General features: G+C 41.5%; 2 protein-coding genes, 1 non-coding gene and 1 pseudogene across 3 annotated transcripts; 1 reads left to right on the plus strand and 3 right to left on the minus strand.

The window, feature by feature from the left end:
- Positions 1 to 13,814: 13,814 nt before the first annotated feature.
- On the minus strand, positions 13,815 to 17,713 carry LOC127103900 (uncharacterized). The gene is made up of 2 exons (XM_051041138.1): positions 17,345 to 17,713; positions 13,815 to 14,937 (listed from the first exon to the last, which is right to left on the minus strand). The coding sequence occupies exon 2, from the start codon at positions 14,889 to 14,891 to the stop codon at positions 13,815 to 13,817; it is 1,077 nt and encodes a 358-aa protein (XP_050897095.1). The 5' UTR covers positions 14,892 to 14,937; positions 17,345 to 17,713.
- Positions 17,714 to 33,302: 15,589 nt separating this feature from the next.
- LOC127109161 (uncharacterized) lies at positions 33,303 to 33,402 on the minus strand (annotated as a pseudogene).
- Positions 33,403 to 48,450: 15,048 nt separating this feature from the next.
- LOC127109459 (small nucleolar RNA R71) lies at positions 48,451 to 48,557 on the minus strand. The gene has a single exon (XR_007796741.1). It is a non-coding gene; the product is annotated as a small nucleolar RNA R71 (small nucleolar RNA).
- A 552-nt stretch (positions 48,558 to 49,109) lies between these two features.
- On the plus strand, positions 49,110 to 49,703 carry LOC127103901 (uncharacterized). The gene has a single exon (XM_051041139.1). It carries the CDS (start codon positions 49,110 to 49,112, stop codon positions 49,701 to 49,703), a length of 594 nt encoding a protein of 197 aa, XP_050897096.1.
- The last annotated feature ends 22,386 nt before the right edge of the window (positions 49,704 to 72,089 follow it).

Below are 72,089 nucleotides of genomic sequence, written 5' to 3' on the forward strand. Positions count from 1 at the left end.
ACAAATCCCAAACCTATGTCAAAAAAATCCAGAAGGATGTCAAGAATCCATGTCTCAAATTTCATTTATTTTGGATATAGTATGTGGAGTATAGAATTAAAATGGTAACAAGTATGAAAATATGTACATTAAAAACATCTCTGGGTCCAATTGGATTTTCTACCAAGCATTATTTTGTTTTTCATTTTTATAAAATAATAGGGAAAAAATTATGATTAACAAAAAAATTATGGTATTTTTTGGATTATTATTGAATATCATATGAATTTTCTAAGTTTTAAAATGTTTATTTAATAATTATTTAGAATTATATTAGGTTTATTAAATTTATTTTGGTGCCAATGGCACAATCGTAATACTTAAGCCAATGCCTAAAACGGCACCGTTTCAGTTATGTAGAATGGGCGGTCAGGATTGAATCTGCGAAGGAAAACACGGAAACGCAAGCAGATGCGGACGGAAGCGGATTGAACGCATCATTTTTCCAGAAATTGCATGAGCTTCATCGTCTTCATCACTTGTTCATCGCTGGGAATTTCCAGTTTTGAGCGAACGTTCATGGAAATCTACAAGCTACACACCGGTCGAACCGGTTTTCCCCCAGGAGTATGAATATGTAATTAATTTCATCTATAACCTAACATACAGAGCGAATCGATGGAAAAAGGCTATGCAGTTCATCGCCTTGCTCAATGCGTTCTTCAGCTGGAAACTGGGTTTTGAGCAAATCGCGACGGAAATTCACGATCTACACACCGGTCGAACCGGCTCGTCCTCAAGAGTATGAAAACGGCATCAATTTCATCTACAGATTCATACACACTACAAATCGAACAAATGAAAGGAATTGCTACAAAACCTAAATCGCGGAGTACACACGCAAATCGCAATGAAAATTCAATCTACAACTTGATATGTACTCTACAACAAGCGTTCTACAACAGCCATAACTCAATTGAAGCTACTGCGAATTTCGATTTCCAACCTTTTCTTGATGACGGCAATGGAGTCGGCGAATTTCGGAGCTTGAGGGTGCGAAACAGGTGTTGCAAATCACTTCAGGAGGTGCGCGGAGTGTTCGATTCAGCTCGGTAATCCTTCGATCTTCAAGAATTACTGACTGTTATGGAGGAAGAAGATTCTTGCCACAGCTCGATTCGATCACCACTTCGCGTGGTTCTTCGTCAACAGAACTTGTTCAATACCTGCAAATTCAGAATCCACAAGAAAATTTGCTTCCAATTGATGAATTCTTGATGAATTCTTCAAAAAATTCTCAGAAGCTTTGAGCAAAAAAACGAGAGAAATGAGAGAATGTGATCTTTTGTGAAGAATTTTCTGTTATGATGAAAGTGATTAATGCAATTGTGGTTAGAGAATTGTGATTAGAGTACTCATTCTGTTAGAGATTAGCTTATGTATCAACTACTTAATCCAATGATAAGCATAATTAAGCAAAATGAGTTAGTTGAAAAAATGGTTTATGTGCATTTTTGGATTTTTAACTCTTTTGATTTTAGAAGCATGACAGCAGAAAATTAACACTTTGAGCAAGTCAAAAATATCATTTGGGAGCTGTTGGTATTGGCCTTGTTTTCAAATTCCCAATATTTTCAAATGTGGACCATTTTGCCCCTCTCCTTAAATTGATTCACTTCAAAAATGGCATTTTGCATGGAGCCTTTTCCAAAAAATCCAATTATGCACCCTTGAAGTACACATTAAATGGAGTTTGTGCATATAAAGAACTTGCAATTTGGACAAAGTATGTGGTAGTTATGGCCTCCTGATTACGGGTCTTTTCTGAAATTCACTGAGCCATATCTTGCAAACCGTACATTGGATTTTCAAGTTCTTGGACTTTTTGGAAAGGTGAGAACAAGATCTACATCTGTCATGTTGAACAATTTTTCATTTGAAGCTTCCTTGGACTTCTGTTTTTGAGGTCAAAAACTTTCCACTTTTGGAAACTTCTATTACAAGTCAGTTGCTATTTTTGGCAGTTTTTGTCCTGACTTGATTTTCTTCATTTTTAAGCTTTGAGATGTCATTCAACACTTGTTCCAACATGAATGAAGTGTCTTCAACTCATTTCCACCTCCAAATCCATCAGATCATGTACAGTTGACCACAGTCGACTTTTCATCTGATAGATGAATCTGGCAATGCATAGATCAAACTGAGCCCCAATCTTCAACTGAAATGGCTCAAGGGTGAAACCCTAGCCTCAATAATCACCATATAATCACAAAATGAACCTCATAACCATCAGAAACCTCATCTCCTGATCCAGCCCTGATTGGCCCAATACAACTGATTAGGGTTGACCAGTGGTCAAAACCCTAATCTCCAGGAATCTTCTTCAATCTCCTGATGACATCCAACCATGATGATGATGATGTATCATTGCAATCAAGATGAAGTCCAACATCCTTGGAGAATCACGAAACCCTAATTCACAGCCCAATCCTCAGATGGCCCATGATCAGTCAATAAAACCCTGGCTTACACTTGACTTCCTCATCTTCTGATCAAGACTTGGGAGGATAGCTTGCATAATGTAACCACATGATATGCAACATGAAATGCCTAAAGTCCTAAAATGATATGCAAATATGTTAATGCTAATCCCAAGAGAGGAGGGCAAATTTTGAGGTGTTACAGCTGCCCCTATTCAATCCACTGTGAACCTGTCGATACGAAATAGCCTCGGCTTTCGGATGATCAGGATGAAGAGTGATTGAATACCAAGAACAGACGAACAATTTGCACTCTGATGGGATAATAATTAACAACGCCTGTCAGCATCGGCGAGGAAACAAACTTTGAACAAAAATCCGTCTGGTACGGAGAAAATCGGTCTGAACACCGCACATCCCCTCGGGAGTATTATTCTTTCTTCTTATTCTTTTCTTGAACCCCGAAATATTCTTTATCTTTTTTCATTTTCTTGAACCCCGAAACTTTTGATAATTCTTGGTCTGAAAACCCCTTCGGTCTGAACACCAGGACATCGGCCTGATCGCCACTTCGGTCTGGATACCGCCTCGGTCTGAACTCCGGGAAATTGGCCTGATCGCCACTTCGGTCTGGATACCGCCTCGGTCTGAACTCCGGAAAACTGGCCTGAATACCACAAGTACATCAACCTGATCGTCGGAAGCTTCTTCGATCTGAGAATCGGAAACTGGGCCTGAACGCCACTTCGGTCTGGATACCGCCTCGGTCTGAACTCCGGAAAACTGGCCTGAATACCACAAGTACATCAACCTGATCGTCGGAAGCTTCTTCGATCTGAGAATCGGAAACTGGGCCTGAACGCCACTTCGGTCTGGATACCGCCTCGGTCTGAACTCCGGAAAACTGGCCTGAATACCACAAGTACATCAACCTGACCGTCGGAAACTTCTTCGATCTGAGAATCGGAAACTGGGCCTGAACGCCACTTCGGTCTGGATACCGCCTCGGTCTGAACTCCGGAAAACTGGCCTGAATACCACAAGTACATCAACCTGATCGTCGGAAACTTCTTCGATCTGAGAATCGGAAACTGGGCCTGAACGCCACTTCGGTCTGGATACCGCCTCGGTCTGAACTCCGGAAAACTGCTAATCACGTAACGTCCTCTGATTTTATTTCCCTCTCCGCCCGACGGAAACATTTCCTCCAATATCGCACTACTGGAGAACATTGCTGATCTAACGTTCTGATGCTAGACTCCTCAGAATAACACCTTTATCTTTCAGCAAAACCACCCCTCAAACGGTAACCACGGTTTGGGACTAGCTTATGCTTGCAATGATGCATGATTGATTTTTCTGCGTAATGCTCCATAAACATGGAAATGCTACGCGATTATTCATTTTTTATGCAATATGCCATGCTATTTTTTCAGGATGAATGCATAAAAAGAAATATCCCCCTCTGGGGAATCCTCTGGGGGACACGAGACTCTCTGCTGAGGCTCTCGTCACTGCTCCGATTTCCACCCTGCCGGGGAATAGTACTGCTGCTGGGAGAATGCCACCCTTGCTGGGGAATACCTCCTTTGCACCCAACCCTCTCGAGGACCTGCTGGGGCAGAAGAACCATCATCGCGCTCTGTGGGGATACCACAATCTCTTTGTCTTGCTGGGGATACACGCCCCAACTCTGCTTTGGGAACCCTCACCGATACTCCCGCTGAGGAAATGGGCAATCTTCAACCTACCGGGGATGACCATCCAGACCATGCTAGGAGAAACGACTGCTACTCCGCTGGGGATTACCCATGCAATCCATAGGTAGAATCGGCTCAGCTGGGGATGCAGAAACCCGTCCGCCACGGGAATTTGTTCAATCCTCCGGTAAGATGAACACTGCTGGAGATATATTTCTTTGGAAAAGACCCGCTCCACTCGGGGGTAGCAACCTTCAGACCTGACTGCTGAGGAAACACCATTATAAACCTGCCAGGTATAACCACACTGACTCGGCTGGGGAGCTAGTCCTACGATTCTGCTTGGGGACTTAGCTGGGAAATAAGAATTCCCGGACTCATCCGGACCTTATCTGCTCCATCATCTTGTATTTCAAGCCGCTTCGTGCTCGACGAGAACGTACTCCTGGGAATTATACAGAAATTTCAATTTTCCGACTTTGAAGAGTCTTCTTGATTAATTTCAATGGTCGTCGGACGTCTCTCGTCGTCTCTCCACCGTTCCTCCTTCTTCCCTGATCGAACTCTGCGGGGAACTGCATACTTTCAAGTCTTCCGATTTTGAAGAGTCTTCTTGATTACCATCAAGGATCGTCGTACGCCTCAACGCCTTCGTCATTTTTCATACACTCGTCCCTGACCGGACTCTCTGGGGATTTCTCTTGTCAAAGCTTCCACATCACACCCTGCAAGTGAGTGAAAAGTATCTACAGTTCCTGCAAAACAGATCGTTAGATAAAACCGTGCCCCAGGCGCGTCAAGATTTCAACCTTTGGGTCACTCAACCTTCCAAATAAGATTTCAAGCTTCAATCTTATAAACATGCATTGGAAGGAAACCTGTATGTTTTAAAAATGCAAGACTCTTTATCAAAAATATCTGGACGTTTTCGCAATCAAAGCGGTAATGAAAAACAAAAACAAAATTATTTGACTGAATATGCATTTTATTAATTGAAAAAAAGTGTGGCTCAAATGAGCAATACAAAAGGAAGCAATTCCTGAAAAGAGGTAATTGCGCTCAAAAGGAAAAATCTATCCTAATGGCAATGTGAAACCCGTGATCTCATCGAGTTCCAACTCGGTTACACCCCATACGTCCTCAGACTCTCCTTGCTTTCTGCCTTCTGAATAAGACAATTCTGATTGAACCCCACCGGGTATTATCCATGATGCTTCAACCAAAGCGCAAACGATCATGCTGGACGCAGTGGTTCGTTTCAATCCCTCTTTTGCCTGGACCGCCCTTTCGGGTTTTCAGTCCACCGGGATACCCTTTTTTGCCCAAGTCGCCTTCTCAGGTTTTCGACTTGCCGGGTGTACATTTTTTCCATTTTTTATCCCTAATTTTTGCCCGAACCTTTCTTTCTGTTTTTGGTTCGCCGGGATGCCCATTTTTGCCTGGACTATTTTATTCTTTTCGTCCAGCGGGTCAATTATACGAAGTATTTTTTAACTGCATCCGCATTCACAGGGGACGGAAAATCCTCACCATCCATGGTCGTTAACAACAAGGCTCCACCAGAGAAAACCTTCTTGACCACGAACGGACCTTCATAATTCGGTGTCCATTTGCCCCTTCGATCGTTTTGAGGAGGAAGGATCCTTTTCAGCACCATATCACCCACGTGATACACCCGAGGTCGCACCCTTTTGTCAAAAGCACGCTTCATCCGTTGCTGATACAACTGCCCATGACAGATGGCTGCTAACCGCTTTTCCTCTATCAGGCTCAACTCTTCGTACCGGGTCCTTACCCATTCAGCCTCTTGCAATTTCACGTCCATCAGGACTCTCAAAGAGGGAATCTGAACCTCAACAGGTAACACAGCCTCCATCCCATATACCAACGAGAAAGGAGTTGCCCCAGTAGATGTGCGTACCGACGTTCGATACCCATGCAATGCGAACGGCAACATCTCATGCCAATCCTTGTAGGTCACCACCATTTTCTGCACAATCTTCTTTATATTCTTGTTGGCTGCCTCAACTGCCCCATTCATCTTCGGACGATAGGGAGAAGAATTGTGATGCTCAATCTTGAATTCCCGGCACAGCTCTGCCATCATCTTATTGTTCAAATTAGAACCATTATCAGTAATGATCCTCTCGGGAACCCCATATCGGCAAATGATGTCTCTCTTGAGAAATCTGGCCACGACCTGCTTCGTCACATTCGTATAAGAAGCTGCTTCAACCCACTTGGTGAAGTAATCAATAGCCACTAATATGAATCTGTGCCCATTCGAAGCCGTAGGTTCTATCTTTCCAATCATATCAATGCCCCACATAGCAAACGGCCATGGAGACGACATTAAACTCAACGGATTTGGAGGCACGTGCACCTTGTCAGCATAAATCTGGCATTTATGGCACTTCCGCACGAAATTAAAACACTGGGCCTCCATTGTCATCCAATAATAACCTGCTCTCAGCAGCTTCTTTACCATTGCATTCCCACTGGCATGGGTACCGAACGACCCCTCATGAACCTCTTTCATCAGTTGGCTTGCTTCCGCATCATCAACACATCTGAGCAAGACCCAATCAAAATTCCGCTTATACAAAACCCCATCCTTATTCAGGTAGAATACCATGGCTAACCTTCGCAGAGTCTTTCTATCTTTCTTCGATGCCCCCTCAGGATACTCTTGCGTCTCAAGATAGCGTTTGATATCATAATACCACGGCTTCTCATCATCCGGCGCTGTATCAACAGCAAACACATAAGCCGGCCTATCCAGACGTCCCACTTCCACACTGGGGAATTGATTCCACCTCTGCACCTTAATCAAGGCAGCTAGAGTAGCCAAAGCATCTGCCAAAGGATTCTCCTCTCTGGGCACATGATGCATCTTCACCTTGGTGAAAAACGTCAACAATCTCCTCGTATAATCTCGATACGGAACCAAATGAGATTGATGCGTATACCATTTTCCGTTAACCTGATTTATCACCAGAGCTGAATCTCCATATATCACAAGGTTCTTGATTCTCAAATCAATCGCCTCTTCAATACCCAGTATACAAGCTTCATATTCAGCCACGTTGTTGGTACATTCAAATGTTAGCCGGGCAGCAAAAGGAATGTGGGATCCTTTCGGCGTAACCAAAACAGCACCAACACCGCTTCCATTCACGTTAACGGCCCCATCAAACATCAGAATCCATTCGGATTCAGGGTCAGGCCCCTCCTCTGGGATTGGTTCCTCGCAATCTTTCGATTTGAGGAACATGATGTCCTCATCAGGGAATTCAAACTTCATCGGTTGATAATCATCAATGGGTTGCTGGGCGAGGTAATCAGACAATACACTACCCTTAATCGCTTTCTGAGAGGTATACTGTATATCATATTCTGTCAAAATCATTTGCCACCTCGCAACCCGTCCGGTTAATGCTGGCTTCTCAAAAATGTACTTGATTGGATCCATCTTGGAAATCAATAAAGTGGTATGAACCAGCATATACTGTCTCAGTCGGCGAGCAGCCCAGACCAAAGCACAGCAAGTTTTCTCGAGCAGTGAATATCTTGTTTCACAGTCGGTAAACTTTTTGCTAAGGTAGTATATGGCATGCTCTTTTCGACCAGACTCGTCATGCTGCCCCAATACACACCCCATAGACCCCTCGAGGACTGTCAGGTACAGAATTAATGGTCTTCCCTCCACAGGAGGCATCAAAATCGGAGGCTCCTGCAAATATTCTTTTATCTTTTCAAATGCCACTTGGCAATCATCATTCCACCTGACCGTTTGATCTTTTCTTAACAATTTGAATATTGGTTCGCACGTGGCTGTTAGATGAGATATGAACCGTGAAATGTAGTTCAATCTACCTAAGAAACCACGAACCTCTTTCTCTGTTCTCGGTTCAGGCATTTCTTTTATTGCTTTTACTTTTGCAGGATCAACCTCGATTCCTTTCTCACTTACAATGAACCCCAGCAATTTACCGGACCGCACTCCGAACGTGCACTTATTCGGATTCAACCTCAGTCTGAATTGTCTCAGCCGGTCAAACAACTTGGCCAAATCTACCAAATGCCCCTCTTCTGTTTGGGACTTTGCTATCATGTCATCAACATAGCATTCAATTTCATGATGAATCATATCATGAAACAAAGTCACCATAGCTCTCTGATAAGTAGCACCGGCGTTCTTGAGACCGAATGGCATCACCTTGTAACAAAAGGTACCCCACGGTGTAATGAACGTTGTTTTCTCCATATCATCTGGCGACATTTTGATTTGATTATAGCCAGAAAAGCCATCCATGAAGGAAAACACCGAGAATTGAGCTGTATTATCTACCAACACGTCAATGTGAGGTAGCGGAAAATCATCCTTCGGACTAGCTCTGTTCAGATCTCGGTAGTCCACACACATTCTTACTTTCCCATCTTTCTTCGGGACTGGCACGATGTTCGCAACCCATGGCGGATAATTAGTGACAGCAAGGAAACCAGCATCCCACTGCTTCTGCACTTCTTCCTTAATCTTCATTGCCATATCAGGTCGAGTTCTGCGCAACTTCTGCTTTACTGGAGGACAATCTGTTCTCAACGGTAGCTTGTGCACAACGATATCGGTATCCAACCCTGGCATATCTTGATAAGACCAGGCAAAGATATCGACATACTCTTTCAATAGCACCACCAACCTGCCCTTAACACTTTCCTCCAAAGCAGCCCCGATTTTCACCTCTTTTCTAACCTCGTCGGTACCCAGATTCACAACCTCAATCTGTTCCTCATGCGGCTGAATCACCTTCTCCTCTTGTTTTAACAACCTGGCTAATTCCCCTGGCAGTTCACAATCTTCTTCGTCTTCTTCTTCGGCAAGATAGATCGGATTGTCGAAGTCATACGAGGGTGTAACAGGAGTGTTATCAATGAGATCCGGAGAGGAATCGCATCTGCATGAATGTTGATTCATGCACTGCTTTAGAACCGGTGTGAAAAATTGAAAAAGGAAAATGAAAACATTGCCATTTTTATTTGTTTTTAATTTTTAAACTGCAAAAATAAATGAAAAACAGGGAACACCGCTTTTGACTAAAAAACATCCTTTTATTAATGATGCAAAATTCTGCAAATTTAAACATGAGGTGGCCCTTACAATGGACCATTACGTGTCGGGCAATCACGTATGGTTTGCATGCAAATAAGAAAGAAAACAAGAAAAATATTACTCTTCGAGGAGAGTGACCCGGATGATTTCTTCGGCTTTCCAGTTGTGGATTTCCATCCCTGGTGCGCACGGTGTTATCCATCGGTCCATATCACAGTCGCTGTCAGCATCTTCACCCATCATGCAGATGTGGTCTGGATCTAGCATTCCAGCACTGGTGAAAGTTACAGACGTACGACCCCCTCTTCCTCGTCCCAAGCCTCGGCCCGGTTGATATCCAACCCCAAAACGGTCTTTCTTCTCAGGGACCTCCATTATCCTGCCCCAGCCTGGAGCTTCTCCGCTTTTGACCACCTCAGCAGCTTGCTTGTATGAAGCGATGGATGGTTTCTCTTCCTCTTGCTTGGCGAACAAAGCATTCTCCACCCTGACGGTTTCAAATGCCTGACTCGGCGTTTCCCATATCTCGCCGTCCATCTCAACATACTTGAACGAAGACAGGTGGCTGACAAAGATGTCTTCCTCTCCGCAAACAGTAACGACTTGGCCTCCCCAGACATACTTCAGCTTCTGGTGCAAAGTCGACGTAACTGCCCCCGCAGCATGAATCCATGGGCGACCCAACAAGCAACTGTAAGCTGGTTGGATGTCCATAACATAGAAGGTTGACTTAAACACCTCCGGGCCAATCTTCACTGGCAATTCCACCTCCCCAAATACGGCCCGTTTTGACCCATCAAACGCCCGCACAATCAAATCAGTCGGGGTCAAAATCAGCCCATCACAGTTTAACTTTGCCAAGGCCTTCTTAGGCAACACATTCAACGAGGAACCGGTATCAACCAGCACATGCGAAAGCACGGCTCCTTTGCATTCCATTGCAATGTGCAAAGCCCGGTTATGATTTCTCCCATCCACGGTCAAATCCATATCAGTAAAGCCCAACCCATGGCTGGCATGCACGTTGGATACGACCGTCTCCAATTGGTTAATTGTAATCTCTTGAGGCACATAAGCTTTCTTCAATATTTTCAACAAGGCTTCCCTATGCCCCTCTGAGCTCAGTAACAGTGAAAGAATGGAGATTTTGGACGGAGTTTGCTGCAAATGATCCACCAGCTTGTACTCTGACTTCTTGATGATCCTCAGAAACTCTTCAGCTTCATCATCAAATTTATTATCCGACCCCGCAGGCGCCGGTGTCATCACAGGAGTACTACCATTATCCACCACAGCCTTTCCCTTTGCCCTGGCTAAAGCCTCGGCCTTTTCTTTTTTCTCTTTTTCTTCCTCCCCCCTCCTCAATGCGTCGGGAGCAAACAACCTACCGCTGCGAGTGAAACCGCTGGGACCGGCCTTATCCACCTTTAGCACGGTGGTTTCACTAGCAGATTGTTCTTCCAACCTCTCACCATTACAATATACCTCTCCCCCATAATGCCATGGCACGGCATCCTCTTTGTCGTATGGAATCGGCCCAGGTACCGTGATGGTAACTGGAGCCTCCTCCACCAGGTTAGACAAATCAACCGGGTCATAGAAAATGGTTATGGTGGAGACCTCTTCCTTCTTTCCTTCAGTCCTCTCGACCACAATCTCACCACCGTCCATCAGACCCTGGACATGCTTCCTCAGAAGCTCACAACCATTCGTAGAAATAGTGCACTCAGCACACTCAAACCCACAGCCCGGGTAAACCCCATTCATCAGCAGTTGTCTTTTCAACTCAACCAAAGGCGTCTTCAACTGATCGACCTCAGACAGCCCCACTCTATCTTCCACAGAAATAGCGTTTACTCCCCTCTGACCATGCGCAGGCATGGGATTTGCATTTACGTTGGGAGAAGGCGCAAAGTTGATTGCTTTGGAATCCACTAGGTCCTGGACTACGTGCTTAAAAGCTTTGCAGTCCTCAACATTATGCCCGGGCGCACCCGAGTGGAATTCGCACTTAGCATTTTCATTGTAACTGGGCGGCCTCTGATCAGGTCTCAAAGGCGCCAGCGTCCTCAGTTGCACCAGCCCGAGATCCAGAAGCTTCTTCAACAGAAACGAATAAGTCACCGGAGGCCTGTCGAATTGTCTATCATTTGCTCTGCCCCTGACCTGGTATCCAGCCCTCTGGGGCCTCTGTTGGAACGGTTGTCTTTGTTGCTGCTGTTGTTGTTGCGGTTGTGCTGACTGAGACTCAGCAGGAATTGTTACTGCAGCATTGTGCTGGAAGTAACGGTCCCTACTGGGTCCGCGCTGTGTATAAACTGCACTGGTGTCTCCTTCCTTCTTTCTCTGACCGTTATTACCGAACGGTTTCTTCGTTCCTGAAGAAGACGCAGATGCACCACCCTGGATTTTACCCAGCTTCAACCAACTTTCGATTCTTTCTCCTGCCACCACAATGTCAGAGAAATTGGTGACAGGGCAACCCACCATTCTTTCTGCAAACGGCCCCTGCAGGGTCCCCATGAACAAATCGGACATCTCTCTGTCCACCAGAGGAGGTTGCACCCTTGCAGCCAGTTCTCTCCACCTCTGCGCATACTCCTTGAATCCTTCGTTATGCTTTTGAGACATACCCTGCAGCTGGGTACGACTCGGAGCCATATCAGCATTAAATTGGTATTGCTTAAAGAAAGCATCTCCCAAATCTTGCCAGCTTTTGATATCGGATGATCTCAACTTGGTGTACCATTCCAAGGAGCCTCCAGACAGGCTGTCCTGGAAAAAGTACATCCACAGTTTTTGATCCGCGGTGTATGCCGAGATTTTGCGGACAAATGCCTGGAGATGAGTTTCCGGGCAAGAACTGCCATTGTATTTGTCGAACGCAGGCGCCTTGAACTTCTGAGGAATGACAATCCCCTCCACCAATCCCATGTTGGACATGTTAACCACCCCTGGCGTGGCATAACTTTCAAGCACTTTGATTTTCTCAGCCAGCAGCTGGATTTCCTTATTCTGAGGAGGAATGTCGTAAGGCACAAAAGGCTCATTTCGCATAGAGAACTGGTCAGCCTCTCTATCTTCCTCCTGATCTTCGTCAAACCCATAAAACGGAGGCACAAAGTTGTCTTTCATATTCTGACTAGGCCCAGGTTGACCAGCAGCACCAGCATTATTCACCAGACCAACTGTTGTCCTCTTTCCCCCATCACGAGATCCCTGCCCCTGGTTGGAGACTCCATCCAGGTTGACCCCACTGTTCTGAGCAGAAACCCGCTCGAGTTTCTCAACTTTATCTGCGAGAGCCTTCTGACCAATGGCAAAACCTTGCATTATATTGATCAGTTCGGTCATTTTCTCCTTCAATTCCAGCATATCAGCACTGGGAAGCTCCATGAGTCTGGGAGTGTTTCTTCTTGTGTAATATCTGTGAGGGCGAGTTGAGTGCAGGGGTACAGCTCTACGAGCGCGAGCAATGGTTCCTGTTTACAAACAAGCACGTTAGTAATAGTCACCTGCAAAATAAAACACAAGTTATCATGATTAATGCATGTATGCAGTGTCTATCCATATGAAGGACACTTTGTCTCTCGACCCTGGCATCATCGAGACAAATAATAAGCCGGCATTAACATTCTGATTAGCAGTGTTTGATTTTGTTGTGCAGATCGGAGATATGTGATTTAGCAAGAATACCCCCAACCATGTGTGTGCTTGTGTAAGTGCATACGGTAAAGCAAATAAAGCTTGAAAACCAATCACTGAATGAAAAATCACCATCACATAGCAAAAGTGCACAATCAGTGCAATAGTCATACATCAACCAGATAAGGTCAGATACAATCCTCAAGAATAGGAAAGAAATACAGACAAGTGAATTCCGTCAACAAGCCTGACGGTAATTCACAACGAAAGAAAGATCTAACTGGATGAGGGTCCCGCAGATGGCCCTATCTCGCCCTCCATCCTCGCGAACTCTGCGGCGAACCTGAGCTCTATGTTCTCCTGCTGTAGTCTTCCAACTTCCTTCTGATGAATCTTCATCTGTCTGAAGTAGTGGTCTCTCTCTGCCATGTAATGATCTCTCTCGGCCCTGATCTTTGCTTTCTCCGCCTCCCACTCTGCAGCGAGGACTCTGGCTCTCTCATCCCTCTGATCCCTGACTAGGATTTGCCTCCTCTTCTCATCTTCTATCACCTTTGATGCTCTGAACAGCTTCTCCTTAGTGATATCATGCTCCTTTGCCGAAGATGCCAAAGCCTGACTAACCTTCCCATAGTAGGCTGTATCCATCTCAAATCGCTTGGTCTCCAAAGCATGCCGCTTATCCTGATCTTCCATCTTTGCTTTGAGCTCCTGATTAGCTCTCTGAACCCGAGCGACACTCATCTCCAATTCCGTCTTCTCTGCAAGTAGCTGATCTCGTTCCCGCTTCACCTCTAAGAACTCATCCATGCTGACAGAAGAACTTGGACCCTCAATCCTAGGACACACTGAGTCACCTCCAGGGAACGGTAGAAATGTAGACTCAATCCTCTTCCGCAATCAATCCTCAAATAGTGGAAAATACCGGCAGTTGACTTTGCCATAAGGAACCTTACCCCTCCTCTGGATATCTCGCCATTCGTCCAATACCTGCCTCAACTTGGTCTGGTTACCATCAATCGGGAAATAGAAGGACTCCTGAATCTCTCGCCCGAGAGGAGGACCCTCTATAGCAAACCCCATCTGTCTCCGGAGAAGCATCGGGTTGTAATTAATGCAACCCTGAACTCCCACCAAAGGCACATTAGGTAAACTCCCACAACTACATATGAAGTCCTGACCAGCTAAACCATTATGAGTCCAAGCAATGTCATCAGCCCGCAGACCCATCAATCGGAAGGACCACTTGACACTAGGGTCAATCTGAACAAACGCACCTCGGGAAGGCAAATACCCCATGAACCATCTAAAGAGCAACTGAGAGCAGCATCTAACCAGACCACCCCGCCTCTTCTCATTCCTGTTATGCACTGAGTAGTAGACATCTCCAATCAGGGTAGGAATAGGGTTTCTCTGCATAAACAATCTGATAGCATTATGGTCCACAAAATTCTTCTGGTTAGGAAACAGAACAATCCCATAAATGCTCACAGCAATCAGAGCACAAACCGTCTTCCAGTTACCCGCAGCAGCATGTTCCTTGGCATTAGCCTCCAAGAAACTCAAATGAAATCCAGGTAACTTTCCCTTCTCCTTCCAACCTTCCTTGACCATTTCCGGACTCAAATAAAGAGCACGTGAAATCCCAAGGACATCCGGCTCCGCCCTAGTGACATGGAAAGGAATCTGATCACGGATCTGAATACCCAGGATGCTGACATAATCCTCCATCAGAGGTCCCAACAGATAGTCTGGAAAAACGAAACACCTCAACCCAGGGTCATAGAACTGAAGAAGAGTGTGGATGGCGCTCCTGTCGCAGTCAGTGAGTCTGAAAACCATCTTCAGAATACCGCCGTATGACTCTCTAAACATTCCCACATGGTCAGGAGTAATCAATGCTATCATATCCTTGAGCACACCAATCTCTGGATCAAAGAAACTGTAAGCAATGTTGTTCTTCAAACCGGTCCTCATACTGGAGCAGAAAATCTCTCAACCAGAATCTCGATCAAAAGTGTCCCTGCATATGGGTAAACATGGGTTAGATGCAAATAATGCAAAATGCAATGATGCTGATGAATGAATGCAATGCGTTGCCATCCTCCAAGCCATCTGATTATCTGTACTGAATCTGGGCTCTGAACTGATCATAACCATCTGAGTGGACAAATAATCACCAATCTGATCCACGGGTTCCGAAATAAACGGAAGACAGATGCATCATCATCATCATCAACACCAGACCATCTCTGAGCAGACACACCATCATCTGAATCGGCCCGGGGAATCCGAAATAAACGGATCCCCACTGATACATATCTCGGCCCGGGGAATCCGAAATAAACGGATCCCCACTGATAAGTCACGGACAGCACTCCGGCGTCACAGCAATAAATAACCATAACTCCGACTTATAATTATGTCTCTGAATCACAGATCAAAAGGTCACCATCTGAAGGCTATCTGAACAAACATCTGACAGAACAACCCTCCCCTCACAGGTAGGTTCTAAACAAGTCATCCTAAGGCGGATAATAGTCTCGACAATCGGGCGGAGATACTCAATGGGTTTGCCCTTTCGGGTGTGCCATTGTAGCTCCCTTAAAATCGTCTAAACCAAAGATCCGGGAATGATCGGTCACCAGAGTCAACAACTCAAATGGAGTGACTCAAACAAAGCGGAATATCCACAGAGATGAGCACTATCAAGTGAGCCTCGTCCGGCTTGTGGCACATCACGCCGCCAGGCACATGTTGACTTAACATGAAAGAGGCAACGTGAGACCACACTAGTCCTAGGTGTATACTCGGGCCTGGGTTTTAGCCCCACTCCGAACACCCACCCCAAAGTAACAGAACCACCTGCAGAGGAAGATGGCAACGTGACAGTAATGATGCATGCACATATTTAATGCAAGTATATAAACAATGGTTAGTATAATAAATGCAATAAATAAACAAAACAAGCAACCAAACCTATCCTAAAGCGCTAGGAGAGACTCGCTTAGGGACGATGGACCAGCATAGGTCAACACCTTATCCCCAGCAGAGTCGCCAGCTGTCGCATCCTGCGAAAAATCAACCGGCGAGCCTAAAAATAAAAACACACAGAGCCGCCACTAAACGTTATTTATCCCAAGATAGGGAAAGGAAACGCTCAGAGAAACCTGGAAAGGCATGGTCTCGCGACCAGAGAGACAAGGTTCGGGAGTCGGTTACGCAAGGGGAAGGTATTAGCACCCCTCACGTCCGTCGTACTCGACGGGATCCACGTTCTAGAAAGATAAGGTTGCTATAAACATACATCAAACACACACACAGGGAACGCATGTGGGGTTAAGAGAAACGGGCTCGATAAGGTATCGCACCTTATGCCTACATATCTTGTCTGGAACAAGAATCAGAGCCACTGTAGTTCGGCTTACGCACGCCAAACAACACAACACATACAAACAAACAAGGGTGGCAAACATGGAGCCCGACAACCACTTGATGGAATTATGTCGGCATCCGAACCAAAACACGCACAAAACGGCAAACTTGGAGCCCGACAGCCAATCACTGGGCTTACGTCGGCATCCGAACCAAAACACCAAACAGCACAGTCAGATAACAAGTAAACGCACGCAAAAAAGAAAAAGGTTGCCCGGAGTGGTCTCGCACGACCACCTGCCTACATACCTCGTCTGGCACGAGGATCAGGGCGATGTAGTTCCCCTGAAAGGGACTAAATTGCTAACCAGAAACCGGGGAAAGATACACAACTAGGGAGCTGAGACTCGAGCCTAATGTTGTCATGCATCGTTAACCCTAAGTTCGGTTTTCTATCCTACTTGCATAAGCAAACTAACCTAACCAGGAAAGAAGCTAGCACACAAGCATACAATCATATATCATCAAATGAGAACAGGTATCTCAAACAAGCATGTCAATCAGATATCCACATAACACGCACTATAGCCAAACAAGGGGCTCAATCAATCAGGTTTGACTGCCTAAGCAATCGTCTGTACAGGCTGTGTTTGCTCTTAACCTTGCCATTACGAGGCTAAGGTGAAGCAGATGAAGAGGTGAAGTGAGGATCAGACCTCACAGCTCATATCCCTAACCAGGGAGAGCTGACAAATGAGCATGGGTCCAGAATAGGGGAACCCTTCTATACTCGATGACTCTGACTCAACAGATCTTGGGCTTTTGATCTCAATGCTACAACCATGTAATGGGAGCAAGGAGAAGACTCACTGAATAGTGGGGGACAGGTTGCTTGTCCCTACCTTCCACCAATTGCCTTACTTGAAGGACTTTTCCTGCTTGGGCTTAAAAATAAACATACACAAGCATTGCCTCTTAAGGAGGACTTCAGACATTTATTTGCCCGGCCCGGTAGCAGCCGGGTCTCCAGACTACATGAAGTCAAGAAGACCTACCTCAATGCAAGTTGCTTAAGCAACGCAAAGCAAAAGTTCGCAAGGAATTGAGCAACTAAAGGTACCTGTACAAAAGTCAAACAGAATCAGCATCTACTTTCACAAACAGACAACAATATAATGATCAATTAACCAAGTACAATTATACACATAATGAGGTGCATAGCACAAGGCTCACATGAACCAACATCCTACAAAACAAATACATTAGTTATATGTGTCAAGTAACACAATCCCAAATGTGAAACAAAAGCCTTAATCCTTAACTTCTTAACCTGAAAAGGCACAATCAACTTCAAATGTAAGTAACATGACCACTAGGACTAGCCTAGGGTCAAAAAGATGGAAAAATCCTAAAACAGCAGCCAATTCATGATGAAAACCAAGTAATATCAATAACAAAGGGATCCCAATTGGCCCCATATTCAAACTATGCTCCTATTTCTATTTATGCAACATGGAAGGCAAAAGAAGCAATGTTGAGTCTCATACAAACAACCAGCAAGATCATATCCAACCATATGTCAAAAAGGATCCAAAAAATCCACAAAAATTACACCTTATTCAGAGGGTATTCAACAAGTCACCTATTAAATTTCAAGTCATTTGGCCTAATAGATCAATAGGAATTAATTAAACATGGTACAGCATGCAAAAACAACATCAAATGAAGTCAAAAATTATACACCAACTTCAATCTAATGGTAAACAGCAATGGTTCATTGGAAATTCATGGGACCAAAGCCAAAAGCTACATTAATGTGTCAGGAACTACGCTATCAATTTTCATGTCCATTGGATTAATTATGAGGATATGGCAACATAAATTCTAAATGTGACACCAATGGAACTCTAACATGCTAGGCAGCAAGAAAAAATATGAATCAAATCGAAAATGGATTGCAAAAATCCACAAAAATTCACAGGGGATGTTAACATATCAAATAAGTTTCATGCAAAAATTCAAGGCCATTGGCCAATGGGAAGCATGGTAACCAATTTGATGAATTCAGCCTATCAAACTATGTCACATATATACATATCCAATTTCAATAATTCACACATAACTAACCATAGGCTAAAACAAATCCCAAACCTATGTCAAAAAAATCCAGAAGGATGTCAAGAATCCATGTCTCAAATTTCATTTATTTTGGATATAGTATGTGGAGTATAGAATTAAAATGGTAACAAGTATGAAAATATGTACATTAAAAACATCTCTGGGTCCAATTGGATTTTCTACCAAGCATTATTTTGTTTTTCATTTTTATAAAATAATAGGGAAAAAATTATGATTAACAAAAAAATTATGGTATTTTTTGGATTATTATTGAATATCATATGAATTTTCTAAGTTTTAAAATGTTTATTTAATAATTATTTAGAATTATATTAGGTTTATTAAATTTATTTTGGTGCCAATGGCACAATCGTAATACTTAAGCCAATGCCTAAAACGGCACCGTTTCAGTTATGTAGAATGGGCGGTCAGGATTGAATCTGCGAAGGAAAACACGGAAACGCAAGCAGATGCGGACGGAAGCGGATTGAACGCATCATTTTTCCAGAAATTGCATGAGCTTCATCGTCTTCATCACTTGTTCATCGCTGGGAATTTCCAGTTTTGAGCGAACGTTCATGGAAATCTACAAGCTACACACCGGTCGAACCGGTTTTCCCCCAGGAGTATGAATATGTAATTAATTTCATCTATAACCTAACATACAGAGCGAATCGATGGAAAAAGGCTATGCAGTTCATCGCCTTGCTCAATGCGTTCTTCAGCTGGAAACTGGGTTTTGAGCAAATCGCGACGGAAATTCACGATCTACACACCGGTCGAACCGGCTCGTCCTCAAGAGTATGAAAACGGCATCAATTTCATCTACAGATTCATACACACTACAAATCGAACAAATGAAAGGAATTGCTACAAAACCTAAATCGCGGAGTACACACGCAAATCGCAATGAAAATTCAATCTACAACTTGATATGTACTCTACAACAAGCGTTCTACAACAGCCATAACTCAATTGAAGCTACTGCGAATTTCGATTTCCAACCTTTTCTTGATGACGGCAATGGAGTCGGCGAATTTCGGAGCTTGAGGGTGCGAAACAGGTGTTGCAAATCACTTCAGGAGGTGCGCGGAGTGTTCGATTCAGCTCGGTAATCCTTCGATCTTCAAGAATTACTGACTGTTATGGAGGAAGAAGATTCTTGCCACAGCTCGATTCGATCACCACTTCGCGTGGTTCTTCGTCAACAGAACTTGTTCAATACCTGCAAATTCAGAATCCACAAGAAAATTTGCTTCCAATTGATGAATTCTTGATGAATTCTTCAAAAAATTCTCAGAAGCTTTGAGCAAAAAAACGAGAGAAATGAGAGAATGTGATCTTTTGTGAAGAATTTTCTGTTATGATGAAAGTGATTAATGCAATTGTGGTTAGAGAATTGTGATTAGAGTACTCATTCTGTTAGAGATTAGCTTATGTATCAACTACTTAATCCAATGATAAGCATAATTAAGCAAAATGAGTTAGTTGAAAAAATGGTTTATGTGCATTTTTGGATTTTTAACTCTTTTGATTTTAGAAGCATGACAGCAGAAAATTAACACTTTGAGCAAGTCAAAAATATCATTTGGGAGCTGTTGGTATTGGCCTTGTTTTCAAATTCCCAATATTTTCAAATGTGGACCATTTTGCCCCTCTCCTTAAATTGATTCACTTCAAAAATGGCATTTTGCATGGAGCCTTTTCCAAAAAATCCAATTATGCACCCTTGAAGTACACATTAAATGGAGTTTGTGCATATAAAGAACTTGCAATTTGGACAAAGTATGTGGTAGTTATGGCCTCCTGATTACGGGTCTTTTCTGAAATTCACTGAGCCATATCTTGCAAACCGTACATTGGATTTTCAAGTTCTTGGACTTTTTGGAAAGGTGAGAACAAGATCTACATCTGTCATGTTGAACAATTTTTCATTTGAAGCTTCCTTGGACTTCTGTTTTTGAGGTCAAAAACTTTCCACTTTTGGAAACTTCTATTACAAGTCAGTTGCTATTTTTGGCAGTTTTTGTCCTGACTTGATTTTCTTCATTTTTAAGCTTTGAGATGTCATTCAACACTTGTTCCAACATGAATGAAGTGTCTTCAACTCATTTCCACCTCCAAATCCATCAGATCATGTACAGTTGACCACAGTCGACTTTTCATCTAATAGATGAATCTGGCAATGCATAGATCAAACTGAGCCCCAATCTTCAACTGAAATGGCTCAAGGGTGAAACCCTAGCCTCAATAATCACCATATAATCACAAAATGAACCTCATAACCATCAGAAACCTCATCTCCTGATCCAGCCCTGATTGGCCCAATACAACTGATTAGGGTTGACCAGTGGTCAAAACCCTAATCTCCAGGAATCTTCTTCAATCTCCTGATGACATCCAACCATGATGATGATGATGTATCATTGCAATCAAGATGAAGTCCAACATCCTTGGAGAATCACGAAACCCTAATTCACAGCCCAATCCTCAGATGGCCCATGATCAGTCAATAAAACCCTGGCTTACACTTGACTTCCTCATCTTCTGATCAAGACTTGGGAGGATAGCTTGCATAATGTAACCACATGATATGCAACATGAAATGCCTAAAGTCCTAAAATGATATGCAAATATGTTAATGCTAATCCCAAGAGAGGAGGGCAAATTTTGAGGTGTTACAGCTGCCCCTATTCAATCCACTGTGAACCTGTCGATACGAAATAGCCTCGGCTTTCGGATGATCAGGATGAAGAGTGATTGAATACCAAGAACAGACGAACAATTTGCACTCTGATGGGATAATAATTAACAACGCCTGTCAGCATCGGCGAGGAAACAAACTTTGAACAAAAATCCGTCTGGTACGGAGAAAATCGGTCTGAACACCGCACATCCCCTCGGGAGTATTATTCTTTCTTCTTATTCTTTTCTTGAACCCCGAAATATTCTTTATCTTTTTTCATTTTCTTGAACCCCGAAACTTTTGATAATTCTTGGTCTGAAAACCCCTTCGGTCTGAACACCAGGACATCGGCCTGATCGCCACTTCGGTCTGGATACCGCCTCGGTCTGAACTCCGGGAAATTGGCCTGATCGCCACTTCGGTCTGGATACCGCCTCGGTCTGAACTCCGGAAAACTGGCCTGAATACCACAAGTACATCAACCTGATCGTCGGAAGCTTCTTCGATCTGAGAATCGGAAACTGGGCCTGAACGCCACTTCGGTCTGGATACCGCCTCGGTCTGAACTCCGGAAAACTGGCCTGAATACCACAAGTACATCAACCTGATCGTCGGAAGCTTCTTCGATCTGAGAATCGGAAACTGGGCCTGAACGCCACTTCGGTCTGGATACCGCCTCGGTCTGAACTCCGGAAAACTGGCCTGAATACCACAAGTACATCAACCTGACCGTCGGAAACTTCTTCGATCTGAGAATCGGAAACTGGGCCTGAACGCCACTTCGGTCTGGATACCGCCTCGGTCTGAACTCCGGAAAACTGGCCTGAATACCACAAGTACATCAACCTGATCGTCGGAAACTTCTTCGATCTGAGAATCGGAAACTGGGCCTGAACGCCACTTCGGTCTGGATACCGCCTCGGTCTGAACTCCGGAAAACTGCTAATCACGTAACGTCCTCTGATTTTATTTCCCTCTCCGCCCGACGGAAACATTTCCTCCAATATCGCACTACTGGAGAACATTGCTGATCTAACGTTCTGATGCTAGACTCCTCAGAATAACACCTTTATCTTTCAGCAAAACCACCCCTCAAACGGTAACCACGGTTTGGGACTAGCTTATGCTTGCAATGATGCATGATTGATTTTTCTGCGTAATGCTCCATAAACATGGAAATGCTACGCGATTATTCATTTTTTATGCAATATGCCATGCTATTTTTTCAGGATGAATGCATAAAAAGAAATATCCCCCTCTGGGGAATCCTCTGGGGGACACGAGACTCTCTGCTGAGGCTCTCGTCACTGCTCCGATTTCCACCCTGCCGGGGAATAGTACTGCTGCTGGGAGAATGCCACCCTTGCTGGGGAATACCTCCTTTGCACCCAACCCTCTCGAGGACCTGCTGGGGCAGAAGAACCATCATCGCGCTCTGTGGGGATACCACAATCTCTTTGTCTTGCTGGGGATACACGCCCCAACTCTGCTTTGGGAACCCTCACCGATACTCCCGCTGAGGAAATGGGCAATCTTCAACCTACCGGGGATGACCATCCAGACCATGCTAGGAGAAACGACTGCTACTCCGCTGGGGATTACCCATGCAATCCATAGGTAGAATCGGCTCAGCTGGGGATGCAGAAACCCGTCCGCCACGGGAATTTGTTCAATCCTCCGGTAAGATGAACACTGCTGGAGATATATTTCTTTGGAAAAGACCCGCTCCACTCGGGGGTAGCAACCTTCAGACCTGACTGCTGAGGAAACACCATTATAAACCTGCCAGGTATAACCACACTGACTCGGCTGGGGAGCTAGTCCTACGATTCTGCTTGGGGACTTAGCTGGGAAATAAGAATTCCCGGACTCATCCGGACCTTATCTGCTCCATCATCTTGTATTTCAAGCCGCTTCGTGCTCGACGAGAACGTACTCCTGGGAATTATACAGAAATTTCAATTTTCCGACTTTGAAGAGTCTTCTTGATTAATTTCAATGGTCGTCGGACGTCTCTCGTCGTCTCTCCACCGTTCCTCCTTCTTCCCTGATCGAACTCTGCGGGGAACTGCATACTTTCAAGTCTTCCGATTTTGAAGAGTCTTCTTGATTACCATCAAGGATCGTCGTACGCCTCAACGCCTTCGTCATTTTTCATACACTCGTCCCTGACCGGACTCTCTGGGGATTTCTCTTGTCAAAGCTTCCACATCACACCCTGCAAGTGAGTGAAAAGTATCTACAGTTCCTGCAAAACAGATCGTTAGATAAAACCGTGCCCCAGGCGCGTCAAGATTTCAACCTTTGGGTCACTCAACCTTCCAAATAAGATTTCAAGCTTCAATCTTATAAACATGCATTGGAAGGAAACCTGTATGTTTTAAAAATGCAAGACTCTTTATCAAAAATATCTGGACGTTTTCGCAATCAAAGCGGTAATGAAAAACAAAAACAAAATTATTTGACTGAATATGCATTTTATTAATTGAAAAAAAGTGTGGCTCAAATGAGCAATACAAAAGGAAGCAATTCCTGAAAAGAGGTAATTGCGCTCAAAAGGAAAAATCTATCCTAATGGCAATGTGAAACCCGTGATCTCATCGAGTTCCAACTCGGTTACACCCCATACGTCCTCAGACTCTCCTTGCTTTCTGCCTTCTGAATAAGACAATTCTGATTGAACCCCACCGGGTATTATCCATGATGCTTCAACCAAAGCGCAAACGATCATGCTGGACGCAGTGGTTCGTTTCAATCCCTCTTTTGCCTGGACCGCCCTTTCGGGTTTTCAGTCCACCGGGATACCCTTTTTTGCCCAAGTCGCCTTCTCAGGTTTTCGACTTGCCGGGTGTACATTTTTTCCATTTTTTATCCCTAATTTTTGCCCGAACCTTTCTTTCTGTTTTTGGTTCGCCGGGATGCCCATTTTTGCCTGGACTATTTTATTCTTTTCGTCCAGCGGGTCAATTATACGAAGTATTTTTTAACTGCATCCGCATTCACAGGGGACGGAAAATCCTCACCATCCATGGTCGTTAACAACAAGGCTCCACCAGAGAAAACCTTCTTGACCACGAACGGACCTTCATAATTCGGTGTCCATTTGCCCCTTCGATCGTTTTGAGGAGGAAGGATCCTTTTCAGCACCATATCACCCACGTGATACACCCGAGGTCGCACCCTTTTGTCAAAAGCACGCTTCATCCGTTGCTGATACAACTGCCCATGACAGATGGCTGCTAACCGCTTTTCCTCTATCAGGCTCAACTCTTCGTACCGGGTCCTTACCCATTCAGCCTCTTGCAATTTCACGTCCATCAGGACTCTCAAAGAGGGAATCTGAACCTCAACAGGTAACACAGCCTCCATCCCATATACCAACGAGAAAGGAGTTGCCCCAGTAGATGTGCGTACCGACGTTCGATACCCATGCAATGCGAACGGCAACATCTCATGCCAATCCTTGTAGGTCACCACCATTTTCTGCACAATCTTCTTTATATTCTTGTTGGCTGCCTCAACTGCCCCATTCATCTTCGGACGATAGGGAGAAGAATTGTGATGCTCAATCTTGAATTCCCGGCACAGCTCTGCCATCATCCTATTGTTGTAGGTAAACTCAATCAAAGGTAAATAACAATCCCAAGCACCTCCCTTTTCCAAAACACAAGCCCTCAAAAGATCCTTCAGTGACTGAATCGTCCTCTCAGTCTGACCATCAGTCTGCGGATGATATGCAGAACTCAATCTCAGCTTAGTTCCCAAAGCCCTCTGCAAACCTTCCCAGAACTTCGATGTAAATGTAGGATCTCTGTCCGAAATAATACTCGACGGAATACCATGCAAACTTACAATTTTCTCAATATACAACTCAGCTAATCTCTCTAACGGATAATTCATTCTGATCGGAATGAAATGAGCCGATTTTGTCAATCTGTCAACAATCACCCAAATAGCTTCAAAATTCTTCATTGTCCTCGGTAAACCCGAAACAAAATCCATATTGATACTATCCCACTTCCACTCTGGAATAGCCAACGGTTGCATTAGCCCAGACGGCTTCTGATGCTCAATCTTTGACTTCTGACAAGTCAAACAAGAATAAACAAAACTCGCAATTTCTCTTTTCATTCCCGGCCACCAAAATAACTTTTTCAAATCATGATACATCTTCGTAGCCCCAGGATGAATACTCAGGCCACTACGATGTCCTTCCTCAAGAATACTCTTCTTAAGTTCGGTAACATCCGGAATACACACCCGATTGCCAAATTTCAAAACACCATTCTCATCAACTCTGAATTCACCACCTTGACCTTGATTCACTAGAGTCAACTTATCAACCAAAAGCACATCGGATTTCTGACCCTCTCTAATCTCATCCAGAATACCACTCGTTAACTTCAACATTCCCAATTTAACACTATTGTGAGTACTCTCACACACCAAACTCAAGTCTCTAAACTGCTCAATTAAATCCAATTCCTTAACCATTAACATAGACATATGCAATGATTTCCGACTCAATGCATCAGCCACTACGTTTGCTTTACCCGGATGGTAATTCAAACCAAAGTCATAATCCTTCAGAAACTCTAACCATCTCCTCTGTCTCATATTCAGCTCTTTCTGATCAAACAAATACTTTAAACTTTTATGGTCACTGAAAACCTCAAATCTTGACCTGTACAAGTAATGCCTCCATAACTTCAGAACAAATACCACAGCTGCCAACTCTAAATCGTGTGTCGGATAGTTCCTCTCATGAACCTTCAGTTGTCTCGAAGCATAAGCTACAACTTGCTTATTCTGCATCAAAACACCACCCAAACCCAACAATGAAGCATCACAGTAAACCTCAAATGGTTCCGATGGACTTGGTAATATCAGAATAGGAGCAGTAGTTAACCTTCTCTTTAACTCTTGGAAACCTTCTTCACATTTTGAGTCCCAAACAAACGCTTGCCCCTTTCTAGTCAACATCGTCAACGGTAACGCCAACTTAGAAAATCCCTCAATGAATTTCCTATAATAACCTGCAAGTCCAAGAAAACTCCTTATCTCAAAAAATGACTTCGGAGCTTCCCACTTAGATACCGCTTCTATCTTAGAAGGATCAACAGCAACACCACCTCTGGAAATCACATGACCAAGAAAACTAACCTCTTCTAACCAAAATTCACACTTAGACAGTTTAGCAAATAACTTCTTTTCTCATAGACCTCCTAAAACCACTCTCAAATGTTCAGCATGCTCTTCTTCAGATTTCGAATACACCAAAATATCGTCAATAAACACCATAACAAACTTGTCTAGGTACGGATGGAAAATCCTATTCATATACTCCATAAATACCCCAGGCGCATTAGTCACACCAAAAGGCATTACAGAATACTCATAATGTCCATACCTTGTTCTGAAAGCAGTCTTCTGAATATCCTCAGTTTTCACACGTATCTGATGATACCCCGATCTCAAATCTATTTTGCTGAACACACTCGCACCAACCAACTGATCCATCAAATCATCAATCCTCGGCAAAGGATACCGATTCTTGATCGTCACTTTATTCAGTTGCCTGTAGTCCACACACAACCTCATAGTACCTTCTTTCTTCTTAACCAATAACACTAGTGCGCCCCACGGCGACACACTCGGACGAATAAATTTCTTATCCAACAGTTCTTCCAGCTGACTTTTCAATTCAGTTAACTCAACAGCAGACATACGGTACGGAGCCATCGACATCGACCTAGTACCAGGCACTAAATCAATCGAGAACTCGACTTCACGCTCTGGCGGTAATTCATTCACTTCTTCAGGAAACACATCAGAAAAATCACACACCACGGCTAGATCGCAAATCACCAGTTTATCTTTAGCCTCCAAAGTCGCTAACAGCATAAACAACTCTGCTCCATCTGCTACTGCCTCATTCACCTGCCTTGCTGATAGAAACAAACTCTTTCCTTCCTCAATCTCAGGAAAAATCACAGTCTTATCAAAACAGTTGATAGAAACTCGGTTAAACACCAACCAGTTCATACCCAGGATAACATCAATCTGCACTAGTGGAAGACACACGAGGTCCATCCCAAAGTCTCTACCAAAAATACTCAAAGGACAATCTAAACAAACTGAAGTAGTAGTCACTGAACCCTTCGCAGGAGTATCAATCACCATACTTCCATGCATCTCAGATATCTCTAATTTAAGTTTCACAGCACAATTCAAAGATATAAAGGAATGAGTCGCACCTGTGTCAATAATAGCTACAAGAGGAAAGCCATTAATATAACACGTACCTCGGATCAAACGATCATCTGCAGCAGTCTCAAAACCCGATAAAGCAAAGACCTTGCCTCCCGACTGGTTCTCTTTCTTCGGCTTAGGACATTGTGGGCTAATATGACCCACCTCTCCACAGTTGAAACAGGTCATAGTCTTCAACCGGCACTCTGCAGCCAAGTGACCACCTTTTCCACACTTGAAACACTTCTTCTCAGTACTGGTACACTCATGGAAACGATGTCCCGCCTGACCACATCTATAACACTTAGCAGGGGCACTGGAGTCTCCCCCACTAGGTCTCTTCATCCCACTCTGTCTCTGGAAACCTTTGCCAGCTGCATACGGTTTCCCACGATCATTTTGATTCTTGCCTTTCCTATCAACCCTCTGCTGATAGCTCTCCGCTCTGGCCTTGGTATCCTGTTCAAAGATCCTGCAACAGTCAACCAGGTCAGAAAACACTCTGATCCGCTGATACCCAATAGCCTGCTTGATCTCGGGACGTAACCCGTTCTCAAACTTCACACATTTTGAAAATTCCCCAGTAGCCTCATCATAGGGAGTGTAATACTTCGACAGCTCTGTGAACTTAGCAGCATACTCAGCAACAGACCGGTTGCCCTGCTTCAATTCTAAGAACTCTATCTCTTTCTTTCCTCTGACATCCTCTGGAAAGTACTTCCTCAGGAATCTCTCTCTGAACACCGCCCAAGTGATCTCAGCACTCCCAGCAGCTTCCAACTCAGTGCGGGCAGCAACCCACCAATCATCCGCTTCCTCTGACAGCATATGCGTACCGAACCTGACCTTCTGGTTATCGGCACACTCAGTCACTCGGAAGATCCTCTCGATCTCCTTCAACCACTTCTGAGCACCATCTGGATCGTATGCTCCCTTGAACATTGGAGGATTGTTCTTCTGGAACTCACTCAGTTGACGAGCAGCTCCCAATCCCACAACATTCAGATTCCCTCCAAGTACTCTAGCTAGCATACCTAGAGCCTCAGCAATCGCAGCATCATCTCTACCTCTTCCAGCCATCTCTATTCTGAAAACCCAACAAGCTAAAACAATAAGTACTGATAGGGTTACACAACACCTATCACGTACAGGGAAACAGAATAATTACGACTTGACTCGACCGACTATGCTCTGATACCACTAATGTAACACCCTTCTAAAATACCCCAATAATAATTAAAATAACAAATATAAATCAGAGTAGATATGCAATTAAGGGTGTCACACTTGACACTTCACACCATTCACCAAAATAGTTTGTCATGCTCATATATTAATCAAAATAAAATATTGCACAATTCGCAGCGGATATGCAAACCATGTAACACATTACATGTAAAATTATTCAACAACCAAATGAAAACAAGGTAAAACATCCCGTCCCGATGTTACATATACCAGAGCATGACCCACTAAGGAACTACACTAGACTTCAACACTAGCTTCTACTCAATCACTGCTCGTTACCTGAAACATAGTTGTAAGGGTGAGTTCCTCAATCGATATAATAAGCATTATAAAATATCATGTAATGCTAAGTAATTTAACACATTTCATCACCCAAATCAGATCACACATTCAGCAACGGCACATCAACTCAAAATCATAATCATACTCAACCCAACACAAAACACACGTATAATATTGGAATACATCCATTCATATTATACGCCATACATACATTATGCAATGAGACTCCATGCATGCGGTACCGACTATTCGTGAACACATAGTTCAACCTCACCAATCAAACCCAGATACGGCTACCAAGCTCACTAGTCCCACTCATTTGAGACCTAGTGACTCACTCACTAATTCCTCACCATGGGAATTAGCTACCACCCCAAGGGCTATGCTATGCACGCTAAATCACCTAGCATGCAAACATCAACAACAATCCACAATAACTCACTCACTAATTCCTCACCATGGGAATTAGCTACCACCATAAAGGCCATACTATGCACGCTAAATCACCTAGCATGCAACCATCAACAACAATCCACAATGGACATATGCTCACACTCTAAGCCATAAACAGTCCATCCACAATTGCATACATAACAGATACATTCACAGCATTATGCATACCATCATACATCATCAGCATATTTATCACAGAATCATATTCATATCATGCCAAATAATAAATCACAGTATTAGCACACTCTACTAATACCTATACTGCTCAAAACAATGGGAAATGATCCCTACTATATCATACATCAGTATATCATTCACCCATATAGGCCAATCATCAAATGTGTACACACAATTCCATTCCAGGACGTACACACTATTTAAATATCAATTTTTCACTTTTCAAACAGTGTTAACCGGTTAACGCCCTGGGTTAACCGGTTAACGCAACACAGAACACGCTTCCTGGCACATTTTAACAGTGTTAACCGGTTAACACCCTGGGTTAACCGGTTAACGCAGAACAGAAATTAATTTTTCTAAATCATAACAGTGTTAACCGGTTAACACCCTGGGTTAACCGGTTAACGCAGAACAGAAAGTTGTTCCTGCGCTAACACGAAAACAGAATACAGATTTCCCGCATTTCTCGTCGGAGGAGGACTTCCGGACCTCCGATTTCAATTCCGTAAAAAGCTACACGTCCAGCAAATTACGACTCACCCACATATAGATTCAATTACAGTTTTTAACATAACTTATTCATCACAATTGCAACATTCTTCATCCAAATTAGGGTCAATTCAATGGCTTATTACTACCCATTACATGTTAACCCATAATACCCATTAAACGACGATAAACCCCCCTTACCTGAGTTAATCCGGCAATTGATTCTTCGACCTTCAACAATCGTGAATTCTCCTCTTGAGCCCTAGCCTCTTCTTCTCCCTTTCTCAGTTTCTTCTCTCTCTCTCAATGTTACGTGTTCTCTGCTTTCACGTGAAAACCCTTTTTACCAAATGGAACTCTATATATATATTCCAACTTTATTATTCCAATAATAATCCAATTATTTAATTAAATTAATAAATATACTATTAACTTAAATTAAATAATTATCATATTTTATCGGGGTGTTACAGAAACCATCCAAGTTTCATGATCAAATTCAAGATGTCTTCTCAAACTTTGAGTCTTTGAGAAACTTCATATTCAACTTTCAAGGGCATGTGCCAAGAGGAAACATTATAGGTCATTTTGGGCCATTAACATTGAACAAGCAATTTTCCTCAACTTCTAAAATGCATAACTCCTTCATGAAAAATCAAAATGAGGTAAAATTTGTGACCAAATTGAATAGGTTTGAAATAGATACAACTTTTATGAAGGAACTATTTCCATTTGAAGCTCATAACAAAAGTTATTCAAGGTGGAAGAAGTGAACATTTGACTTGGTACTTAGAAAATTTTCAATTATGTTTGATTTTCCAAACTTCCACCTCAAAATTCTTCATGATCCAAGATTCAAATAAAAAAGTGTTAAACATTAAAGTCGTTTCCTGATAACACGAAATTATATCACATTTTAAGACTTAATTCAATTAGATTATATTATCATTTACTTTAGTTTATCTCATTTTATCAGATATTATGCAGTATTTCCTTGCTATTTATGTCAGGTATCCATTTTGAAGCAAAAGTGAAAAAGGGAAGAAAAGGAGGTGTAAAAAGGAATAAAAAGGAAACAAATAACAAAGACCAAGCCCAGCCCAAAGAAAGTGCACGTTGTGCCTGTGACGGGCGTCACAAAGGTTGTGACGAGCGTCACACTAAGTACCCTCTCGTGACGAGCGTCACACATGGTGTGACGGACGTCACACCGTTCCCCTATATTTTTGGCGCTAGGAACTCAACTGACCACGTTGAAAGCTATTTCCACGCACGCTTAACCCTCGGAACGAAAAGACCACGCACACGGAAACCCTTGGAAAGCAGTTACACCAGCAGCTGTATAAATAGCAGCTAATTGGGAAGTTTCAAGATCCCCGGTTTTTCCACGCTCATATTGCCGAAGCTCTGCCAATTTTCTTTTCACGCTTTTGCTTATTTTTTTTTCTTTTCCAGCACTTAACATTGTTTATTTTATTTTATTTCTTTTGCAAGCTTTACATTCTTTTTCCCTTGCAAATTTACCTTTCCTGTTTTAGCTTTTAGATATTTTTCGCATAATAGTTTCTACACCGGAAACTATTGTGCAACTTTATACTGGATTTAACCTTACGTTATATTCCAGTTTTATTTCCTTGATTTAATTTACTGTTTAATTGAAGAATCCAAGAACAAATCCTACCGGCTTGTGGTGGAGTGTTCAAGACTATTGTATTACGCATTCAGGTTCTTTAATCATTATTTAGTATTTTGTTTTATTATTTATCTATATTATCTGCCTGGAATGAGTCTGTTTATGCATGATATAAATTCTTATTTATTTAGCATGTCTGGCTAATTTGCCTAGGTATCGGTATGTAAAGTAAGCAGAATAAGGGATCAAGACTGAGTCGGTCTATCTAAACTTAAAATCAAAATCAATCTTTTTACGGTCTCAACTTACAGGTTTAATAACAAGATTTTTTTACAAAAGTAAAAGACATAAAGAAGTTAAAATCAATAGAGCGAGAGTTTGAGATTTTAACTGGACAGTGTAATTTAGGCATTAATTCTAGATCAGGGCGAGAGCAAGTTTTAGAGTAAATTAAATTCTGACCTTTTCCAAAAAGTATTTTTAAAGATTGAATGTGAGGACGAGAGTTAAGCATTTGGATTTAATTATATAACCTAAGTCAACAGAGCGAGAGTTTGAGATAAGGGTGTTTAAAACGGTCAGTATTTTCTTAAAAAGAGTTTCTGCAACTTTATTGCTTTCAAAATATGGTTTTTGACTTAATTATAAGTGACAGCAACATTAATATAAAATCATGGTTTATTCAACAGAGCGAGAGTTTGAGATAGAACCTTTAACCAATAAAGTTAACCGAAATGATTCATTTTAAAACCAAGAAACCGACAAAGACTTGATTCCCTAGTTTTGACGAACTACATACCGATATCCGTTTTATTAATATTTAATCTAGATATTAGTTTAGCTCTTAGTTTTTCCCCAAACAATCAAACATTTTCACCTTAGATTTACGTAGTAACCTTAGATAACGGTATATCGATTCATAAGTCCCTGTGGGATCGATATCTTTTAAAACTACGCGATAGAACTGTGCACTTGCAGTTTGTATCCCATTCTCGACTCACCCAGTCGAGCGATCAAGTTTTTGGCGCCGTTGCCGGGGACTTTTATTCAATCGATATCGTAACTCTTCCGTTACGCTGTAGAGACTAAGGTTTCTTTTCCTTCTATTTTCTTTCTTTCGTTGATTTGTATGCCACGCACTCGCTCTCAAGGCGAACCGCTCTACTTACGAATCAACGATATCGAACTATATCTCCGAGTCTTACGACGAATTCAGGAATATCGTGCTGAAAACAATCTCCCTCCTATAGACCTTCCTGATCTCAAAGATTTTCCTTCTTTAACCGAGATGGCAGAACCAGCTCGTGATCTTAGAGATTACGCCGCTCCATCGCAAGATGAACCGCATTCAAGTATTGCTCCGCCCGCAATCGAAGCAAACAACTTTGAACTTAAACCTTGTTGTTGCAGGCTGTGCAATAGAACCAATTCTCTGGAAATCTTACCGAAGATCCAAACCTTCATTTATCCGTATTTGTCCAATACGCTGATACTGTTAAAGCTAATGGTGTCACTTCAGAGGCAATTCGACTTCGTCTTTTTCCTTTCTCATTAAGAGATAGCGCTAGAAGATGGCTTCAATCTCTTCCTTCCAACTCAGTCACCACATGGAACGAGTTGAAGAAAGTTTTTCTTGCCCGATATTTTCCGCCAAGCAAAACAGCTATGTTAAGAGCCCAGATAAACGGATTTAAACAGAAAGACAACGAGTCTCTTTTCGAAGCATGGGAAAGATACAAAGACATGATGAGACTTTGCCCACACCATGGTTTGGAAGACTGGTTAGTAATTCACACATTTTATAATGGTCTCTTATACAATACAAGGTTAACAATAGACGCCGCTGCAGGTGGTGCACTAATGAACAAACCTTACGCTGATGCTTACCAGCTTATCGAGAGCATGGCCCAAAACCACTATCAGTGGGGAACCGAACGAACAACGGTGGAAAAACCTCAACCGAAAACTGGCATGTACGAGATAAGTAACCTTGATCACGTCAATGCAAAAGTGGATGCTTTGGTCCAGAAAATTGAAAGTTTAAACGTATCACCTCCAGCCGCCGCGGGTGCTATAACTCAGAATTGCGAGGTCTGTGGAATCCAAGGCCACACTCCTGCGGAATGTCAACTCTTGACTGGAATCCAAGCAGAGCAAGTAAACTATGCTCAAGGAAGCCCCTATTCGAATACCTATAACCCAAATTGGAAGAACCATCCAAACTTCTCATATAAGAGTAATAATGCTTTATACGCACCTGGACAGTCTCCAAATCAAGCCCCATCTATACCTCCGGGATATCAGAAACCGAATCCTAACAATAATACCCCTAGAAAATCCAACTTGGAAATCATGATGGAAAACTTTATAGCTTCCCAACAACAAACCAATAAAGATTTCTTAAACCAGAACATACACACTGGCGAACAACTTAAACAACTAGCAAGCAAAGTAGATGCCCTGGCTACCCATAACAAAATGCTGGAAACGCAAATATCTCAAGTAGCTCAACAACAAGCACCTACTGCTGCACCAACTGGTACATTCCCTGGACAGCCCCAACCCAATCCGAGAAGCCAAGCTCATGCAATTATATTGAGAAGTGGAACGGAAGTGGAAGGACCGTCTGACCCAAGGATAGAAAACCAAAACCCTAAGAAATCTACTGAGGAAAGTGAACCTAAGGAAAAGGAAGAGAGTAATAAGGAAACCCTAGAAAAGAAGGAACCTTATGTACCTCCACCACCTTACAAACCACCTATACCTTACCCTCAAAGGCTTGTTAAAACCAAAGATGTAGGCCAATTTAGAAAATTTGTTGATCTCCTTAAACAATTAAACGTTACAATTCCGTTTACCGAAGCTATTACGCAGATGCCCTCATATGCTAAATTCTTAAAAGAAATTCTTTCTAACAAAAGGAAACTTGAGGATAGCGAAACCGTTACACTCCCTGCCGAATGTAGCGCTATAATCCAAAACATGCCCCCTAAACTCAAGGATCCGGGTAGTTTCTCTATACCCTGTCACATAGGAAAATTTGTCATCGACAAAGCCTTATGCGATTTAGGAGCCGGAATTAGCGTTATGCCTTTATCCATATGTAAGAAACTGGAAATGGGAGAATTAAGACCGACCAAAATGTCTGTGCAATTAGCAGATCGTTCCATCAAATATCCTGTAGGAATCCTTGAAAACGTTCCCGTACGCATAGGTCAGTTTTACATTCCCACTGACTTCACAATTATGGACATTAGAGAAGATGATACGACACCTATTATACTAGGAAGACCATTCTTAGCAACTGCCGGTGCAATCATAGACGTAAAACGAGGACGACTCACCTTCGAAGTAGGCGAAGAGAAAATTGAATTCATTCTTTCCCAATTCTTGAAAGCACCTGCAATAGAAGATACATGTTACTTCATGGATATCATCGATGAATGCATAAAAGAAGCAGAGTCAGGAGAAGACAAATCATCAGACTATCTTCTAGAGGACAAATCTAAACAATGCCTAGTAATAACACCGGATCCTACGCAGTGTCTTAACAAACCAACCCCTGATTTGAAAACACTTCCCAAAAATCTGAGATATGAATTCCTAGACTTAGAACTTGAACGACCTGTGATAGTTAATGCAGATCTAGGAAGACTCGAAACAGAAAAACTCCTACATATCTTAAGAAAATATCCAACCGCACTAGGATACCACATCACCGATCTTAAAGGAATAAGCCCTTCTATTTGTATGCACCACATCATGTTAGAAGAAGACTGTAAAACCTCTAGGGAACACCAGAGAAGACTAAATCCGATCCTAAGTGAGGTAGTAAAGAAAGAAATAACCAAGTTATTGGAAGCATGTATTATATATCCTATATCTGATAGCAAATGGGTTAGTCCTGTACACGTTGTACCAAAGAAAGGAGGCATAACCGTTATTGAAAACGAAAAAGGAGAAACTATAACTAAACGAATCGAATCGGGATGGAGAATGTGCATTGATTATAGGAAACTAAACAAAGCAACCCGAAAAGATCATTTCCCTTTACCATTCATTGACCAAATGTTAGAACGATTAGCTAAACATTCACATTTCTGTTATTTAGACGGTTATTCAGGCTTCTTTCAAATACCAATTCACCCTGATGACCAAGAAAAGACAACATTCACATGCCCTTTTGGTACCTTCGCGTATAGACGAATGCCGTTTGGTCTGTGTAATGCCCCTGCAACTTTTCAAAGATGCATGATGGCAATATTCGCCGACTTTCTCGAAAACATCATGGAAGTATTTATGGATGACTTTTCTGTATACGGACAAAATTTCGAAGAATGCCTTGAAAACCTGGAAAGAGTTCTGGAGCGATGTGTAAAAGTAAACTTAGTACTTAATTGGGAAAAGTGCCACTTTATGGTACAAGAAGGCATTGTTTTAGGACACATCATCTCGAACAGAGGAATTGAAGTAGACAAAGCCAAAATAGAGGTAATCGAAAATCTTCAACCCCCAAGAACTGTGAGAGAAGTACGAAGTTTTTTAGGACACGCCGGTTTTTACCGACGATTCATCAAAGACTTCTCTAAGATAACTAAACCCTTAACCGGACTGTTGATGAAAGATGCTGAATTCATATTCGACGATAACTGTTTAAAAGCATTTCAAACTCTTAAACAAGCATTGATCTCCGCACCCATTATGCAGACACCAGACTGGAATGAACCATTCGAAATAATGTGCGATGCCAGTGATTATGCTGTAGGTGCTGTTTTAGGACAAAGAAAGGATAAAAAGCTTCACGTTATATATTACGCTAGCAGAACCCTGGATGAAGCACAGATGAATTATGCCACAACCGAGAAAGAACTCCTAGCAGTGGTATTTGCGCTAGATAAATTTCGTTCTTACCTGGTAGGAGCCAAAATAATAGTTTACACTGATCACGCTGCTATCAGGTACCTCTTAACAAAAAAGGATGCTAAACCTAGACTCCTAAGATGGATCTTGTTACTACAAGAATTCGACTTAGAAATCAAGGACAAGAAAGGAACTGAAAACGTAGTAGCAGACCACCTCTCTAGACTTGAGAACCTTGAACCGGAAAGAACATCCATTAATGATGATTTCTCGTATGATAAACTCATAGCTACTTTGGAAGAGAACAACTCCGACATGCAAGTAGAAACCACCTTAGCTATATCTGTCACACCATGGTACGCTGATCTAGTCAATTATTTAGCTGCCGGAATAGTTCCACCTACTTTATCTTACCAGCAGAAGAAACGATTCTTCCACGACATAAAACACTATTACTGGGATGATCCCTTACTTTTCAAAAGAGGCCCCGATAGTATTTTCCGTCGATGTATACCCGAAGAAGAGGTAGAAAATATAATCCAACACTGTCACTCTGCGCCTTATGGTGGACACACAAGTACATCCAAGACCTGCTCTAAAATCCTACAAGCTGGCTTTTATTGGCCAACTATATGGAAGGACGTACATGCGGCTATTAAGGAGTGTGACAGATGTCAACGCACGGGAAACATATCTAGACGTGACGAGATGCCACAAAAAGGTATTTTGGAAGTAGAGATTTTTGACGTGTGGGGGATAGACTTCATGGGACCTTTCCCATCCTCTTTCGGTAACAAATACATACTCGTGGCAGTTGACTACGTATCAAAATGGATCGAAGCTATAGCTTCTCCAACAAATGACACCCGAGTAGTAACTAGACTCTTTAAAAATATAATATTTCCGAGATTTGGCATCCCAAGAATAGTAGTCAGTGATGGTGGATCACACTTTATATCCAAGGTACTCGAAAAACTACTACTTAAATATGGAGTGAGACATAGGATAGCAACACCTTACCACCCTCAAACCAGTGGACAAGTGGAAGTATCTAACAGAGAAATCAAGCAAATACTAGAAAAAACGGTCGCCACTTCAAGGAAAGATTGGTCATTGAAATTACCAGAAGCTTTGTGGGCATACCGAACTGCTTATAAAACTCCCATAGGGACGACCCCATTTAAGCTCATTTATGGAAAATCCTGTCACCTCCCGGTAGAATTAGAACATAAAGCCTATTGGGCTATTAGAAATTTAAATTTGAATTATAAAGCCGCCGGTGAAAAGAGAATCCTTGACATAAACGAATTAGAGGAACTCAGAAGAGACGCCTATGAAAATGCCAAAATCTATAAAGAAAGAACAAAACAATGGCATGACAAGCGTATATCAAGGAAAATCTTCAAGCAAGGCGACGCAGTACTTTTATTTAACTCTAGACTAAAGTTATTCCCGGGAAAACTACGATCCAGATGGTCGGGACCTTTTCATATCACTAAAATCTTTCCCAGTGGAGCGGTAGAAATAAAAGGACAATCTACAGAACCGTTCACCGTAAACGGGCAACGTCTGAAACATTATCACTATGCGGAAACCAACGAGGATTCGCAAATTCTACACTTAGACGAAACGCCCCCAGGACTCATAGACTATATTTAACAGTTTCTTTGTCGAGCTTGCGACATTTAAACAAAGCGCTTAGTGGGAGACAACCCACAAATTAATTTGTTATTTTATTATTCTATTATTATTATCATTTCCCTATTTTTCTCTTAATTATTCTTTTAATTTCTATTTAGTATTCATTATTGATTTATTAAAAAAAAAATAAAAAAAAAATAAAAATATATATATATATATATATATATATATATATATATATATAATAATTCTTTTCTTCTTTCGGCATTTGGCCAAATCCTGACTTAAACTCATGTTTCTTTTCTCTAGCTAACACTAACCAGATGGGACATTTTGATCGTATGGGTATCAAGTTCAGAGGAATGGCTCAGAAACAAAAGTTTGAAGAACTAGCCGCTAGAGAGATGCTACCTAGTTTATATGCTGATGATTGGGCTATGACTGCCCTTGGACTGAGACAGAGTGTCCTGTTTTTGCTGAATCAGATAGGATGGGAGACCTCCCCTATCCTGAGACATTTCACCACCTACCGGAGACTCACACTAGAATTCCTTAGTTCATTAATCTATCTACCCAGCCATGGAAAAGGAATTAGCAGAGGTTTTATCCAGTTCAGAATGTTCAATATGGAGTACCAATTTAATATTAGAGACTTCACCAACCTTTTGGGTTTTCCTACCTCCTTTGATACATTCACTGTAAGCCAGGAAGAACTTTTTGAATATAGAGAGCTTGAACACTTTTGGGGTAAGCTGACTGGAAATGATGAGCCCGAAGAACATGAGTTTCTCTCTGGAAACATACATAACCCGGCTTTTCGCTATTTCCATAAGATCCTGACCCACACTTTATTTGGGAAGAAGCCAAATAGTACTTCAGTTTCACGTGATGAACTCTTCATCATATTTTGTGCTTCCCAGAACCGTCCAGTAAACGGTGCTACTTTTATGTTAGCTAATTTGGACCACCTTATCCAGGATGAGCGAGCACCCATTAGAATAGGCGGTTTGATCACTATGATAGGTAATGCTATTGGATTACGTCAGCCTATGCTTGACCTTAGCCCTTTTTGTGGCATTACTACTATGAGTATACCCTTCCTCTTCAACACTATGTTTATAGCAAACATAGGGTCTGATGAGTTCGAGCTTATTATTGATAACCAGGTTCTCTGCCTATTCACCATGCCCGATCCTAGAACTAGTGTTCATAACCAAAGGAACTGGCTCTATAACCTGAATGAAACCCCAACTCCTGCTGGATCCACTGAATCCATCCAGGACTATGAGATTTGTGATGACTATGAGCACTATGTTGACCATATCTCTCAAGCTGAATCTGACCCTCAGACACCTTCCGGCTACTATGATATTGATCCTCCTCCTTAGCCTGCCCTGACCGAAGAATCAGCCATGCCTGATCTCCGACATCATATGCCAGGAACAGATATTAAAACCGTCATTGAAGCTTTGATGTCAGAACAAGACGCCCTCAGGGAAGATTTCCACAACTTGAGGCATGAAGTCCTAGAATACATGAGCAGCACGGCAAGTCAGTTACGTATGTTACGGCATCGTGTTAACTCTTTTGCTCCTCCGGCCAGAGATCCGAAGATAGATGGAATTTAGTTATTTCTTTCTAAGTTATTTAGTTTTAGGCTAGATTTTTCACTAATGTTATTTGAATTCATGTTCGCATTTATTTTCCTTTCATTTCATTGTTTTCCCTTCCTGTATTACATTATGTTAATTTTATTAAAGCTATTTATTTATTTAATTTATGCAATGGCTATGTTCTCTACTGTTCTACTGTTACTCATAATGAATTATTATTATGAGAAATAGAATAGCATGCAACACAAATTAATTAGCTAAATTAAATAGAACAATCTAAAAACCAAATAAAACAAAATAATCAAAATAAATTCATCTCCAGATTAATTATGTGAAGCGCTGCTGAATGCCCTGCCAAAAAGAAATGTGTGACGAGCGTCACACACTCCATGACGAACGGCACGCATAACTCCTGTTACGAACGTCACACCCTTGTGACGAGCGTAACGCCCCTCAGACATGTGAACGTTAGGGAGCCGTTGGAGACGAACGTTACACCCCTTACCTTTTTACATTCCCCATTCACTTTTCATTTAACCACACTTAATTACTCTTCAACCACTTTTTCTTTCTATCTTCCAACCCTTCTCCTATAAATACCTACCAAAACTTCCTTCATTCACCACAAAACAATTCTCTCATATCAAATACATTTCTTTTTCTTTCCAAATCATCCCTTCAAAAATTCATCACAATGGCGGGAAATCAAAATTTCGGAAATATCATCTTCCGATCCGGAGATGACAACTACCAGCAAGAGCAATTCGAACGTTTCCAACAGCGAGGCGTCGCTTCCACCAGGTACCCCGATTTAACTTGTTTACAACAATTAGGATTACTCCAAGGTATCGAATGGATGCTCCGCCTAGCCGACCTAACCTTCCTTTGCACTCATTATCAACCCACCTACCCATCCCTAACCTTAGAATTCTTAAGTTCATACGACTACACCACTCCCGCCGGTGAAGACGAATTTTTAACCAGTACCGCAACCTTCCGCATGTTCAACACCGAGTACTCCTTAACCCAAAACCAATTGAGTACCATGTTACAATTTCCCATAGAAGGTCAGGTACACCCCAGAATCCCTCCAAACTCAAACTGGAACACAGTTGGCGTTTTTGGCCTTTTTAAGAAAATTACCGGTATAGATACCTACAACTGGGAAGAACTCCTTCTCTCCCATATACATAACCCCACTATCCGGTACTTCATCCGCATCTTGCAAAACACAATTTTTGGAAGACCAAACAACAGCAAGGTCAACTCAAAGGAGCTATTTTTCCTCCAATGCGTCTTCGAACCGGATACTCAGGTAAACGCCGCCTCTTTTCTCTTTCATCATATCCGCACCTTATGTGCTAGAGGCCGGCAACCCTTTATAATTGGTGGATTAATAACATCCATAGCACTTGGCCTGAACCTAGGGGATAAACTCCAAACTTTAGAATCCCTACCTCCCCTGTCTATGGATATCAGCTATTGCCGCTCCAGCCGCCTGATTAAAAACAGAGTAGGCGGAGGATATTATCTTATGGTGAACAACCAGGCTGTCCCAAGCATTGTTCTACCAAATATCGCCCTAACTGATGTCACAAACCCCGACCGCCACCTCTATGATCTAAACGCTCCTGAAACCACCGAGCCTTTACAAACAAACCCACAAACAGATGAGTTTGAAGAAATGGAACAAGGTGATCATCCTCCTACACAACATTCAGCCCCGCTCAACCCTTCCGGTAATGCAACTGGCCCATCCTCCCAACGTCGTCGACGAAGAAGGCCTGCAACCAACGACGACATTATGGATGCTATCGATGGAATGCAGGCACAGAATGTCGAGATGCTGCAGATGATGCATCAAATGCAACAGCAACAAGACGCTAGGAATGCCATAACCGACCAGCGGTTTACTGAGTTGTTTAGCAGGTTCGACAACTTAGACATACGTCAAAGATCACCAGGTCCAAGAACCAGAGGCGGAAGGCAGCCTTAGTTGTTATTTTCTTTGCATTTCCATTATGTATTTCTTTCCCTTAAAACATTGAGGACAATGTTTAGTTTAAGTATGGGGGGGAAACAATATTCTTCCTATTTCCATTTTTCAAGTATGTTACCTTCCCTTTCATTGTTATTTCCCTTTCTTACTATCTAAAACAAAAAAACACAAAAAAAAAAAAAAAAAAAAAGTCCGAGTGTGAAATATTTCTATTATCTATTCCCTCAATTTTCTTGAGCCATAACAAAAAAAAAAAAAAAATTTTAACACACCCAATAAGAATAAAGGTTGCTTACTTTATAAAACTTGAGTGAAATCAAAACAAAATCATTACCATAACAACGCTCTGAGAACCTCAATATGTTAGATCAGGATAAGTACCTATTATACCGATTCCTTGAACTTTTAGTTCTATGGCAACCCCAAGTAGTTTATACAGAAGTCAGCACCATCTTAATAGCAAACTACGTGGAGAGCCGATGAATATAAGTGAATGATCCCCAAAGTAACCTAAAATATATAAATATATCAAGAAATGCACTAATTAAATTAGGTGATCCTTACCAGATCATTTAATCTAAAGGTTGCAGATCATGCAAAAGCACAATACGAAAGATCCATTATGAGTTGGTTCAGTAGGAATCTGGTACTGAACTTGGTAGGGCGGACTACGGTTCGATCCCCCGCAATTTGCAATGGACTGAATAATGAAGTTATCCGACTTATGTACCAGAACTTCTAGCTAAAAGCGGATCATAATCACTAACCGGTTACTCCACTATGTGCGCGAAAAGATAAAGGGCTTAATGTGATTTCGCTAGAATGAAAACGGGTAAAATAAGACCAAAGGAACCAGGATAGCTATCATAGGGTACGTGAACTGATTTGCATAAGGTAGGGTTATCTAAGTTGTAACGGTAGTTGTTGATGTCAAGATTAAACTCAAGTCCTCCTAAACAAAAATCCATTTGCAACCTAGTACGAATTGATGTGTGCTTTGAAATTTCATCTGGCTAAAACTTTTAACAAGCTCTATACTGAATTTTGCTTGAGGACAAGCAAAGATTTAAGTATGGGGGAGTTTGATAACACGAAATTATATCACATTTTAAGACTTAATTCAATTAGATTATATTATCATTTACTTTAGTTTATCTCATTTTATCAGATATTATGCAGTATTTCCTTGCTATTTATGTCAGGTATCCATTTTGAAGCAAAAGTGAAAAAGGGAAGAAAAGGAGGTGTAAAAAGGAATAAAAAGGAAACAAATAACAAAGACCAAGCCCAGCCCAAAGAAAGTGCACGTTGTGCCTGTGACGGGCGTCACAAAGGTTGTGACGAGCGTCACACTAAGTACCCTCTCGTGACGAGCGTCACACATGGTGTGACGGACGTCACACCGTTCCCCTATATTTTTGGCGCTAGGAACTCAACTGACCACGTTGAAAGCTATTTCCACGCACGCTTAACCCTCGGAACGAAAAGACCACGCACACGGAAACCCTTGGAAAGCAGTTACACCAGCAGCTGTATAAATAGCAGCTAATTGGGAAGTTTCAAGATCCCCGGTTTTTCCACGCTCATATTGCCGAAGCTCTGCCAATTTTCTTTTCACGCTTTCGCTTATTTTTTTTTCTTTTTCAGCACTTAACATTGTTTATTTTATTTTATTTCTTTTGCAAGCTTTACATTCTTTTTCCCTTGCAAATTTACCTTTCCCGTTTTAGCTTTTAGATATTTTTCGCATAATAGTTTCTACACCGGAAACTATTGTGCAACTTTATACTGGATTTAACCTTACGTTATATTCCAGTTTTATTTCCTTGATTTAATTTACTGTTTAATTGAAGAATCCAAGAACAAATCCTACCGGCTTGTGGTGGAGTGTTCAAGACTATTGTATTACGCATTCAGGTTCTTTAATCATTATTTAATATTTTGTTTTATTATTTATCTATATTATCTGCCTGGAATGAGTCTGTTTATGCATGATATAAATTCTTATTTATTTAGCATGTCTGGCTAATTTGCCTAGGTATCGGTATGTAAAGTAAGCAGAATAAGGGATCAAGACTGAGTCGGTCTATCTAAACTTAAAATCAAAATCAATCTTTTTACGGTCTCAACTTACAGGTTTAATAACAAGATTTTTTTACAAAAGTAAAAGACATAAAGAAGTTAAAATCAATAGAGCGAGAGTTTGAGATTTTAACTGGACAGTGTAATTTAGGCATTAATTCTAGATCAGGGCGAGAGCAAGTTTTAGAGTAAATTAAATTCTGACCTTTTCCAAAAAGTATTTTTAAAGATTGAATGTGAGGACGAGAGTTAAGCATTTGGATTTAATTATATAACCTAAGTCAACAGAGCGAGAGTTTGAGATAAGGGTGTTTAAAACGGTCAGTATTTTCTTAAAAAGAGTTTCTGCAACTTTATTGCTTTCAAAATATGGTTTTTGACTTAATTATAAGTGACAGCAACATTAATATAAAATCATGGTTTATTCAACAGAGCGAGAGTTTGAGATAGAACCTTTAACCAATAAAGTTAACCGAAACGATTCATTTTAAAACCAAGAAACCGACAAAGACTTGATTCCCTAGTTTTGACGAACTACATACCGATATCCGTTTTATTAATATTTAATCTAGATATTAGTTTAGCTCTTAGTTTTTCCCCAAACAATCAAACATTTTCACCTTAGATTTACGTAGTAACCTTAGATAACGGTATATCGATTCATAAGTCCCTGTGGGATCGATATCTTTTAAAACTACGCGATAGAACTGTGCACTTGCAGTTTGTATCCCATTCTCGACTCACCCAGTCGAGCGATCATTTCCCTTGATCTTACCTTTCTAAAAAGTCCAAGATCACCTCATTTGGGCAACGATTGAGGGACTTGCACATGGTTCCTTTCATAGGTTTGTTTTGGTAAAATTTGAATTCAAATAACCATTTCCTATTGCATGCTTACATGTTATGGTTTCAGTACTCAATGTGCACGAATCAGAGTTGGATTGCATCATTCCTTAGGCCCAAATCATTGCCCATGCATCCATGCACTAAAGTTTCTAAAATTGGCAAATTTTTAAAGTGTGTGAAAAGCAATTTGATGCACTATAAATATAAGGCCATTGTGATCAGAAAGAGCATCCCTGCTTACCCAAGCTTTGAACTATTGCCTCCCTAACCTCCATTAAAGGATAAACTTGAAGATTTCACTTGAAATCGAGTTTCAAATCTCCTTCTGTTTTGGGATTGAAACTCCAAGAATCCAAGCCCTTCTTTGATCTAATTCACTTCCCACAAGCTTCTGGAGTCAAGCCAAGGCCAATTAGAAACAAGATCAAGCCAGATTCAAGCTATTTGAAGGTGATTTTTCCAAAAGTTTCTCTCTTATATTCTCTCTCAATTCTTCACCATTCTCTTTGATTTTTGGTTGGCTGAAGTCCTACCAATATAGGCAACAAAATTGAGTTGCTTTGAGGTCAAATCAAAGCAACTCAGATCATGAACCTCAAATTTCAAATCCATGTATCTTTCAATATACTTGGAATTGGAAGAAATGGAGGTCAGATTCGTGCTCCTGAGCATTTTTCCTTCAAAAACATGTACTCATTTTTCATTTTCCGTTTGGTTCATGGTGGACCAGTTCAGTGAGGTCCACTGGAGAAGATGACCGGAGCTAGAGCTCCGATGGTGTGTTGGCTTTGCCCAGACCATCTGATCTTGGTTCCATATTTTAATCAGGACCCTTGCTTTTGCATACCACACGTGTACACGCGTTGACTGAGGTGTTGGACGGAAGCGCGCACTTGGCCATCAGATCTGCCACCTCAATTAATAAGGGAGATTTGATGGCCCTTGCTTTTTTGTATTTTCGGAATTTCCATTTAATCCACCTATTTTATTTAATTCATAGAAATTTCATTTTTAATCCCAAAAATATGGGACTTTCACCAAAAATCTTTAAATATTTTTCTCTTCCATATTCTGAATTAAAATTATTTTTTGGATTAATTTTGATATTTTTATGAATTAAATGTTTTTGTGCATATTTTTAATTGTTTAAAAATACTTCTGACTTTTCAAAAATAGTGAATTTTTTTATCTAAGGTCCTTTGACCTTGTTTGACTTAGGATAAATCTCTTGGCCATTTATTTGGTGTTTTGAAGGGATTTTAGTTCATTTTTTTAAATTGATTAAATGTTTAAAAATATTGTTGAGCCATTTTTATGGTCTTGTGAGGTTTGACTTTCTGTTTGGGCCTTCATCAAGGTTGATTTGACTTTTGTTGGATCAAAACCATTGGATTTAGGGGATTGATGAAATGTACTTTTCATCTCCCAAAATGAGTGGATGGTTTTAATTTGATGAATTTCCTCTCATGATTAATTTGTGTTTCTATCTTCTCCTCCCTCTTCATCTTCATCCCTATTCTTCCCCATTCCCTCATTTGACCAATGAAATATCTAATGTCTAAAGGCTAATTGATTCATCAATGATCTTGTGTCAGATGAATGATAACACTGAAACACACTGCGTATTTGACTCGGATTGCACATGCTTATTAGGTGTTTATTGTCATTTTCTTGTGTTATGTTTTCCTTTTGTCCTATTTTCAGATATTTTTCCCTACAAGAGCCTTTTGTGAAGAAATGAAGCCAAACGAGGAAGAAATCAAAGTTTTTGTGGAAATTTGTTCACATGGCGTCCAACATGGTGGCCGCCAAGGATGGTGCCATGACGTGTAAGATGTCAACCGGTGGTAACTACCACATTTCCCATGATCTTTCCATGTTGTACACACGGTGGGCGCCTTAGTGGGGATGGCGGGTGCCACCTTTGTTGGCACAACCCCACTTAGGGAAGTTGGAGGATAGTTTTGTCTTTTGGCTAGCTTTTTAGAACTTCTATAAGTAGGCATTTTCACTTCACGAAAATGGCATCCGACTTAGTTCACAACACTAAGCCTAAAGTTCACCATTGTAAAAGAGATAATTCACCACATGGGGGTTATCGAACTTGAGTTGTAGTTAGGTTAGAGCACTGTACAAACAATATTGCCGCCATTTTACTTTCCAGTCAAGTTTTCTTTTCAAGTGTACCAGATTAAAGTCTCCAATTTGGAGCAGGTTTCTTATTCAAGTTATTCACATTTACGTTTTATTTATCTTGCATGCTTTACTTTATTTGTTTTCCTGAATCGCTTTTACATACTCGCTTATTTAACTTGCACATTTTATTTACTCGCCCCTTTTAAACATGATTAATTCTGCTATGTTGTTTTGTATTTCCATGTCTGGCTAAAATCTTTGAAGGTTATGATGTAAGGATCATCGTTAAGATGATACTCCATTATTTGTATCTATAGAAATGCTTTAGAGGCTGTTTTGATTTTGACACAAGTTTTCAGTGCTTATTTTGTTCGGTAACTACGAAAGTAGAGCCGAAGTATAGTTGGGTAAGATCGAAAGTCGTCCATTTCTTAAAGATAAACTTGGTTAGTTTTAACTGGTCAAAAGTAGCGAAAGCACTTTTTCCGGTTAATTGGGAATTCTTAACATTATTAGAAAACGATTTTGAAACTGTTTTCGGACACGTTTGTAGGTTTAAAATACAGATCCTTGAGCGAAAGTCATGGATCCCTTTTAAGTTAAACTTTCCAAATCAAAATCACTTTTTAACTAAGTCTAGGATTTAATTTCTTAAAAATAGGTTTACTACTTTAACGCGACAAGAACCCTTCATCTGTGATAATGGAGGGCATTAATTAGAGAGTAAACTCGATTTTGAATACGTGGAAGCGATAGTTCCTGTTAAGTTGATTCTTCTCTAAGTAGAAAATATTTCCCCATAAGTAGATCTGTTTAGAAACAATTGGAGTATTTCCTAACTGACGTGAGTTACGTCTGAGCCTACATTGTATCTGAATTTATTTACTTCATTATTTACTTCATTATTTCCACTTTAGTGTACTTGAACCTACTTATTTGACTACCTTAGATAAGCACCGTAACAATAGAAATCGATAGATTGACAATTTGGTCTTTGTGGGAACGATAATCTTTTATATTACTTTGACGTGTTCCGTATACTTGCGGATAACATATTGCACAACCCATCAAGTTTTTGGCACCGTTGTCGGGGACCAATTGCATCAATTTTTCGTACCCTGTTGTTACACCGTCTAGAATAAGGCCCTATTAGCCGATAAATGTGAGAAACTCGCAGTACCGGAAGTTTAGAAGATCCAATAGCTGAACCGGAGCGATACGCTCGCGCACGTCGTTTGCTCCAAAGAATTAGGAGAGCAATGGCCGAAGATCATAACCGAAGACCACTTAAGGAATTTGCCCAACCTACTAACGAAGAACCTAGTTCTAGTATAGTAAACCCGGCTATTCCTGCTAACGATTTCAAATTAAAACCCTCTTTATTACAACTTGTACAACAAAATCAATACGTGGCTCTTGCTACAGAGAACCCAAATCAACATTTAAAAGTTTTTATCCAACTAGCTGATACATTCAAGACCAACGGTGCTTCACCTGAGGCAATTTGTCTAAGACTATTCCCATTTTCCCTCAGAGATAGAGCACGGTCTTGGTTAGATTCCCTTATGGATAACTCGATAACTACTTGGGAATACCTCAGGAGAATGTTCCTTGCAAGATATTTTCCCCCGAGTAAGACCGTTGTCCTTCAAAACCAAATAACCTGATTCACTCAAAATCAGGGTGAATCACTTTTTGAAGCTTGGAAAAGATATAAAGAACTACTAAGAGCTTGTCCACACCATGGCCTAGAACAATGGTTGATTATTCACACCTTCTATAATGGACTTCACTATAACACAAAGATGTCCATCGACGCTGCCGCCGGTGGTGCTCTGATGAACAAACCTTACCCCGACGCTTGCGCTCTCATCCAAGATATGGCACAAAACCATTACCAATGGGAGTCAGAATGAGCATCAGTGGAGAAAAGGGAGACCAAAGGAGGAATACATGAGGTCAATTGTGTGGACATGATGAAAGCTAAAATGGACGCTTTAGCCCTGAAGGTCGAACACATGTCTGCAAATCCTATAACCGCAGTAGCTGTAGATTGTGAAATCTGTGGAACTAAAGGACATCTTGCACCAAAACTCAATGTTTTAATTGAATCAAACTCAGACCAGGTCAATTATGCCCAAGGAAACCCGTTTTCAAACACTTGCAACCCGGGATGGAGGAATCATCCAAACTTCTCTTATAAAAACAATAACCCTATTCAAAACTCTACCCCTCAAAGACCACCAGGTTTTCAAGCTCAAAGACAAATCCAACTTATGCAAGCCGTTCCTCAAAACTAGTCATGAGTGAACCAAAGGCTTCTAAGAAAAATGTTATGTCTATAGATGAAGTAGAGGAAGTAGAGAGACAAAAAGACCAGAAAGTGAAGGATAAGGGAGAAGATAAAGATAAAGTTTATGTTCCACCCTCTCCTTATAAACCACCAATTCCATACCCACAAAGACTTAAACAGACAAAAATTGATAACCAATATAAAAAGTTTATAAAAGTGATCGAGAAACTCCACATAGAAGTCCCTTTCACCGAAGCCATCACCCAAATACCATCTTATGCTAAATTCCTTAAGGACATCTTGATCAACAAACGTAAGTTGGATGATCCCAAACCTTTAGAATGCAACTCCATTGCTGAGAATAAACTTGCTAAGAAGGAGAAAGATCCTGGGAGCTTTTCCATACCTTGTATTTTAGGGAATCATGTTATAGACAAAGCGTTCCTAAACTTGGGAGCAAGCGTAAGCCTGATGCCTTTAGCAGTTTGTAGAAGGCTAAACCTAGGAGAATCACAACTGACTAAGATGTCTCTTCAATTAGCCGATAGATCTGTAAAATACCCAGTAGGCATATTAGAAGACATTCCAGTTAGAATCAGATAACTTTATATCCCAACAGATTTCATGGTAATGGACATTAAAGAAGACGACGAAATCCTGATCCTCCTTGGTAGACCCTTCTTATCAACAGCGGGAGCCATAATAGATGTTAAAAGAGGAAAACTAACTTTCGAAGTGGGTGATGAAAAGATAGAATTTATACTTTCCAAATTCCTAATGGTACAAGTCATAGAAGACTCTTGTTATGTCATTGATATCATTGATGAATGCATAAGGGAGCTAGATCAAGAAAGACCTCCCGAGACAATGAAATATTCTTGACTTCCATGAGAGAAGATGACAGATTTAGACTGGAGCCTCACATGGATGGCAACCTTTATGAATGCTTAGCACTTACCCTGGACCATATGCCATGTCCTAAGAAACCATCTATAGAACTTAAGGAACTACCCAAGAATCTAAGATATGAGTTTTTAGATCAAGAACTAAATCGCCTAGTTTTAGTAAGCGCCACCTTGAATAGAGATGAAACAAACCAACTTTTAGATATCTTGCGAAAGTATCCCTCAGCTTTAGGATATAACATATATGATCTCAAAGGGATAAGCCCATCCGTGTGCATGCACCGGATCTTGCTGGAGGAAGACTCTAAACCTTCCAGAGAACATCAACAAAGGCTAAACCCTATAATGAGCGATGTGGTTAAGAAAGAAGTACTGAAACTACTAGAGGCTGGTATAATTTATCAAATTTCAGATAGTAAGTGGGTGAGCCCTGTACATGTGGTACCTAAAAAAAGAGGTGTCACAGTTGTGGAAAATGAGAAAGGCGAGCATGTAGCTAAACGTGTAGAAAACGGTTGGAGTATGTGCATCAACTACAGAAAACTAAATAAGGTAACTAGGAAATATCATTTCCCTCTCCCATTCATAGATCAAATGCTTGAGCGTCTAGCTAGACACTCTTACTTTTGCTATTTAGATGGATACTCGGGATTTTTCCAAATTCCCATTCACCCCGAAGATCAAGAGAAAACAACCTTTACATGCCCTTATGGAACATTTTCCTATAGACGAATGCCCTTCGGAATTTGCAATGCCCCAGCCACCTCCCAAAGCTGTATGATGTCAATCTTCGCAGACTTCCTCGATGAGATTATAGAAGTTTTTATGGATGATTTCTCAGTATGCGGATTTAGTTTTGAAGACTGTCTAGTTAACCTTGAGAAAATTCTAGAAAGATGCGTGGAAACATACCTTGTGCTAAACTGGGAAAAGTGTCACTTTATGGTTACCGAAGGAATAATATTAGGACACATAGTCTCTAAAAAGGGCATTGAGGTTGATAAATCCAAAATATATGTTATAGAAAATCTCAAACCATCTAACTAGCCTTCTAATGAAAGATGTCGAGTTTATTTTCGACGAAAAATGTATAGAAGCATTCAACCCTTTGAAATAAGCACTGATTTTCGCGCCTATTATGCAACCTCGAGATTGGAACCAACCCTTTGAAATCATGTGCAATGCTAGAGATTACGTTGTTGGTGCTGTTCTAGGACAAAGAAAGGACAAGAAATTACATGTAATTTACTATTCTAGTAGAACCCTGGATGCCGCCCAACTTAACTATGCAACAACCGAGAAATAAATCCTCGTTGTTGTTTTTGCTATTGATAAATTTCGATCTTATCTGATCGGAGCTAAAATTATAGTTTATACAGATCATGCAGCTATTCGATACCTAATAAGCAAGAAGGACCCTAAACCTAGTTTACTTCGATGGGTCCTTTTACTACAAGAGTTTGACCTGGATATTCGAGACAAGAAGGGCACGGAAAATGTAGTTGCTGACCACCTTTCTAGGCTTGAATATTTAAAACCAGACCTAGTGCCAATAAATGACGATTTTACCCATGATAGACTCATGGCAAAAATTGAAACCATTCAGAATGATAACTCTAATTTTCCAATGGATTGGAACATTTAAAGAACTTTAGCAGTGACCAACATACCTTGGTACGCTGACTTTGTTAATTACCTAACTGCTGATATCATACCCCCCGACCTTAACTACCAATAGAAGAAGAAATTCTTTAGTGATGTAAGGTATTTATATTGGGAAGAACCTCTCCTTTTCAAAAGAGGGACAAACAACATTTTCCGTCGCTGTGTCCCTGAAGAAGAGGTAGAAAACATAATAAAACATTATCACTCCGCACCTTATGGTGGACATGCAGGCACATCTAAAACATGCGCTAAAATTCTCCAAGCCGGCCTTTACTGGCCAACATTATGGCACGATGTTCATACTTACATTACCAGATGTGATCGGTGCCAACGCACAGGGAACGTCTCAAGGCGTGACGAAATAACATTAAGAAATATCCAAGAAGTAGAAATCTTCGATGTTTGGGGGATTGATTTTATGGGACCTTTTCCATCATCAATGGGAAATAAGTATATCTCAGTAGTTGTTGACTACGTGTCTAAATGGATTGAGGCTATAGCCTCACCTACAAATGACACTCGAGTAGTGATTAAATTATTCAAAAACAACATATTCCCTAGATTTGGAGTACCACACCTTGTTATAAGTGACGGTGGATCACATTTCATATCCAGAATTTTTGATAAACTTTTATATAAATATGGAGTTAAGCACTGAGTAGCAACACCATATCACCCGTAGACTAGTGGACAAGTGGAAGTGTCAAATAAGGAGATTAAACAAATCTTAGAGAAAACGGTTTCAACATCTAGAAAAGATTGGTCTCAGAAGCTTAAAGAAGCATTATGGGCCTATAGAATCGCTTATAAAACCCCTATAGGAACCACCCCATACCAATTAGTTTACAAAAAATCTTGTCACTTACGTTTTGAGCTAGAACACAAAGCCTATTGGACCATTAAAACCCTGAATTTGGATTACCTAGCAGCTGGTGAAAAACACATTCTAGACATTCATAAATTAGAGGAACTACGTCGTAGTGCTTATGAAAATGCCATAATATATAAAGAAAGAACCAAAGCGTGGCATGATAAGACAATTGTAAAAAAAAGATTTCAACATAGGCGATCCTGTTCTCCTTTTTAACTCCAGGTTGTGACTTTTTCCTGGTAAGCTGCACTTAAGATGTACTGGCCCTTACGAGGTCTCAAAGATCTTAAAGTCTGGAGCAGTTGAAATCAAGAACCACTCTTGCAATCCCTTCGTAGTAAATGGGCAAAGGTTGAAGCACTACCAAGGAGGTGACATCCTTACAAATTACTCTTGACAACTCTGATCGATCCACCTGTCCCTGTTTCTCAAATATAAATCTCTAATCGTCAAGCTAAAGATGTTAAACAAGCCCTGCGTGGGAGGCAACCCATGATTTTTCTCACTTTATTATTTTTGTGTTGTCTTTATTCGATGTTTTATTTATGTATTTAACTGAACTAACATTAGTAATATTTATGTTTCAGGTTTCAGGTCTCATTACTCTCTGCAACATTATGGAATCCCAGCAAACCCTCCTCTCTAACCAGCAGCGTCGACAAGCGCAATTTCAGAGTCACCTTACCCTGATGGAGGCCACTCAAGGCTTTGTACTGGGTAACATTCTACAGCTGTGGGAATCTGATGCCTTATTATCGGCTAGATTTGATCGCTTATAGGTTTCAAGAGAGGAGCGTCGTCGCAACAAGAGTCATCATCACAGGCATTCAGAGCCAGGAGACGAAGGTACCACTGGTCAGCAGTAGTGCCATCCAGGTTACTCCTTTCCTCATCTTATATCGAAACATTGGGGACAATATTTGGTTTAAGTGTGTGGGAGGAGATTTCTATGCCTTCTTTTTCTTTTAATTTTTTGCATTTTTTGTTTTTTTAGTTTATTTTAATTTGTGTTTGAATAAATTGCATGTGCTAGACGAGTCTTCTATGTAGTGTAACCCTACTTCCCCATTATTGAGCCCTACAAAAAAAAATTGACAAAGAAAACAACTTTTATTTTGAAAATTTTAGGCTTTTGTAACACCTCAAAATTTGCCCTCCTCTCTTGGGACTAGCATAATATATTTGCATATCATTTTAGGTCATTAGGCATTGCATGATGCATATCATGTGGTTACATTGTGCAAATCATCCTCCTAAGTCTTGGTCAGAAGATAAGAAGTGGAGATGCAGGCCTAGGGTTTTATTGATTGATCATTAGCCATCTGAGGATGTGGTGATACAAATTAGGGTTTGTGATTCTCAAGGAGATTTGTCTTCATCTTGGTGGAAATGATACATCATCATCCTCATGGTTTTGGTATCATCCAAGAGATTCAGAAGATTGATCATATACCTTGGGATTAGGGTTTTGACCACTGGTCAACCCTAATCAGTTGCATTGGGCCAATCAAGGCATGGCAAGGAGATGGGGTCTATAATGGATATGGGGATCATTTCATGATTTTATTGAGCTTATGGAGGCTAGGGTTTCACCATTGAGCCATTTCATCAGAGAATTGGGGCTCAGCTTGATCAGTGCATTGCCAAATTCATCTATCAGTTGAAAAGTCAACTGTGGTCAACTGTGCTTGATTTTATGGATTTCGAGGTAGGAGAGAGTTGGATACACTTCATTCATGTTGAAACAAGTTTCATTTGACATGTCAAAGCTCAAGAATGAAGAAAATAAAGTCAGGACAAAAATTGCCAAAAATAGAAAGTGACTTGTAATGGAAGTTTCCAAAAATGGAAAGTTTTTCACTACAAAATTACATGTCCAAAAAAGCTTCAAATGAAAATTTGTCCAACATGAAAGTTGTAGATCTTGGTCTCACCTTTTCAAAAAGTCCAAGAACTTGAAATTCCCATGTATGGTTGACAAGTTATGGTCCATTCATTTTCCAAAAATGCCTATAATCAAAGTGGCATAACTTTCACATGGAATGTCCAAAATGGTTGATCTTTTTATGAGCAAACTCCATTTCACATGTACTTTCATGGTGCATAATCAAAATTCATCAAAAATGGTCAATGCAAAAGGTCAATTTTCAAGTGCAACAATTAAAATCCAAGGGCAAAATGGTCCAATTTGAGAAATACATGGAATTTTGGAATGGGACTTTTTGCAACACTCTCCAAATGCCAATTGAAACTTGTTCCAACTGTCATGAGCTGTCATGGTGCAATATTTGGCAAGGGCATTTTTGGAACTTTCACTTAAAGTGCAATTATGCTAATTCTTCCAAATTTTGCTAATGGAGATTAGTACATTGGATTAAGGCATTGGTATAAAGCTCTAATTGTAACAGAATGCTAATCACAATTTCATATTCCAAGAAATCTAACTGATTTTCCCTCCATTTTCTCTCAAATTTCATCAAGCAATTTTTGATCCAAACTCCATCAAATCTCAATCAATTTGCACGGTTCTTTGTGGATTCATCTTCTACAAGCTTCAATCTCCATCTGTTTCATCAAGCCATTGCCAAACACTCCAAGAATCACAATTGTTCATACCTTGCTCATCAATGGTGATTTGATTATTCTCACATCTGGATCGTGCTGGAGCTAAACTAGCTGTTCTATTCAACTTCCTCAACCTTCATCATCATCTGTTTTGGATAATTGGAGCAAAACACATCAAGATCCATTGCCGTCTTCAACCTAAGGTTAATTTTCGAATCTCACCATTTCTTGAATTGTCATATGCGCATTGTAGTGCGTTCATTGTAGATTAACGTGATATGTTTGGTTTGTGAATTGGTTGACTGTGGAGAGAGTAATCGCGACTTGAATGTTTGATGTCATAACTTGTTTCACTCGATCCCGTGGCTGTGTTAGGAATTAGGTTGAATGAGTTACGTATCCATGTTCCTTGTGGAAAGACGGTTCCATTGATTATGCATTTGTTGATTTTGATGAAGTTTCGTTGTTCATGATTTTTTTGCATTTTTTGGAAATTTCTTGGTGAAGAACGATGAACCATGTGTGTTTGATCCATTTTTCTGGATTTCATTTCAAATTACATGTTTACCGCCAGGTTTAGCCAGTAGAAGCGCGCCATGCATTGTAATTGGAACGACGTCGTTTTGGCCAGTGGCATTAGTATTACAAAAATGCCACTGGCGCATTAAATTAATTATTATCTTAATTTGCTTTTTCATTTTTATTTTCATTTGTTACATGAACTTAGGAAATTCATAGAGACTTCAAAGCTCATCCAAATTGAGTGAGACTTTTTGCGTTATTTTCATGACGATGTGTAGAATTTAATGATAATTTTTGTGAATTTTTTGCATGTGTGGAAAAATAATTGGCCTAGGGTTTGTTTCAATGTGCTCACTTTGTATACATCATGCCAAATCCTTCATGAAATGATGATACCTTTAAAGAAATGGATGAAAATTTTTGTGCTTGTTCTGGACATCTTGATGGTGATTTTCATGTAGAGTTTGTGATTTTTGGATACTTGGTTCATTAGATATGATTTTTTGATTAGAGGTGTGACAATTTGTGTCACACCAAGCTAGGTCAACTTCATGATTTTATTTGCCTGGCTTAGATATGTTTGATTGAGCTAATTTTTTGCATGAATGATCATTGATATATCAAGATAACATGTGAATTTTGCTGGATTTATTGGTTGCATTTTCTAATTGATTGATAATTTTATTCTCTGTGTGCTCATTTTGTGAGTTAGTGTGACACATGTTGGCATTTTGCTTGTGAAATTCGCATATTGTATTGGATGAAGATGAAATTTGGTATGAGCATTGTAGGCACATTATAGGACATTGTGGTTTTGATCCCATTCATTTCTTAATTGTTTTCACTGTTTTATGATTTATGGAATTTGATGCTTGTGTTGATGCCTTGAATTGGCTTGTATAAATGTGTTTGGACTTTTTGATTTTCATTGACCTACTTTCTTTTGTCCAATTGAGCTGAAAATTGACATGCTATACATTGAATGTGTCCTGTTTAGGTGTGAATTTTTGTGGAATTAATTGAATTGTTTTGGTATGCTTTTGATTGAGATAGTTCTGTTTGGTCATTTGAAGTTGCAAATTACATGTTGGATGCTATTTTGTGCATAAAATGATAATGGTGATTGATATGAGCATGGGACCAATTGCATTTGTTTCTAATTTGTTTGAATGTGATTTTGGATAAATTTCACTTGCTGTTTAGGATTTTTTATCTCCTTTGGACCCTAGGCTTGGCCTAGTGGTCTAGTTTCTCACATTTGGCTTGGATTTTCAGGATTAAAAGTGCAAAAGGCTTAAGGAGAAAAATTCAAGTTGTAAATTGAGATTGTTTGATGTTGTAAACTAACATTGGCTTTGTGTTGTAGGTTTGATGCTTGAGCTTGAGCTTATGGCTTGCACTTATGTGCATTAACTTGTGTTGTCTGTATAGATTGACTTTTGCTGTTTATTGTTGGTTTGTCTGAGTACTGATGATACTTGATTCATTTCAGGTGCATTTAGTCGCTTACAGTTCTTTAAGAACTTGTTTGCTGTTGCTTGGTTTTTTAACCAGTTGAGGTAGAATCTCTATACTTAATGTAGTCTGGAAGACCTGGCCTGTTACCTGGCCAGGCAACTGTCTGAAGTCCTCCTTAAGAGGCGATGTTTGTGATTGTTTACTTTTGTGCCAAGCAGGTAAAGACCTCTATGAGGCAATTGGCGGAACCCAAGGGATATGCAATCTATCCCCCGCTATTCTGTTGAGTTGTCCCTCTGCTCGCACCACTGTGTTGACGCATTGGGACACAAACCCAAGATCTTGTACTTTGTACAGTTGTGTCAGAGTCTTGAGGGTAGAAGGGTCCCTCCATTCTGAACCCACGCTCCTTTGTCTGAAGCTCTCCCTGGACAGGGATAAGAGCTGTGAAGTCTAATCTTCACTCACCTTTCATCTGCTTCACCTTGACTCTCAATGTCAGGGTTAAGAGCGAACACTACCTTGTACAGTTGACTTGCCTCGGCGGTCCACCCTTGTTTGAGCCTCACTTGACTGGATATAGTGTGTGCTATGTGAAATGTTTGTTTTATTGTGATTGATGCTTGCATGCTTGCTTTCTTCCTGGATAGGATTAGCTTGCTGTTGTGCAAGTAGGTAGAAACCACAACATAGGGCAATGATGCATGATAACACTAGGCTCGAGTACAGCTCCCTGGTAGTGTGTCTCCCCTTGGTTTCTGGCTAGAATTTCTTTCCCTTTCGGGGGAACTACATCGCCCTGATCCTCGTTCCAGACGAGGTATGTAGGCAGGAGACCGTGCGAGGTCTCTCCGGGCACTTTTTTTTCTTTTTGTGTGTGTTTGTCTGACAATTGCTAGGCTCGAGTTCCCGACTCCTTAGCAACTTGTTGTTTGTTTGTTCTTGTTGTGTGCTTGGAAGCCGGTGTAAGTCCATCAAGTGGCATCTGGGTTCCAGTGTGTGTCTGTTTTGGTTCGGATGCTGATGTAAGCCCAGTGATTGGCATTCAGGCTCCACGTTTGCCTGTTTGTGTGTTTGTGTTGTTTGGCGTGCGTGAGCCGAACTACAGTAGCTCTGATTCTCGTTCCAGACGAGATATGTAGGCATAGGATGTGATGTCCTAGCGAGCCCTCTTCCTCTTAACCCCACCTGCGTTCCTTGTGTGTGTGTGATGTTTTAGCAACCTTTTCTTTTCTTTTAGAACGTGGATCCCGTCGAGTACGACGGACGTGAGGGGTGCTAATACCTTCCCCTTGCGTAACCGACTCCCTTACCCTTTCTCTTTGGTCGCGAGACCATGCTTTTTCCAGGTTTCTCTGAGCGTTTCCTTTCCCTATTTTGGGATAAATAACGCACAGTGGCGGCTCTGTGTTGTTTTTGTTTTAGCCCGCCGGTTGTTTTTTCGCGGATGCGACAGCTGGCGACTCTGCTGGGGAGCTCGTTGATGTTGACCTGTGCTGGTCCATCTTCCCTAAGCGAGTCTCTCCTAGCGTTCTAGGATAGGGTTTAGGTTGCTTGTGCCGCTTTATTTATTGCATTTATTATTCTGTTGTGTATATATTTGCATAAATATTTGCATGCATCATACTATCATGTTGCCGTCCTCTGTGCAGGTGGTTCCTCTGTTTTGGGGTGGGTGTTCTGAGTGGGGCTAAAACCCAGGCCCGAGTATACACCTAGGATTAGCGTGGTCTCACGTCGCTCACATGCCGGTTGGGCACATTGTTGCGACGTGACATACCACAAGCCGGACGAGGTTCATCTGAGAAGTGCTCTTCCAGTGGGGTTTTCCACTTTGGTTGGGTTATCTCTTTTGAACTATTGACTCTGGTGACCGATCATTTCCCGGATATTTGGTTTAGACGATCTTAAGGGAGCTACAATGGCACACCCGAAAGGGCAAACCCATTGAGTATCTTTGCCCGATTGTCGAGACTATTATCCGCCTTAGGGTGACCTGTTTAGAATTTACCTGTGAAGGGAGGGTGATTCTTTCAGATGCATGTTCAGATGGTGACTTGGTTGGTGACTTTTGGTTCTGTTGATCAGGGTCCTATTTATGAGTCGGATTTATGGTCATTTATTGCCGAGACGTCGGAGTGTTGTCCGTGTTATTTATCAGTGGGGATCCGTTTATTTCAGGATTCCCCGGGCCGATTCAGAGGATTATGGTTATCTGATCAGAGATTGTTGGGTGTTGATGATGATGATGATGATGACGTATCTGTCTTCCGTTTATTTCGGAACCCTTGAGTTGGATTTGTGGTTACATGTTCCCTCAGATGGTTGTGATCAGTTCAGAGATCAGAGGCTTCTGTACAGTTGATGATCAGATGACTTGGAGGATGGCCCATTGCATTCATTCATCTGCATCATTCTCATTTTGCATTCATCTGCACCAAACCTACGTCTAGCCATATGGGGAGTATTATGGGTTGAGAATCTGGTTGAGAGACATCTGGATGTCAAAATGTTATTGGTGAAATATTATCTGTCTCGATGAAACCAGAATCAAAGGACGGAATGTTCCTCATATGAATAGACGTTGCATTCATGCATATTAACCTGTTTGCTGTTTTGTAGGTGTCGGGTTCTAACGTGCTTGACTGTTTCAGGAACCATTGCTCGCGCTCGTAGAGTTGTACCTTTGCACTCAACCCGTCCTCACAGATACTTCACCCGACGCAATACTCCCAAACTAATGGATCTCCCAAACACAGATATCCTCGAGCTGAAGGACAAGATGACTGAACTGATCAACATCATGCAGGGTTTTGCAGTTGGTCAGACGACTCTGGCTGATAAGGTCGAGAAGCTCGAGCGAGCTTCAGCTGCTAACAATGTTGTTAACCTGGATGGTGTCTCCAACCAGGGGCTGGGTGGATCCAGAGACGGTGAAAAAAGAGCAACCGTGGGTATGGTGAACAACAATGCTGGTGGATTTGGTGCTGCTACTGGTGGTGGGCCCGGTCTGGGGCATAATTTGAAGGATAGTCTGTTCCCTCCATTCTTTGGGGTCGATGATGACAGAGAGGAAGACAGAGAGGCTGATCAGTTCTCTATGCATAACGAACCGTTTGGGCAATATGGTGTCCAGCCACAAAACAAGGAGATCCAGTTGTTGGCAGAAAAGATCCGAGCTCTGGAAAGCCATGCTACTCCGGGATTTGTCAACATGTCGAATATGGGGCTGGTAGAGGGGATTGTGATCCCACAAAAGTTCAAGGCGCCCGCATTTGACAAATATAATGGGAGTTCTTGCCCAGAGACTCACCTTCAAGCATTCGTTCGCAAGATCTCTGCGTATACAACAGATCAGAAGCTCTGGATGTACTTCTTCCAGGACAGTCTGTCCGGAGGATCCTTGGAGTGGTACACCAAGCTTAAGTCGTCTGATATCAAGAGCTGGCAGGATCTTGGTGACGCTTTCTTTAAACAGTATCAGTTCAATGCTGATATGGCTCCGAGTCGTACCCAGCTGCAGAGTATGTCTCAGAAGAATAGCGAGGGGTTTAAAGAGTATGCTCAAAGGTGGAGGGAGTTGGCTGCCAAAGTGCAACCTCCGTTGGTGGATCGGGAGATGTCTGATCTATTCATGGGTACCCTGCAGGGGGTTTTTGCTGAAAGAATGGTGGGTTGTCCCGTCACCAACTTTGCAGACATCATGGTGGCTGGTGAGAGAATTGAAAGTTGGCTGAAAATGGGGAAGATCCGGGGTGGTAATGCCTCGTCATCAGCATCGAAGAAGCCATTCGGGAACGGTCAGCGCAAGAATGAGGGTGAATCGAGTGCTGTGTATGCTCAGAGAGGACACAGTAGGGATCGTTACTACCAGCACACTGCTGCGGTAACCATCCCTGCTGGTAATCAGTCAGTACGACAGCAACGTCAGCCACCTCAACAGAGAGCTGGGTACCAGGTGAGGGGAAAAGGGGTTGATCGCCATTTTGATAAGCCACCCGTGACATACGTTGTTCTGTTCAAAAAGCTGATGGATCTTGGGTTGGTTCAGCCGAGGGCGATGGTTCCGCTGAGATCAGATCAGAGGCCTCCTAACTACGATGAGAACGCCCAGTGCGAGTTTCATTCTGGAACCCCGGGGCATAACATTGAGGGCTGTAGAGCATTCAAGAATGTTGTCCAGGATCTGGTAGACTCCAAGGCTATCAATTTTGCGCCATCACCGAATGTTAATGCTAATCCCATGCCGGCACATGGTCAGGCAATGGTGAGTGCAATTGCTGAAGATTCGGATCACGCCTGTGGGATGGGTGAAGAGACTGACGGTAACTGCAAGTTGGATGGTTGGATAAAGCCGTGCGTACCAGTGATGGAAGTCCAGAATTGGAAGGCTTAAAAAAGATCATCATTGTCGCTCTACTTGAGGAGTAATGTTTCTTGTTTTCAGTTTTATTTGCATGAAAGCCATACGTGTTGCCCGACACGTAATGGTTCATTGTAAGGGCCACCTCATGTTCATAATTTGCAACATTTCTGCATCATTAATAAATGGATGTTTTTCAGTCAAAAAAACGGTGTTCCCTGTTTTTCATTTATTTTGGCAGTTTAAAAACAAATAAAAATGGCAATGTTGGTTTTCTTTATTTTTCCTTTTTGATTTGTCTTGTCCCGACTTCGAAAAATAATTCTCCGGATCTCATTGATATCAATTTGGTTACACCTCATATGACTTCGACAAACCGATCTATCGTGCCGAAGAAGAAGGTGAAGAAGATTGTGATCTGCTGGAATTAGCCAGGTTGTCAAAACAAGAGGAGAAGGTGATTCAGCCGCACGAGGAGCGGGTTGAGGTTGTTATTCCAAGCACCGCCGAGGTCAGGAAGGAAAAAAATTGGGGCCGCTTCAGTGGCGAGTTGAAAGCAGAACGGTAGCCTTGTGGAAAGAGCATGTGGATATCTTCACCTGGTCATGTCAGGATATGCCAGGATCGGATACCGGTGTCGTTGTGCACAAGCTACCATGGAAAGGAGACTGTCCTCTAGAGAAGCGGAACGCCAGCGCATGTATCAGAGAGCCATGGTGACTTTGTTCCATGATATGATTCATCATGAAAATGAATGCTATGTTGATGACATGATAGCAAAGTCCCAAAACAGAAGAGGGGCATCTGGCAGACCGGGGCAAGTCGGTTGACCAGTTGAGACAATTCAAACTGAGGTTGAATTCAGATAAGTGCACTTTCAGAGTGCGGGCCGGTAAGCTGTTGGGGTTTATTGTCAGAGAGGAATCCGAGGTTGATCCTGCAAAAAAAAAAAAAAAAAAAAAAAAAAAAAGAAAAAAAGAGAAAAATGCCTGAACCGAGAATAAAGAAAGAGGTTCGTGGTCTCTTAGGCAGATGGAACTACATGTCATGGTTCACATCTTATCTAACAGCCACGTGTGAACCCATGTTCAAGATGTTGAAAGAAAAGAATAAGTTGCAGGAACCTCCGATTCTGTTGCCTCCCTATGGAAAGAGACTGTTAATCTGTACTTAACAGCCCTCGAGGGGTCTACGAGGTGTATTGGATCAGCATGACGAGTCTTGTCGAAAAGAGCATGCAATTTACCTTAGCAAAAAGTTTACCGACTGTGAAACAATACATTCACTGTTCGAGAAAACTTGATGTACTTTGGCATAGGCTGCTCGCCGACTGAGACAGTATATGCTGGTTCATACCACTTTGTGGATTTCGAGATGGATCTGATCAAGTACATATTTGAGAAGCCAGCAGTCACCGGACGGGTTGCGAGATGACAAATGATTTGGATTGAATGCGATATTCAGTACACCGCTCAGAAAGCGATCGAGAGGAATGTATTGTCTGATTACCTCGCCCAGTAACCCGTGGAGGATTATCAACCGAGGAAGTTTGAGTTCCCTGATGAGGATGTCTCGAGGTGCTCCAATCGAAAGATTGAGAGTAACCGATCCCGGAGGAGGGGCCCGACCCCAAATCCGAACGGATTCTGATGTCTGACGGGGTTAATGTGAAGAAGGAGTTAGTACTGCTTTGGTTACACTGAAAGGATCCCACATTCCTTTTGTTGCCCGGAAAGCATTTGAGTGCACCAACAAGGGTGATTGAGTAGGAAGCTGGTATCCTGGGTATCGAACTCCGATGCATACATCTACTGGGGCAACGCCTTTCTCGCTGGTGTAGGGAATGGAAGCCGTGCTACCGGTTGAGGTTCAGATTCCTTCTTTGAGAGTCCTGATGGACGTGAAATTGCAAGAGGCGGAATGGGTAAGAACCCGGTACGAAGAGTTGAGCCTGATCGAGGAAAAGAGGCTGGCAGCCATCTGTCATGGGCAGTTATACCGGCAGCGAATGAAGCGTGCTTTTGACAAGAAGGTGCGACCTCGGGTATATCACGTAGGTGATATGGTGCTGAAAAGGATCCTTCCTCCTCAAAACGATCGTAGGGGCAAATGGACGCCGAATTATGAAGGTCCATTCATGGTCAAGAAGGTTTTCTCTGGCGGAGCCTTGTTGTTAACGACCATGGATGGCGAGGATTTTCCGTCCCCTGTGAATGCGGACGCAGTTAAAAAAATACTTCGTATAAAGAGACCCGCTGGACGAAAAGAACAAAATAGTCCAGGCAAAAATGGGCATCCCGGCGAACCAAAAAACAGAAAGAAAAGGTTCGGGCAAAAATTAGGGATAAAATGAAAAAGTTGTACACCCGGCAAGTCGAAAACCTGAAAAGGTGACTTGGGCAAAAAAGGGTATCCCGGTGGACTGAAAACCCGAAAGGGCGGTCCAGGCAAAAGAGGGATTGAAACGAACAACTGCGTCTGGGATGATCGTTTGCGCTTTGGTTAAGGCATCATGGATAATACCCGGTAGGGATCAATCAGAAGTGTCTTGTTCAGAAGGCAGAAAGCACGGAGAGTCTGAGGACATATGGGGTGTAACCGAGTTGAAACTCGATGAGATCGCGGGTTTCACATTGCCATTAGGATAGATTTTTCCTTTTGTGCGCGATTACCTCTTTTTAGGAATTGCTTCCTTTGTATTGCTCATTTGAGCCACACTTTTTTTCAATCAATAAAATGCATATTCAGTCAAATAATTTTGTTTTTGTTTTTCATTACCGCTTTGATTGCAAAAACATCCAGATATTTTTTATAAAGAATCTTGCATTTTAAGACATACAGGTCCCTTCCAATGCATGTTTATAAGATTGAAAGCTTGAAATCTTATTCGGAAGGTTGGGTGACCCAAGTGTTGAAATCTTGACACGCCTGGGGCACGGTTTTATCTAACGATCTGTTTTGCAGGTGCTGTTAGTTATTTTCACTCACCTGCAGGTTGTGATGAGGAAGTTGTTGGCGAAGCAAATCCCTATGGAGTCCAATCAGGGACGAGGGACAGACGAAAGAATATGAAGGGATGACGAGAAGATGTTGAGACGTACGACGATCCTTGATTTTAATCAAGAAGACTCTTCAAAATCGGAAGATTGGAAAGTCTGTAGAAATTCCTCGCAGGGTCCAGTCAGGGACGGATGAATGGGTAGAGAGGCGATGAGAATACGTTAAGACGTCTGAGGACCCTTGAAATTAATCAAGAAGACTCTTCAAAGTCGGAAGATTGAAAAGTCTGTATGATCCCCAGGAGTTCACTTTCCGTCGAGCACGAAGCGGTTGGGAATACAAGATGATGGAGCAGAAAAGGTCCAGACGAGTCTGGGAATTCTCAAAAAGTGGAAAGCCGATACGAGATTGGGAGGTGGATACCATGGTTCGACAAGTCGACGGGTGTTCTGTACCAACTTTTCTCATTTCCCCAGCTATATTCCTAAGCAGAGTTGTGAGGACTAAATCCCCAGCAGATCCAAGGTCTGTAGATCCCCTTGCTGAGTCAGGATGGTTATCCCCGGCGGGTTTGAAACAGTGTCTCCTCAGCGGCCAGGCCTGAAGGTTGCTATCCCCGAGTGGAGCGGGTTTCAATGAAATATATCTCCAGCAGTGTTCATCCTACCAGTGGATCAGATGAGTTTCCGTAGTAGACTGATATTTGCATCCCCAGCTGAGTTGATTCTACCTATGGATTGCATGGGTTGTCCCCAGCGGAGTGGCATTCGCTTCCCTAGCAGGGTCAGGATGGTTATCCCCAGCAGGTGTCAGATCGATGCTTCCCCAGTTGCCAGGCCTGAAGGTGGCTGTTTCCCAGCAGAGCTATCTGTGAGCATTTCCCTAGTGAAGTTGCCAGATATCTGTGAGGGTTCTCCAAGTAGAGTCAGGATTGATATCCCCAGCAAGTCGAAGACTGTTGTATCCCCACAGAGTGTTGGTGGTTCTTATCCCCAGCAGTTTCCCGAGCGGATTGGGTGCAAAGGAGGTTCTTTCCCCAGCAAGGGTTATCTTTTCCCAGCAGCAGTGCTATTCCCCAGCGGGGTGGAGATCGGAGAATTGACGAGTTCCTCAACGGAGTGTCTCGTGCTCCCCAGCAGAATCCCTTGAGGGGGATACTTTTTATGCATTCATCATGTAGAGTAAGCATAGCATGTTGCATAGAAAAATAATAAATCGCGTAGCATTTCCATAATTATGGAGCATTACGCAGAAAAAGTCATGCATCATTGCAAGCATAGGCTAGTCTCAAGCTGTGGTTATTGTTTGAGAGGTGGTTTTGACAGAAGTTGGAAGATGTTACTCTGATGGGTTTAGCATCATGGCGTCAGATCAGCAATATTCCCCAGTAGTGCGATGCTGGAGGAAACTTTTCCGTCGGACAGAGATAGCAATGTTACGCGATCAGCGCGACTCGAGCCGTGGTTACCGCTTGGGATTTGGTTTTGCCGGACAGTGAAGACGATACTCTGAGGAGTTCAGCATTGTGAGTTTGGAGCAACAGTATTTCCCAGTCATCAGTAAGTGTCTGGTCGAGTTTTCTTTGGTGTCAGTAAACATCATCATTCGATGTCCAATAAACGTCGAGTTATTTCCCAGTCATTGTTTAATGTCTGGTCGATCATTGTTTAATGTCCGGTAAACGTCGTGTTTCCTCCCAGTCATCAGTAAGTGTCTGGTCGAGCTTTCTTTGGTGTCAGGTCAACATCATTGTTCGATGTCCTGTCAACATCATTGTTCGATGTCCTGTCAACATCATTGTTCGATGTCCTGTCAACATCATTGTTCGATGTCCTGTCAACATCATTGTTTGATGTCCTGTCAATATCATCATTCGATGTCCAGTAAACGTCGAGTTATTTACCAGTCATCAGTAAGTGTCTGGTCGAGTTTTCTTTGGTGCCTGTAAACATCATCATTCGATGTCCAGTAAACGTCGAGTTATTTCCCAGTCATTGTTTAATGTCTGGTCGATCATTGTTTGATGTCCGGTAAACGTCGTGTTTCCTCCCAGTCATCAGTAAGTGTCTGGTCGAGCTTTCTTTGGTGTCAGGTCAACATCATTGTTCGATGTCCTGTCAACATCATTGTTCGATGTCCTGTCAACATCATTGTTCGATGTCCTGTCAACATCATTGTTCGATGTCCTGTCAACATCATTGTTTGATGTCCTGTCAACATCATCATTCGATTTCCAGTAAACGTCGAGTTATTTACCAGTCATCAGTAAGTGTCTGGTCGAGTTTTCTTTGGTGCCTGTAAACATCATCGTTCGATGTCCAGTAAACGCCGAGTTTTCTCCCAGTCATCAGTAAGTGTCTGGTCGAGCTTTCTTTGGTGTCAGGTAAACATCATTGTTCGATGTCCAGTAAACGTCGAGTTTCTTCCCAATCATTAGTTAGTGTCTGGTTGAAGGGGTTATTCTGAGGAGTTTAGCATCTGGATGTCAGATTAGCAATGTTTTCCAGTAGTGCGATACTGGATGAAACTTTTTTCTGTCGGACAGAAATGGAAATGAAATCAAAGGATATTACGCGATCAGCGCGATTTTGGGGTTCAAACGGAGAAAGGGAAATGTTGAGACATTTTCTGGAGATCGGGGTCTAAATGGAGAAAGGGAAATATTGAGACATTTTCTGGAGATCGGGGTCCAAATAGAGATTGGAGTTGAAGATTATATCCAGGATGAGGTCCGTAGGATTGTCTTCTGTTCATGTGTCACCTTAGACTTTGGCTGAGGCCAGTGGAAGTCGTTATGGGTGTCTTCTGAAGAAGAGATGCACATGCTACCTTCCTTTTGTGAAGGTGTACCCTCTGATATGTCGCCCTCAGAGTGGTTTGGTGTTATTTCCGACGTTGCCAGCGGAATTATCACGAGAGATGGGAGAACGGGGTCCAAATGGAGAAAAGGAAATGTTGAGACATTTTCTGGAGATTGGGGTTCAAACGGAGAAAGGGAAATGTTGAGGCATTTTCTGGAGAGCGGGGTCCAAATGGAGAAAGGGAAATGTTGCGACATTTTCTGGAGATCGGGGTTCACAATGGCGATCGCAAGTTATCGTCAGGCGACTGGGTTTCAAACCGGAGAATGGGGTTCATTATTTTGGCAAATAGGAGAACGGGGGTTCAAATGCAGTGATCGGGGATCATTGGCGCGAAAGAAAATTTCGGGGTTCAAGAAAATGAAAAAAGAGCGATTATCAGAAATCTCGGGGTTCAAGAAAAGCATAAAAAGAAAGGAATGATAATCCCCAGCGGATATGTGGTGTTCAGGCCGTGGTTATCCCTGCATTACCATTTATTTTGGTATCCAGGTCGACGTTGCTGTTTCGGTGATTAGGCCGACTTTTCCGTACCAGACGGATTTTTCAGAAGATTGTGTTTCTTTGCCGATTTTGACAGGCATTGTTAATTATTTTCCCATCAGAGTGCAAATTGTTCGTCTGTTCTTGGTATTCAATCACTCTTCATCCTGATCATCTGAAAGCCGAGGCTATTCATATCGACAGGTTCACAGTGGATTGAATAGGGGCAGTTGTAACACCTCAAAATTTGCCCTTCTCTCTTGGGACTAGCATAATATATTTGCATATCATTTTAGGTCATTAGGCATTGCATGATGCATATCATGTGGTTACATTGTGCAAATCATCCTCCTAAGTCTTGGTCAGAAGATAAGAGGTGGATTTGCAGGCCTAGGGTTTTATTGACTGATCATTAGCCATCTGAGGATGTGGTGATACAAATTAGGGTTTGTGATTCTCAAGGAGATTGGTCTTCATCTTGGTGGAAATGATACATCATCATCATCATGGTTTTGGTATCATCCAAGAGATTCAGAAGATTGATCATATACCTTGGGATTAGGGTTTTGACCACTAGTCAACCCTAATCAGTTGCATTGGGCCAATCAAGGCATGGCAAGGAGATGGGGTCTATAATGGATATGGGGATCATTTCATGATTTTATTGAGCTTATCGAGGCTAGGGTTTCACCATTGAGCCTTTTCATCAAAGAATTGGGGCTCAGCTTGATCAGTGCATTGCCAAATTCATCTATCAGTTGAAAAGTCAACTGTGCTTGATTTTATGGATTTGGAGGTAGGAGAGAGTTGGATACACTTCATTCATGTTGAAACAAGTTTCATTTGACATGTCAAAGCTCAAGAATGAAGAAAATAAAGTCAGGACAAAAATTGCCAAAAATAGAAAGTGACTTGTAATGGAAGTTTCCAAAAATGGAAAGTTTTTCACTACAAAATTACATGTCCAAAAAAGCTTCAAATGAAAATTTGTCCAACATGAAAGTTGTAGATCTTGGTCTCACCTTTTCAAAAAGTCCAAGAACTTGAAATTCCCATGTAAGGTTGACAAGTTATGGTCCATTCATTTTCCAAAAATGCCTATAATCAAAGTGGCATAACTTTCACATGGAATGTCCAAAATGGTTGATCTTTTTATGAGCAAACTCCATTTCACATGTACTTTCATGGTGCATAATCAAAATTCATCAAAAATGGTCAATGCAAAAGGTCAATTTTCAAGTGCAACAATTAAAATCCAAGGGCAAAATGGTCCAATTTGAGAAATACATGGAATTTTGGAATGGGACTTTTTGCAACACTCTCCAAATGCCAATTGAAACTTGTTCCAACTGTCATGAGCTGTCATGGTGCAATATTTGGCAAGGGCATTTTTGGAACTTTCACTTAAAGTGCAATTATGCTAATTCTTCCAAATTTTGCTAATGGAGATTAGTACATTGGATTAAGGCATTGGTATAAAGCTCTAATTGTAACAGAATGCTAATCACAATTTTATATTCCAAGAAATCTAACTGATTTTCCCTCCATTTTCTCCATTTTCTCAAATTTCATCAAGCAATTTTTGATCCAAACTCCATCAAATCTCAATCAATTTGCACGGTTCTTTGTGGATTCATCTTCTACAAGCTTCAATCTCCATCTGTTTCATCAAGCCATTGCCAAACACTCCAAGAATCGCAACTGTTCATACCTTTCTCATCAATGGTGATTTGATTATTCTCACATCTGGATCGTGCTGGAGCTAAACTAGCTGTTCTATTCAACTTCCTCAACCTTCATCATCATCTGTTTTGGATAATTGGAGCAAAATACATCAAGATCCATTGCCGTCTTCAACCTAAGGTTAATTTTCGAATCTCACCATTTCTTGAATTGTCATATGCGCATTGTAGTGCGTTCATTGTAGATTAACGTGATATGTTTGGTTTGTGAATTGGTTGACTGTGGAGAGAGTAATCGCGACTTGAATGTTTGATGTCATAACTTGTTTCACTCGATCCCGTGGCTGTGTTAGGAATTAGGTTGAATGAGTTACGTATCCATGTTCCTTGTGGAAAGACGGTTCCATTGATTATGCATTTGTTGATTTTGATGAAGTTTCGTTGTTCATGATTTTTTTGCATTTTTTGGAAATTTCTTGGTGAAGAACGATGAACCATGTGTGTTTGATCCATTTTTCTGGATTTCATTTCAAATTACATGTTTACCGCCAGGTTTAGCCAGTAGAAGCGCGCCATGCATTGTAATTGGAACGACGTCGTTTTGGCCAGTGGCATTAGTATTACAAAAATGCCACTGGCGCATTAAATTAATTATTATCTTAATTTGCTTTTTCATTTTTATTTTCATTTGTTACATGAACTTAGGAAATTCATAGAGACTTCAAAACTCATCCAAATTGAGTGAGACTTTTTGCGTTATTTTCATGATGATGTGTAGAATTTAATGATAATTTTTGTGAATTTTTTGCATGTGTGGAAAAATAATTGGCCTAGGGTTTGTTTCAATGTGCTCACTTTGTATACATCATTCCAAATCCTTCATGAAATGATGATACCTTTAAAGAAATGGATGAAAATGTTCGTGCTTGTTCTGGACATCTTGATGGTGATTTTCATGTAGAGTTTGTGATTTTTGGATACTTGGTTGATTAGATATGATTTTTTGATTAGAGGTGTGACAATTTGTGTCACACCAAGCTAGGTCAACTTCATGATTTTATTTGCTTGGCTTAGAGATGTTTGATTGAGCTAATTTTTTGCATGAATGATCATTGATATGTCAAGATAACATGTGAATTTTGCTGGATTTATTGGTTGCATTTTCTAATTGATTGATAATTTTCTTCTCTGTGTGCTCATTTTGAGAGTTAGTGTGACACATGTTGGCATTTTGCTTGTGATATTCTCATATTGTATTGGATGAAGATGAAATTTGGTATGAGCATTGTAGGCACATTATAGGACATTGTGGTTTTGATCTCATTCATTTCTTAATTGTTTTCACTGTTTTATGATTTATGGAATTTGATGCTTGTGTTGATGCCTTGAATTGGCTTGTATAAATGTGTTTGGACTTCTTGATTTTCATTGACCTACTTTCTTTTGTCCAATTGAGCTGAAAATTGACATGCTATACATTGAATGTGTCCTGTTTAGGTGTGAATTTTTGTGGAATTAATTGAATTGTTTTGGTATGCTTTTGATTGAGATAGTTCTGTTTGGTCATTTGAAGTTGCAAATTACATGTTGGATGCTATTTTGTGCATAAAATGATAATGTTGATTGATATGAGCATGGGACCAATTGCATTTGTTTCTAATTTGTTTGAATGTGATTTTGGATAAATTTCACTTGCTGTTTAGGATTTTTTATCTCCTTTGGACCCTAGGCTTGGCCTAGTGGTCTAGTTTCTCACATTTGGCTTGGATTTTCAGGATTAAAAGTGCAAAAGGCTTAAGGAGAAAAATTCAAGTTGTAAATTGAGATTGTTTGATGTTGTAAACTAACATTGGCTTTGTGTTGTAGGTTTGATGCTTGAGCTTGAGCTCATGGCTTGCACTTATGTGCATTAACTTGTGTTGTCTGTATAGATTGACTTTTGCTGTTTATTGTTGGTTTGTCTGAGTACTGATTATACTTGATTGATTTCAGGTGCATTTAGTCGCTTACAGTTCTTTAAGAACTTGCTTGTTGTTGCTTGGTTTTTTAACCAGTTGAGGTAGAATCTCTATACTTCATGTAGTCTGGAATACCTGGCCTGTTACCTGGCCAGGCAACTGTCTGAAGTCCTCCTTAAGAGGCGATGTTTGTGATTGTTTACTTTTGTGCCAAGCAGGTAAAGACCTCTATGAGGCAATTGGCGGAACCCAAGGGATATGCAATCTATCCCCCGCTATTCTGTTGAGTTGTCCCTCTGCTCGCACCACTGTGTTGACGCATTGGGACACAAACCCAAGATCTTGTACTTTGTACAGTTGTGTCAGAGTCTTGAGCGTAGAAGGGTCCCTCCATTCTGGACCCACGCTCCTTTGTCTGAAGCTCTCCCTGGACAGGGATAAGAGCTGTGAAGTCTAATCTTCACTCACCTTTCATCTGCTTCACCCTGACTCTCAATGTCAGGGTTAAGAGCGAACACTACCTTGTACAGTTGACTTGCCTCGGCGGTCCACCCTTGTTTGAGCCTCACTTAACTGGATATAGTGTGTGCTATGTGAAATGTTTGTTTTATTGTGATTGATGCTTGCATGCTTGCTTTCTTCCTGGATAGGATTAG

The sequence above is a fragment of the Lathyrus oleraceus genome, chromosome 7, assembly GCF_024323335.1.
Source record: "Lathyrus oleraceus cultivar Zhongwan6 chromosome 7, CAAS_Psat_ZW6_1.0, whole genome shotgun sequence".
In the NCBI taxonomy this organism is placed as follows: Eukaryota; Viridiplantae; Streptophyta; class Magnoliopsida; order Fabales; family Fabaceae; genus Lathyrus; species Lathyrus oleraceus.

Coding starts and splice junctions, on each gene's coding strand:
- LOC127103900 (XM_051041138.1), bottom strand. CDS start 14,891: ATGAGGACCGGTTTGAAGAACAACATTGCTTACAGTTTCTTTGATCCA.
- LOC127103901 (XM_051041139.1), top strand. CDS start 49,110: ATGAGTGAACCAAAGGCTTCTAAGAAAAATGTTATGTCTATAGATGAA.